Here is a 72,089-nt window from a genome sequence, read left to right on the forward strand (position 1 = left end):
GGAAATATCTGTACTGTCATCTCTATACTCATGGAAATAACTACACAGACATCTGTATAAACATGGAAATGTCTACACAGCTATCTCTTTAAACTTGGAAATACCTACACCGCTATCTCTATAAACATGGAAATATCTAGTCCGCTATCTGTATAAACTTGGAAATATCTACACCACCATCTGTATAAACATCGAAATATCTCCACAGCTATCTGTATAAACATGGAAATATCTACACCGCTATCTGTACAAACATAGAAATATCTACATCGCTAACTGTATAAACATGGAAATATCTACACCGCTATCTTTATAAACATGGAAATAACTACACCGCTATTTGTGTAAACATGGAAATATTTTCAAAAATATGTGTGTAAAGGTGGAAATATCTACTCAGCTATCTGTGTAAACATGGAAATATGTACACCGCTATCCATGTAAAGATGGAAATATCTACAACGCAATCTGTTCAATTATAGAAATATCTACACCTCCATCTGTATAAACATGGAAATATCTGCACTGCCATCTGTATACACATGGAAATTACTACACAGCCATCTGTATAAACATGGAAATATCTACACCGCCATCTGTATAAACATGGAAATATCTCCACCGCAATCTGTATGGACATGGAAATATCTTCACCGCTATCTCTATGAGGTTGGAAATATCTACACCGCTATCTGTATGAACATGGAAATATCTACACTGCTATCTGTATAAACATTGAAATATCTACAGCGCTATCTCTATAAACATGGAAATACCTACACCGCTATATGTAAAAACATGGAAACATCTACACCGCTATCTGTAGAAAAATGGAAACATCTACACCGCTAACTGTATAAACATGGAAACATCTACACCGCTATCTCTATAAACATGGAAATATCTACACCGCTATCTGTAAAAACATGCAAATAACTACAATACTATCTGGGTAAACATGTAAATATCTGCACCTCAATCTGTGCAAAGATGGAAATACCTACACCTCTCACTGAGCAAAGATGGAAATATATACACTGCTATCTGTGTAAACATGGTAATACCTACACCGCTATCTCTATAAACGTGGAAATATTTCCACCGCTATCTGTATAAACATGGAAACATCTACACCGAAATCTGTATAAACATGGAATATCTACACCGCTATCTGTATGAACATGGAAATATCTAGATCGCTATCTGTGTAAACGTGGAAATTTCTACCGTGCTATCTGTGTAAACATGGAAATATCTACACCGCTATCTGTGTAAAGAAGGAAATATCTACACCGCAATCTTTGCAAAGATGGAAATATCTACTCCGCTATCGCTGTAAACATGGAAATACCTACACCACTCTCTGTATAAACATGGAAATATCTAAACCGCTATCTGTATAAACATGGAAATAACTACACCGCTATCTGTATAAGCATGGAAATGTCTACACCGCCATCTTTATAAACATGGAAATATCTACATCACTATCTGTATAAATATGGAAATATCTACACCGCTATCTGTTTATACATGGTAATATCTACACAGCTATCTGTATAAATATGGAAATATGTATACACTTGGAAATATCTACACCGCCATTTGTATAAACATGGAAATATCTACACCGCGAGCTGTATAAACATGGAAATATCTACTCTGCTACCTGTATAAACATGGAAGTATCTACACCGCCATCTGTATATACATGGAAATATCTGCACCGCCATCTGTATAAACACGGAAATGTCTACACCTCTATCTGCATAAATACAGAAATATCTACACCGCTATCTCTATCAACATGGAAATATCTACACCTCTATCTGTATAAACATGGAAATATCTACACCGCCATCTGTATAAAGATGGAAATATCTACACCGCAAGCTGTATAAACATGGAAATATCTACACTACTATCTGTATAAACATGGAAATATCTACACAGCCATCTGTATAAACATGGGTATATCCACACCACTATCTCTATAAACATTGAAATAGCTTCAAAGCTATCTCTATAAACATGGAAATACCTACACCGCTATCATTATAAACATGGAAATCTCTAAACTGCCGTCTGGAAAAACATGTAAATATCTACACAGTCATCTGTATAAACATGGGAATATCTTCACCGCCATCTGTATAAACACGGAAATGTCTACACCCTATCTGCATAAATATGGAAATATCTACACCACCATCTATATAAACATGGAAATATCTACACAGCCATCTGTATAAACATGGATATATCTACATTGCTCTCTATATTATCATGCAAACACCACCACCGCTATCTTTATGAACGTGGAAAGTCTGCACCGCTATGTGTATAAACAGGGAAATACCTACACTGCTATCTTTATAAACATGGAAATATCTACACCACCATCTGCATGAACATGGAAATATCTACACCGTAATCAGTATAAAGATGGAAACATCTACAGTGCCATCTGTATAAAGATGGGAACATCTACACTGCCATCTGTGGAAACATGGAAATATCAACACCGCTATCACTATAAACATGGAAATATCTACACCCCTATGTCTTTAAATATGGAAATATCTACAGTGCCATCTCTATAAACATGGAAATATACACACCGCCATCTGTATAAACCTGGAAATATCTACACAGATATCTGTATAAACATGGAAATATCTACAAAGGCATCTGTATAAAGATGGAAACATCTACACTGTTAGCTGCATAAACATGGAAATACCTACACCGCTATCTGTATAAACATGGAAATATCTACACCGCTATCTGTATAAACATGGAAATACCTACACCGCTCTCTGTATAAACATGGATATACCTACACCGTGATCTGTATAAACAAGGTAATATCTACACCGCCATCTCTATAAACATGGAAATATCTACAATGCCATCTCTATACAAATGGAAATATCTACACCGCTATCTCAATAAACATGAAAATATCTACACCGCCATCTCCATAAACACGGAAATAGCTACACCGCTATCTGTATAAAGAGGAAAATATGTACACGGCCATCTGTATAAAGATGTAAATATCTACACCGCGAGCTGTATAAACATGGAGTTATCTACACCGCTATCTGCATAAATATCTAAATATCTATACCGATATATCTATAAGCATGAAAATCCCGACACCGTAATCTGTATAAACATGGAAATATCTAAATCTCTATCTCTATAAACATGGAAATATCTACAACGCTATCTGAATAAACATGGAAATATCTACACCGCAATCTGAGCAAAGATGGAAATATCTACACCATTATCTGTGTAAACATGGAAGTATCTACACAGCCTTCTCTATAAACATGGAAATATCTTCACCACCATCTGTATACACATGGAAATATCTACAAAGCTATATGTATAAATATGGAGATACCTTAACCGCTATCTCTATAAACATGAAAATATCTACACCGCTATCTTTATAAACATGGAAATATCTACACCACCATCTCTTTAAACATGGAAACATCTACACTGCCATCTGTATACACAAGGAAATATCTACACAGCCATCTGTATAAACATGGAAATATCTACACCGCTATCTGTATAAACATGGAAATATCTACACCACTATCTGCATAAATATGGAAATATCTACACCGCCATCTGTATGAACATGGAAATATCTGCACCGCTATCTCAGTAAACATGGAAATAACTATACAGCTATCTGTATAAACATGGAAATATTTACACCGCCATCTGTATACACATGGAAATATCTACACTGCCATCTTTATAAAGATGGAAATATCTACACCGTGAGCTGTATAAACATGGAAATATCTGCAACGCTATCTGTATAAACACGGAAATACCAACACCACTATCTGTATAAACTTGGAAATATCAACAACGCTATCCATATAAACATGGAAATATGTACACTGCCATCAGTATAAACATGGAAATACCTACACAGTCATCTGTATAAACATGGAAATATCTACACCGCTATCTATATAAACATGGAAATATCTACACGACTATGTGTATAAACATGGGAATAACTACACCGCTATATGTATAAACATGGAAATATCTACACGGCAATCTGTATAAACATGGAAATATACACATCGCTATCTGTGTAAACATGGAAATATCTGCACCGCTATCTCTATAAACTAGGGAATATCTACACCGCCCTTTGTATAAACATGGGAATAACTACACTGCTATCTGTATAAACATGGAAATATCTACACCGCTATCTGTGTAAACATGGAAATATCTACACCAAAATCTATATAAACATGCAAATATCTACACCGCTATCTCTATAAACATGGAAACATCTAAACCACTGTCTTTATGAACATGGAAATAACAACAACGCTATCTCTATAAACACGGAAATAACTACCCCACTAAGTGTATAAACATGGAAATATCCACACCGCTATCTCTATAAACACGGAAATAACTTCCCCACTAAGTGTATAAACATGGAAATATGTACACCGCTCTCTGTATAAACATGGAAATATCTACAACGCTATCTTTATAAACATGGAAATATCTACACAGCTCTCTGTATAAACAAGGAAGTATCTACACCACTATCTCTATAAACATGGAAATATCAAGAGTGCTATCTCTATAAACATGGAAATATCTACAATGCTATCTGAATAAACATGGAAATATCTACACCGCAATCTGTGCAAAGACGGAAATATCTACACCACTATCTGTGTAAACATGGAAGTATCTACACCGCCTTCTCTATAAACATGGAAATATCTAGACCACCATCTGTATAAATATGGAAATATCTACAAAGCTATCTGTATAAATATGGAAATACCTAAACCGCTATCTCTATAAACATGGAAATATCTACACCGCTATCTTTATAAACATGGAAATATCTACACCACCATCTCTTTAAACATGGAAACATCTACACTGCCATCTGTATAGACAAGGAAATATATACACAGCCATCTGTATAAACATGGAAATACCTTCACCACTATCTGTATAAACATGGAAATATCTACACCGCTATCTGTATAAACATGGAAATATCTTCAAAACCATCTCTTTAAAAATGGAAATATCTACACAACCATCTGTATACTCAAGGAAATATCTACACAGCCATCTGTATAAACATGGAAATATCTACACCGCTATCTGTATAAACACGGAAATATCTACACCACTATCTGCATAAATATGGAAATATCTACACCGCCATCTGTATGAACATGGAAATATCTGCACCGCTATCTCAGTAAACATGGAAATAACTATACAGCTATCTGTATAAACATGGAAATATTTACACCACCATCTGTATACACATGGAAATATCTACACTGCCATCTGTATAAAGATGGAAATATCTACACCGTGAGCTGTATAAACATGGAAATATCTACAACGCTATCTGTATAAACACGGAAATACCAACACCGCTATCTGTATAAACTTGGAAATATCTACACCGCAATCTGTGCAAAGATGGAAATATCTACACCGCTATCTCTATAAACATGGAAATATCTTCACCGTCACCTGTATAAACATGGAAATATCTACACCGCCATCTGTATAAACATGGAAATATCTACACCGCTATCCCTGTAAACATGGAAATCTCAACACCGCTATCCGTATAAACATGGAAATATCTACACTGCTATCTGTGTAAACATGGAAATATCTACACCGCTATCTGTATAAATATGGAAATAGCTTCAACGATATCTGTATAAACGTGGAAATGTCTACACCGCTATCTGTATAAACATGGAAATAACTAAACCGCTATCTGTATAAATGTAGAAATATCTACAATGCTATCTGTATAAACGTGGAAAAACCTACACCGCCATCTGGGTAAACATGGAAATATCTACTCCGCCTTCTGTGTACATGTGGAAATGTTTACACCGCCATCTGCATAAACATGGAAATATCTACACTGCCATCAGTATAAACATGGAAATATCTACACCGCTATCTGTATAAACATGGAAATATCTACACCACTTTCTGTATAAATAAGGGAATGTCTACACCGCTATCTCTATAAACATGGAAATATCTACACCGTCATCTGTATAAACATGGAAATATCTACACAGTCATCTATGTAAACATGGAAACATCTACACCACCATCTCTATAAACTTGGAAATATCTACACTGCCGTCTGTATACAAATTGATATATCCACACAGCTATCAGTATAAACATGGAAAAATCTACACTGCTATCTCTACAAAAATGGAAATATCTACACTGCCATCTCTATAAACATGAAAATACCCCGCCAACTCCATAAACATGGAACTATCTAAACCGCCATTTGTGTAAACATGAAAATATATTCAAAGCTAACTGTAAACATGGAAATATCTACACCGCTATCTGTATAAACATGCAAATATCTACACCGCTATCTGTATAAACATGGAAAATCTACATCGCTATCTGTATAAACATGGAAACATCTCCACCGATATGTGTATAAACATTTAAACAACTCCAACGCTATCTGTATAAAAATTGAAAAATTTACTCCGCTATGTGTATAATCATGGAAATATCTACACTGCTATCTGTATAAACATGGAAATGACTGCACCACCATCTCTATAATCTTGGAAATATCTACGCAGTCATCTTCATCATCATGGAAATATCTGCACCGCCATCTATATAAATATGTAAATATCTACACCGTGAGCTGTATAAACATGGATATATCTATACCGCTATCTGTATAAACATGGAAATAACAACACCGCTATCTGTATAAACATGGTAATATCTACACCGATATCAATATAAACATGGAAATATCTACACCGCTATCTCTTTAAATATGGAAATATCTACACTGCTATTTCTATAAACATGGAAATGTCTACACCGCTATCTGTATAAACATGGAAATATCTAAACCGCTATCACTATAAACATGGAAATATCTGCACTGCAATCATTGCAAAGATGGAAATATCTACACTGCTATCTGTGTAAACATGGAAATATCTACACCGCTATCACTACAAACATGTAAATAGCCCCACCAGTATCTGTATAAACAGGGAAATATCTCCACCGCCATCTCTATAAACACGGAATTACCTACACCGCCTTCTGTATAAACATGGAAATATCTACACCGCTATCTGTATAAATATGGAAATGTATACACTGCCATCTCTATAATCATGGAAATATCTACACCCCTATCTACATAAATATGGAAATATCTGCACCGCTATCTCTATAAACATGGGAATATGTACTCCACCATGTGCATAAATATGGATATATCTACACAGTCATCTGTATAAACATGGAAATATCTACACCACCATCTCTTTAAACATGGAAATATCTACACTGCAATCTGTATACACATGGAAATATCTACACCGCCATCTTTATAAACATGGAAATATCTACACCGCCATCTCTATGCACATGGAAATACCTCTATGCTCATGGAAATGTCTACACTGCCATCTGTAGAAAGATGGAAATATCTACACAGTAATCTGTATAAACATGGAAATATCTACACCGCTATCTGTATAAACATGGAAATACCTACACAACCATCTCTATACACATGGAAATATCTACACCGCTATCTCTATAAAAATAGAAATATCTACACCGCCATCTCTATAAACGTGGAAATATATTCACCGCCATCTCTATTAACATGAAAATATCGACACCGCCATGTCCATAAACATAGAACTAACAACACCGCCATCTGAATAAACACGGAAATATCTACACCTCTGTCTGCACAAACATGGAAATATCTACACAGCCATCTCTATAAAGACGGAAATATCTACACCGCGAGCTATATAAACATGGAAATATCTACACAGCTCTCTGTGAAAACATGGAAATGCCAACACCGCTATCTGAATAAACATGGAAGTATCTACACTGCTATCTGTATAAACATGGAAATATCTACACCCCTAGCTCTATAATCATGGAAATACCTACACCGCCATCTCTATACACATTTAAATATCTACACCGACATCTCTATAAACAAGGAAATACCTACTACGCCATCTCTATACACATGGAAATATCTACACCGCTATCTCTATAAACATAGAAATATCTACACCGCCATCTCTATAAACGTGGAAATATTTTCACCGCCATCTGCATGAACATGCAAATATCTTCACTGCTATCTGTTTAAACATGGAAATATCTACACCGCGATCTGTATATACATGGAAATATCTACACCGCTACCAGTATAAACAGGCAAATATCTACACCGTTATCTGTATAAACATGGAAATATCTACACTGCTATCTCAATAAACATGGAAATATCTAAACCGCCATCTGTATAAACATGGAAATAACTGCATAGTCATCTGTATAAACATGGAAATATCTACACAGCCATCTGTATAAACATGGAAATATCTACACCACTATCTGTATTAACATGGAAATAGCCACACCGCTATCTGTATAGACATGGAAATATCTACACTGCCATCTGCATAAACATGGAAATATCTACACCGCCATCTGTATAAACATGGAAATATCTCCACCGCTATCTCTATAAACATGGAAATATCTCCACCGCTATCTGTATAAAATTGGAAATATTTACACCGCTATCTCTGTAAACGTAAAAATATCTACACCGCTATCTCTATAAATGTGGAAATATCTACACCGCTATCAGTATAAACGTGGAAATGTCAACACCGCTATCTCTATAAACATGGAAACATCTACACCGATCTCTCTGTCAACATGGAAATATCTACAACGCTATAAGTATTAACGTGGAAATATCTACACCGCTATCTGTATAAACACGGAAATATCTCCACTGCTATCTCTATAAACGTGGAAATATCTATACCTCTATATTAATGAGGAAACATCTACACAGCTATCCGTATAAACGTGGAAATATCTACACCACTATCTATATAAGCCTGAAAATATATACACCGCTAACTGTATAAACGTGGAAATGCCTACACCGCTTTCTGTGTAAACGTGGAGCTGTCTACACCACTATCTCTGTAAACATGTAAACATTTACACTGCTATCTGTATAAACATGGAAATATGTACCCAGCCATCTCTATAAACATGAAAATATCTACAACGCTCTCTCTTTAAACATGGAAATATCTACACCGCAATCTGTATAAACTTGGAAATATCTACACAGCTATCTGTATAAACATGGAAATATCTACACCGCTGACCTTATAAACATGGAAATATCTACACCGCTATCTGTTTAAACATGGAAATTTCCACAACGCTATCTCTATAAACATGGAAATAACTACACCGCTATCTCTAAAACCATGGAAATTTCTACACCGCTATCTGTATAAACATGGAAATATCGACACGGCTATCTCTATAAACTTGTCAATATCTAAACCGACATCTGTATAAATATGGAAATATCTACACCACCATCTGTATAAACATGACAATATCTATGTCGCTATCTGTGTAAAGATGAAAATATCTACACCGTAATCAGTGCAAAGATGGAAATATCTACACCGCTCTCTGTGTAAACATGGTAATGTCTACACCGCTATCTGTATAAACATGGAAATATCTACACCGCTATCTGTATAAACATGGAAATATCAACACTGATATCTGTATAACCACGGAAATATCTACACCGCCATCAGAATAAACATGGAAGTAGCTATACCGCCATTTGCATAAATATGGAAATATCTACATCGCCATCTGTATAAACATGGAAATATCTACACCACCATCGGTATAAACATGGAAATATCTACGCCGCCATCGGTATAAACATAGAAATACCTATACTGCCATCTGTAGAAAGATGGAAATATCTACACCGCAATCTGTATAAACATGCAAATATCTAAACCTCTACCTGTATAAACATGTAAATATCTACACCGCTATCTGTATAAATATGGTAATATCAACACTGCTATCTCTATAAACATGGAAATGACTACACCGCTATCTGTGTAAACATGGAAATATCCACATGGCCATCTGTATAAACATGGAAAAATCCACACAGCCATCTCTGTGATTATGGAAATATCTACACCGCTATCGGTATAAACATGGAAATAGCCACAACGCTATCTGTATAAACTTGGAAATATCTACACCACCATCTATAAAAACATGGAAATATCTGCACAGACATCTGTATAAACATGAATATATCTACACCTCCATATGTATAAACATGGAAATATCTACACTGTCATCTGCATACTCATGGAAATATCTACAAACTCATCTGTAGAAACATGGAATTGTCCACACCGCTATCTCTATAAACAAGGAAATACCTACACCGCAATCTGTATAAACATGGAAATATCTACACCGCTATCTGTATAAACATGGAAATATCTACTACACCATCTGTATTAACATGGAAATATCTACATCGCTTTCTGTATAAACATGGAAATATCTACACCGCTATCTGTATAAACATGGAAATATCTACAACGCTATCTGTATAAACATGAAAATATCTACACCGTTATCTCTTTAAACATGGAAATATCTACACCGCTATCTGTATAAACATGGAAATAACTACATCGCTATCTGTAGAAACATGGAAATATCTCCACCGCTATCTTTATAAACATGGAAATATCTTCAACACTATCAGTGTAAAGATGGAAATATCTTCACAGCTATCTGTGTAAACATGGAAATATGTACACCGTTATCCATGTAAAGATGGAAATAACTACATCGCAATCTGGGCAATTATGGAAATATCTACACCGCTATCTCTGCAAACATGGAAATATCTACACAGCTATCTGTATAAACATGGAAATGTCTACACCGCTATCTGTATAAACATAGAAATATCTACACTGCGATCTGTATAAACATGGAAATACCTACACAGCTATCTGTATAAACATGGAAATATCTACACCGCTATCTGTATGAACATGGAAATATCTACTCCGCCATCTGTATAAACATGGAAATATCTACACCGCCATCAGTATAAACATGGAAATATCTTCACCGCCATGGGTATAAACATAGAAATACCTATACTGCCATCTGTAGAAAGCTGGAACTATCTACACCGCTATCTGTATAAACATGGAAATATCTACACCTCTACCTGTATAAACGTGGAAATAACTACACTGCTATCTGTATATATATGGAAATATCAACACTGCTATCTCTTTAAACATGGAAATGACTACACCGCTATCTGTATAAACATGGAAATATCTACATGGCTATCTCTTTACACATGGAAACCTCTTCACCACCATCTGTATAAACATGGAAATACATACACAGTCATCTGCATAAACATGGAAATATCTACAGCAATATTGGTATACACATGGAAATATCTACACGGCCATCTGTATAAACATGAAAATATCTACACAGCCATCTCTATGATCATGGAAATATCTACACCGCTATGTGTATAAACATGGAAATAGCCACAACGCTATGTGTATGAACTTGGAAATATCTACACCGCCATTTTTAAAAGCATGGAAATATCTACACAGACATCTGTATAAACATGAAAATATCTACACCTCCATATGTATAAACATGGAAATATCTACACTGTCATCTGCATACTCATGGATATATCTACACAGCCATCTGTAGAAGCATGGAAATGTCCACACCGCTATCTCTATAAACATGGAAATACCTACACCGCTATCTGTATAAACATGGAAATATCTACGCCGCTATCTGCATAAACTTGGAAATATCTACACCGCGATCTGTATTAACATGGAAATATCTCCATCGCTATCTGTATAAACATGGAAATATCTACACCGCTATCTGTATAAACACGGAAATATCTACACCGCTATCTGTATAAACATGGAAATATCTACACCGTTATGTGTATAAACATGGAAATATCTACACCGCTATCTGTATAAACATGGAAATAACTACATCGCTATATGTAGAAACATGGAAATATCTCCACTGCTATCTTTATAAACATGGAAATATTTTCAACACTATCTGTGTAAAGATGGAAATATCTTCACAGCTATCTGTGTAAACATGGAAATATGTACACCGTTATCCGTGTAAAGATGGAAATATCTACATCGCAATCTGGGCAATTATGGAAATATCTACACCGCTATCTCTGAAAACATGGAAATAACTACACAGCTATCTGTATAAACATGGAAATATCTACACCGCTATCTGTATAAACATGGAAATATCTGCACTGCTATCTGTATAAACATGGAAATATCTACACCGCTATCTGTATAAACATGGAAATATCTACACCTCTACCTGTATAAACATGGAAATATCTACATCGCTATCAGTATAAATATGGAAATATCAACACTGCTATCTCTATAAACATGGAAATGACTACACCGCTATCTGTATAAACTTGGAAATATCTACATGGCTATCTCTTTACACATGGAAACGTCTACACCGCCAACTGTACAAACATGGAAATACGTACAAAGTCATCTGTATAAAAATGGAAATATCTACAGCAATATTGTTATAAACATGGAAATATCTACATGGACATCTGTATAAACATGGAAAAATCCACACAGCCATCTCTGTGATTATGGAAATATCTACACCGCTATCAGTATAAACATGGAAATAGCCACAACGCTATCTGTATAAACTTGGAAATATCTACACCACCATCTATAAAAACATGGAAATATCTGCACAGACATCTGTATAAACATGAATATATCTACACCTCCATATGTATAAACATGGAAATATCTACACTGTCATCTGCATACTCATGGAAATATCTACAAACTCATCTGTAGAAACATGGAATTGTCCACACCGCTATCTCTATAAACAAGGAAATACCTACACCGCAATCTGTATAAACATGGAAATATCTACACCGCTATCTGTATAAACATGGAAATATCTACTACACCATCTGTATTAACATGGAAATATCTACATCGCTTTCTGTATAAACATGGAAATATCTACACCGCTATCTGTATAAACATGGAAATATCTACAACGCTATCTGTATAAACATGAAAATATCTACACCGTTATCTCTTTAAACATGGAAATATCTACACCGCTATCTGTATAAACATGGAAATAACTACATCGCTATCTGTAGAAACATGGAAATATCTCCACCGCTATCTTTATAAACATGGAAATATCTTCAACACTATCAGTGTAAAGATGGAAATATCTTCACAGCTATCTGTGTAAACATGGAAATATGTACACCGTTATCCATGTAAAGATGGAAATAACTACATCGCAATCTGGGCAATTATGGAAATATCTACACCGCTATCTCTGCAAACATGGAAATATCTACACAGCTATCTGTATAAACATGGAAATGTCTACACCGCTATCTGTATAAACATAGAAATATCTACACTGCGATCTGTATAAACATGGAAATACCTACACAGCTATCTGTATAAACATGGAAATATCTACACCGCTATCTGTATGAACATGGAAATATCTACTCCGCCATCTGTATAAACATGGAAATATCTACACCGCCATCAGTATAAACATGGAAATATCTTCACCGCCATGGGTATAAACATAGAAATACCTATACTGCCATCTGTAGAAAGCTGGAACTATCTACACCGCTATCTGTATAAACATGGAAATATCTACACCTCTACCTGTATAAACGTGGAAATAACTACACTGCTATCTGTATATATATGGAAATATCAACACTGCTATCTCTTTAAACATGGAAATGACTACACCGCTATCTGTATAAACATGGAAATATCTACATGGCTATCTCTTTACACATGGAAACTTCTTCACCGCCATCTGTATAAACATGGAAATATATACACAGTCATCTGCATAAACATGGAAATATCTACAGCAATATTGGTATACACATGGAAATATCTACACGGCCATCTGTATAAACATGAAAATATCTACACAGCCATCTCTATGATCATGGAAATATCTACACCGCTATGTGTATAAACATGGAAATAGCCACAACGCTATGTGTATGAACTTGGAAATATCTACACCGCCATTTTTAAAAGCATGGAAATATCTACACAGACATCTGTATAAACATGAAAATATCTACACCTCCATATGTATAAACATGGAAATATCTACACTGTCATCTGCATACTCATGGATATATCTACACAGCCATCTGTAGAAACATGGAAATGTCCACACCGCTATCTCTATAAACATGGAAATACCTACACCGCTATCTGTATAAACATGGAAATATCTACGCCGCTATCTGCATAAACTTGGAAATATCTACACCGCGATCTGTATTAACATGGAAATATCTCCATCGCTATCTGTATAAACATGGAAATATCTACACCGCTATCTGTATAAACACGGAAATATCTACACCGCTATCTGTATAAACATGGAAATATCTACACCGTTATGTGTATAAACATGGAAATATCTACACCGCTATCTGTATAAACATGGAAATAACTACATCGCTATATGTAGTAACATGGAAATATCTCCACTGCTATCTTTATAAACATGGAAATATTTTCAACACTATCTGTGTAAAGATGGAAATATCTTCACAGCTATCTGTGTAAACATGGAAATATGTACACCGTTATCCGTGTAAAGATGGAAATATCTACATCGCAATCTGGGCAATTATGGAAATATCTACACCGCTATCTCTGAAAACATGGAAATAACTACACAGCTATCTGTATAAACATGGAAATATCTACACCGCTATCTGTATAAACATGGAAATATCTAAACCGCTATCACTATAAACATGGAAATATCTGCACTGCAATCATTGCAAAGATGGAAATATCTACACTGCTATCTGTGTAAACATGGAAATATCTACACCGCTATCACTACAAACATGTAAATAGCCCCACCAGTATCTGTATAAACAGGGAAATATCTCCACCGCCATCTCTATAAACACGGAATTACCTACACCGCCTTCTGTATAAACATGGAAATATCTACACCGCTATCTGTATAAATATGGAAATGTATACACTGCCATCTCTATAATCATGGAAATATCTACACCCCTATCTACATAAATATGGAAATATCTGCACCGCTATCTCTATAAACATGGGAATATGTACTCCACCATGTGCATAAATATGGATATATCTACACAGTCATCTGTATAAACATGGAAATATCTACACCACCATCTCTTTAAACATGGAAATATCTACACTGCAATCTGTATACACATGGAAATATCTACACCGCCATCTTTATAAACATGGAAATATCTACACCGCCATCTCTATGCACATGGAAATACCTCTATGCTCATGGAAATGTCTACACTGCCATCTGTAGAAAGATGGAAATATCTACACAGTAATCTGTATAAACATGGAAATATCTACACCGCTATCTGTATAAACATGGAAATACCTACACAACCATCTCTATACACATGGAAATATCTACACCGCTATCTCTATAAAAATAGAAATATCTACACCGCCATCTCTATAAACGTGGAAATATATTCACCGCCATCTCTATTAACATGAAAATATCGACACCGCCATGTCCATAAACATAGAACTAACAACACCGCCATCTGAATAAACACGGAAATATCTACACCTCTGTCTGCACAAACATGGAAATATCTACACAGCCATCTCTATAAAGACGGAAATATCTACACCGCGAGCTATATAAACATGGAAATATCTACACAGCTCTCTGTGAAAACATGGAAATGCCAACACCGCTATCTGAATAAACATGGAAGTATCTACACTGCTATCTGTATAAACATGGAAATATCTACACCCCTAGCTCTATAATCATGGAAATACCTACACCGCCATCTCTATACACATTTAAATATCTACACCGACATCTCTATAAACAAGGAAATACCTACTACGCCATCTCTATACACATGGAAATATCTACACCGCTATCTCTATAAACATAGAAATATCTACACCGCCATCTCTATAAACGTGGAAATATTTTCACCGCCATCTGCATGAACATGCAAATATCTTCACTGCTATCTGTTTAAACATGGAAATATCTACACCGCGATCTGTATATACATGGAAATATCTACACCGCTACCAGTATAAACAGGCAAATATCTACACCGTTATCTGTATAAACATGGAAATATCTACACTGCTATCTCAATAAACATGGAAATATCTAAACCGCCATCTGTATAAACATGGAAATAACTGCATAGTCATCTGTATAAACATGGAAATATCTACACAGCCATCTGTATAAACATGGAAATATCTACACCACTATCTGTATTAACATGGAAATAGCCACACCGCTATCTGTATAGACATGGAAATATCTACACTGCCATCTGCATAAACATGGAAATATCTACACCGCCATCTGTATAAACATGGAAATATCTCCACCGCTATCTCTATAAACATGGAAATATCTCCACCGCTATCTGTATAAAATTGGAAATATTTACACCGCTATCTCTGTAAACGTAAAAATATCTACACCGCTATCTCTATAAATGTGGAAATATCTACACCGCTATCAGTATAAACGTGGAAATGTCAACACCGCTATCTCTATAAACATGGAAACATCTACACCGATCTCTCTGTCAACATGGAAATATCTACAACGCTATAAGTATTAACGTGGAAATATCTACACCGCTATCTGTATAAACACGGAAATATCTCCACTGCTATCTCTATAAACGTGGAAATATCTATACCTCTATATTAATGAGGAAACATCTACACAGCTATCCGTATAAACGTGGAAATATCTACACCACTATCTATATAAGCCTGAAAATATATACACCGCTAACTGTATAAACGTGGAAATGCCTACACCGCTTTCTGTGTAAACGTGGAGCTGTCTACACCACTATCTCTGTAAACATGTAAACATTTACACTGCTATCTGTATAAACATGGAAATATGTACCCAGCCATCTCTATAAACATGAAAATATCTACAACGCTCTCTCTTTAAACATGGAAATATCTACACCGCAATCTGTATAAACTTGGAAATATCTACACAGCTATCTGTATAAACATGGAAATATCTACACCGCTGACCTTATAAACATGGAAATATCTACACCGCTATCTGTTTAAACATGGAAATTTCCACAACGCTATCTCTATAAACATGGAAATAACTACACCGCTATCTCTAAAACCATGGAAATTTCTACACCGCTATCTGTATAAACATGGAAATATCGACACGGCTATCTCTATAAACTTGTCAATATCTAAACCGACATCTGTATAAATATGGAAATATCTACACCACCATCTGTATAAACATGACAATATCTATGTCGCTATCTGTGTAAAGATGAAAATATCTACACCGTAATCAGTGCAAAGATGGAAATATCTACACCGCTCTCTGTGTAAACATGGTAATGTCTACACCGCTATCTGTATAAACATGGAAATATCTACACCGCTATCTGTATAAACATGGAAATATCAACACTGATATCTGTATAACCACGGAAATATCTACACCGCCATCAGAATAAACATGGAAGTAGCTATACCGCCATTTGCATAAATATGGAAATATCTACATCGCCATCTGTATAAACATGGAAATATCTACACCACCATCGGTATAAACATGGAAATATCTACGCCGCCATCGGTATAAACATAGAAATACCTATACTGCCATCTGTAGAAAGATGGAAATATCTACACCGCAATCTGTATAAACATGCAAATATCTAAACCTCTACCTGTATAAACATGTAAATATCTACACCGCTATCTGTATAAATATGGTAATATCAACACTGCTATCTCTATAAACATGGAAATGACTACACCGCTATCTGTGTAAACATGGAAATATCCACATGGCCATCTGTATAAACATGGAAAAATCCACACAGCCATCTCTGTGATTATGGAAATATCTACACCGCTATCGGTATAAACATGGAAATAGCCACAACGCTATCTGTATAAACTTGGAAATATCTACACCACCATCTATAAAAACATGGAAATATCTGCACAGACATCTGTATAAACATGAATATATCTACACCTCCATATGTATAAACATGGAAATATCTACACTGTCATCTGCATACTCATGGAAATATCTACAAACTCATCTGTAGAAACATGGAATTGTCCACACCGCTATCTCTATAAACAAGGAAATACCTACACCGCAATCTGTATAAACATGGAAATATCTACACCGCTATCTGTATAAACATGGAAATATCTACTACACCATCTGTATTAACATGGAAATATCTACATCGCTTTCTGTATAAACATGGAAATATCTACACCGCTATCTGTATAAACATGGAAATATCTACAACGCTATCTGTATAAACATGAAAATATCTACACCGTTATCTCTTTAAACATGGAAATATCTACACCGCTATCTGTATAAACATGGAAATAACTACATCGCTATCTGTAGAAACATGGAAATATCTCCACCGCTATCTTTATAAACATGGAAATATCTTCAACACTATCAGTGTAAAGATGGAAATATCTTCACAGCTATCTGTGTAAACATGGAAATATGTACACCGTTATCCATGTAAAGATGGAAATAACTACATCGCAATCTGGGCAATTATGGAAATATCTACACCGCTATCTCTGCAAACATGGAAATATCTACACAGCTATCTGTATAAACATGGAAATGTCTACACCGCTATCTGTATAAACATAGAAATATCTACACTGCGATCTGTATAAACATGGAAATACCTACACAGCTATCTGTATAAACATGGAAATATCTACACCGCTATCTGTATGAACATGGAAATATCTACTCCGCCATCTGTATAAACATGGAAATATCTACACCGCCATCAGTATAAACATGGAAATATCTTCACCGCCATGGGTATAAACATAGAAATACCTATACTGCCATCTGTAGAAAGCTGGAACTATCTACACCGCTATCTGTATAAACATGGAAATATCTACACCTCTACCTGTATAAACGTGGAAATAACTACACTGCTATCTGTATATATATGGAAATATCAACACTGCTATCTCTTTAAACATGGAAATGACTACACCGCTATCTGTATAAACATGGAAATATCTACATGGCTATCTCTTTACACATGGAAACCTCTTCACCACCATCTGTATAAACATGGAAATAAATACACAGTCATCTGCATAAACATGGAAATATCTACAGCAATATTGGTATACACATGGAAATATCTACACGGCCATCTGTATAAACATGAAAATATCTACACAGCCATCTCTATGATCATGGAAATATCTACACCGCTATGTGTATAAACATGGAAATAGCCACAACGCTATGTGTATGAACTTGGAAATATCTACACCGCCATTTTTAAAAGCATGGAAATATCTACACAGACATCTGTATAAACATGAAAATATCTACACCTCCATATGTATAAACATGGAAATATCTACACTGTCATCTGCATACTCATGGATATATCTACACAGCCATCTGTAGAAGCATGGAAATGTCCACACCGCTATCTCTATAAACATGGAAATACCTACACCGCTATCTGTATAAACATGGAAATATCTACGCCGCTATCTGCATAAACTTGGAAATATCTACACCGCGATCTGTATTAACATGGAAATATCTCCATCGCTATCTGTATAAACATGGAAATATCTACACCGCTATCTGTATAAACACGGAAATATCTACACCGCTATCTGTATAAACATGGAAATATCTACACCGTTATGTGTATAAACATGGAAATATCTACACCGCTATCTGTATAAACATGGAAATAACTACATCGCTATATGTAGAAACATGGAAATATCTCCACTGCTATCTTTATAAACATGGAAATATTTTCAACACTATCTGTGTAAAGATGGAAATATCTTCACAGCTATCTGTGTAAACATGGAAATATGTACACCGTTATCCGTGTAAAGATGGAAATATCTACATCGCAATCTGGGCAATTATGGAAATATCTACACCGCTATCTCTGAAAACATGGAAATAACTACACAGCTATCTGTATAAACATGGAAATATCTACACCGCTATCTGTATAAACATGGAAATATCTGCACTGCTATCTGTATAAACATGGAAATATCTACACCGCTATCTGTATAAACATGGAAATATCTACACCTCTACCTGTATAAACATGGAAATATCTACATCGCTATCAGTATAAATATGGAAATATCAACACTGCTATCTCTATAAACATGGAAATGACTACACCGCTATCTGTATAAACTTGGAAATATCTACATGGCTATCTCTTTACACATGGAAACGTCTACACCGCCAACTGTACAAACATGGAAATACGTACAAAGTCATCTGTATAAAAATGGAAATATCTACAGCAATATTGTTATAAACATGGAAATATCTACATGGACATCTGTATAAACATGGAAAAATCCACACAGCCATCTCTGTGATTATGGAAATATCTACACCGCTATCAGTATAAACATGGAAATAGCCACAACGCTATCTGTATAAACTTGGAAATATCTACACCACCATCTATAAAAACATGGAAATATCTGCACAGACATCTGTATAAACATGAATATATCTACACCTCCATATGTATAAACATGGAAATATCTACACTGTCATCTGCATACTCATGGAAATATCTACAAACTCATCTGTAGAAACATGGAATTGTCCACACCGCTATCTCTATAAACAAGGAAATACCTACACCGCAATCTGTATAAACATGGAAATATCTACACCGCTATCTGTATAAACATGGAAATATCTACTACACCATCTGTATTAACATGGAAATATCTACATCGCTTTCTGTATAAACATGGAAATATCTACACCGCTATCTGTATAAACATGGAAATATCTACAACGCTATCTGTATAAACATGAAAATATCTACACCGTTATCTCTTTAAACATGGAAATATCTACACCGCTATCTGTATAAACATGGAAATAACTACATCGCTATCTGTAGAAACATGGAAATATCTCCACCGCTATCTTTATAAACATGGAAATATCTTCAACACTATCAGTGTAAAGATGGAAATATCTTCACAGCTATCTGTGTAAACATGGAAATATGTACACCGTTATCCATGTAAAGATGGAAATAACTACATCGCAATCTGGGCAATTATGGAAATATCTACACCGCTATCTCTGCAAACATGGAAATATCTACACAGCTATCTGTATAAACATGGAAATGTCTACACCGCTATCTGTATAAACATAGAAATATCTACACTGCGATCTGTATAAACATGGAAATACCTACACAGCTATCTGTATAAACATGGAAATATCTACACCGCTATCTGTATGAACATGGAAATATCTACTCCGCCATCTGTATAAACATGGAAATATCTACACCGCCATCAGTATAAACATGGAAATATCTTCACCGCCATGGGTATAAACATAGAAATACCTATACTGCCATCTGTAGAAAGCTGGAACTATCTACACCGCTATCTGTATAAACATGGAAATATCTACACCTCTACCTGTATAAACGTGGAAATAACTACACTGCTATCTGTATATATATGGAAATATCAACACTGCTATCTCTTTAAACATGGAAATGACTACACCGCTATCTGTATAAACATGGAAATATCTACATGGCTATCTCTTTACACATGGAAACTTCTTCACCGCCATCTGTATAAACATGGAAATATATACACAGTCATCTGCATAAACATGGAAATATCTACAGCAATATTGGTATACACATGGAAATATCTACACGGCCATCTGTATAAACATGAAAATATCTACACAGCCATCTCTATGATCATGGAAATATCTACACCGCTATGTGTATAAACATGGAAATAGCCACAACGCTATGTGTATGAACTTGGAAATATCTACACCGCCATTTTTAAAAGCATGGAAATATCTACACAGACATCTGTATAAACATGAAAATATCTACACCTCCATATGTATAAACATGGAAATATCTACACTGTCATCTGCATACTCATGGATATATCTACACAGCCATCTGTAGAAACATGGAAATGTCCACACCGCTATCTCTATAAACATGGAAATACCTACACCGCTATCTGTATAAACATGGAAATATCTACGCCGCTATCTGCATAAACTTGGAAATATCTACACCGCGATCTGTATTAACATGGAAATATCTCCATCGCTATCTGTATAAACATGGAAATATCTACACCGCTATCTGTATAAACACGGAAATATCTACACCGCTATCTGTATAAACATGGAAATATCTACACCGTTATGTGTATAAACATGGAAATATCTACACCGCTATCTGTATAAACATGGAAATAACTACATCGCTATATGTAGTAACATGGAAATATCTCCACTGCTATCTTTATAAACATGGAAATATTTTCAACACTATCTGTGTAAAGATGGAAATATCTTCACAGCTATCTGTGTAAACATGGAAATATGTACACCGTTATCCGTGTAAAGATGGAAATATCTACATCGCAATCTGGGCAATTATGGAAATATCTACACCGCTATCTCTGAAAACATGGAAATAACTACACAGCTATCTGTATAAACATGGAAATATCTACACCGCTATCTGTATAAACATGGAAATATCTGCACTGCTATCTGTATAAACATGGAAATATCTACACCGCTATCTGTATAAACATGGAAATATCTACACCTCTACCTGTATAAACATGGAAATATCTACATCGCTATCAGTATAAATATGGAAATATCAACACTGCTATCTCTATAAACATGGAAATGACTACACCGCTATCTGTATAAACTTGGAAATATCTACATGGCTATCTCTTTACACATGGAAACGTCTACACCGCCAACTGTACAAACATGGAAATACGTACAAAGTCATCTGTATAAAAATGGAAATATCTACAGCAATATTGTTATAAACATGGAAATATCTACATGGCCATCTGTATAAACATGGAAAAATCCACACAGCCATCTCTGTGATTATGGAAATATCTACACCGCTATCAGTATAAACATGGAAATAGCCACAACGCTATCTGTATAAACTTAGAAATATCTACACCACCATCTATAAAAACATGGAAATATCTGCACAGACATCTGTATAAACATGAATATATCTACACCTCCATATGTATAAACATGGAAATATCTACACTGTCATCTGCATACTCATGGAAATACCTACAAAGCCATCTGTAGAAACATGGAATTGTCCACACCGCTATCTCTATAAACATGGAAATAACTACACCGCAATCTGTATAAACATGGAAATATCTACACCGCTATCTGTATAAACATGGAAATATCTACACCGTTATCTCTTTAAACATGGAAATATCTGCACTGCGATCTGTATAAACATGGAAATATCTACACCGCTATCTGTATAAACATGGAAATATGTACACCGCCATCTGTATAAACATGGAAATATCTACACCGCTATCTGTATAAACATGGAAATATCTACACCGCCATCAGTATAAACATGGAAATATCTTCACCGCCATGGGTATAAACATAGAAATATCTATACTGACATCTGTAGAAAGATGAAACTATCTACACCGCAATCTGTATAAACATGGAAATATCTACACCTCTACCTGTATAAACGTGGAAATATCTACACCGCTATCCGTATAAATATGGAAATATCAACACTGTTATCTCTATAAACATGGAAATGACTACACCGCTATCTGTATAAACATGGAAATATGTACATGGCTATCTCTTTACACAAGGAAACATCTACACCGACATCTGTATAAACATGGAAATACGTCCACAGTCATCTGTATAAACATGGAACTATCTACAGCAATATTGGTATAAACATGGAACTGTCTACACGGCCATCTGTATAAACATGGAAATATCTACACAGCCATCTCTATGATCATGGAAATAACTACACCGCTATCTGTATAAATATGGAAATAGCCCCACCGCTATCTGTATAAACTTGGAAATATCTACACCGCCATCTATAAAAACATTGAAATATCTACACAGACATCTGTATAAACATGAAAATATCTACACCTCCCTGTGTATAAACATGGAAATATCTACACTGTCATCTGCATACTCATAGAAATATCTACACAGCCATCTGTATAAACATGGAAGTGTCCACAACACTATCTCTATAAACATGGAAATACCTACACCGCTCTCTGTATAAACATGGAAATATCTACGTCGCTCTCTGTATAAACTTGAATATAACTACACCGCCATCTGTATTAACATGGAAATATGTACACAGCTATCTGTGTAAACATGAAATATTTACAATGCTATCTGTGTAAAGATGGAAATATTTACACTGCAATGAGAGCAAATATGGAAATATCTACACCGCTATCCCTGTAATCTTGGAAATATCTACACAGCCATCTGTGTAAACATGGAAATATCTACACCGCTATCTCTATAAACATGGAAATACCTACACCTCTATCTGTATAAACATGGAAATATCTACACCGTTATCTGTATAAACGTGGAAATATCTACACGGCTATCTGTATAAACCTGGAAATATCTACACCGCTATCGGTATAAACAAGGAAATAACTACACCGCAATCTGTATAAACGTGGAAATATCTACATCACTATCTGTATAAATATGGAAATATCTACACCGTTCTCTCTATAAACATGGAAATACCTTCACAGCCATCTGAAAAAACATGCAAATATCTACACAGTCATCTGTATAAACATGGAAATAACTACACCACCATCTCTATAAACATGGAAATATCTATACTGCCATCTGCATACAGATGGAAATATCTACACAGCCATCAGTATAAACATGCAAAAAGCTACACCGCTGTCTCTATAAACATGGAAATAGCTACAATGCTATCTGAATAAACATGAAAATATCTACACCGCAATCTCTATAAACTTGGAAATATCTACACCGCCATCTGTATAAACATGGAAATATCTACACCACTACCAGTATAAACATGGAATTATCTACATTGCCATCTGTATTAACACAGAAATATCTACACCGCGAGCTGTATAAACATGGAAATGTCTACACCGCTAACTGTATAAACATGGAAATACCAACACCACTATCTGTATAAACATGGAAATATCTACACCGCTATCTGTATAAACATGGAAATATGTACACCAATATCTCTATAAACATGGCAATAGCTACTCCGCCATTTCTATCAACATGGAAATATATACACCGCTATCTCTATAAACATAGAAATATCTACACTGATATCTGTATAAATATGGAAATAACTACAGTGCAATCTGTACAAACATGGAAATATCTACACCGCGAGCTGTATAAATATGGAAATATCTACAGCACGATCTGCATAAACATTTAAATATCTACATCGCTATCTTTATAATCATAGAAATATCTACACCGCTAACTGTATATACATGGAAATATGTACACCGCAATCTGTATAAATATGGAATTATCTATAACAATATCTGTTTAAACATGGAAATACAATCTGTGTAAACATGGAAATATGTACAACGCTATCTGTGTAAAGATGGAAATATCTACACCACTATCTGTATAAACATGGAAATATCTACACCGCAGTCTCTGTAAACATGGAAATATGTACACCACTATCTGCATAAACATTTTAATACCTACACCGCTATCTGTATAAATATGGAAATATCCCCACCGCTATCTATATAAACATGTTAATCTATACACCGCTATCTGTATAAACAGGGAAATATCTACACCGCCATCAGTATAAACATGGAAAAATCTACATCACTATCTGTATAAACATGGAAATAGCCACACCGCAATCTATATAAACATGGAAATACCTACACCGCTATCTGTATAAACATGGAAAAATCTACAACACCATCTGCATAAACATGGAAATACCTACAAAATCATCTGAATAAACATGAAAATATCCACACCACTATCTGTATAAACATGGAAATACCTACACGGCCATCAGTATAAACATGGAAATATCTAAACAGCCATCTCTATAAACATGGAAATATCTACATTGCTATCAGCATAAACATGGAAATACCCAAACCGCTATCTGTATAAACTTGGAAATACCTACACCAGTATCTGAAGAAACATAGAAATATCTACACCACTATGTGTATAAACATGGAAATACCTACACCGCTATCTGTATAAACTTGGAAATATCTACACCGCCATCTGTATAAACATGGAAATATCTACACCGCGATGTGCATGAACGTGCAAAAATCTACACCGCTATCACTATAAACATGGAAATATCTACACCACCATCTGTATAAACATGGAAATATCTACACCACTATTTGTATAAACATGGAAATATTTACACCGCTATCTCTATAAAATTGTAATATCTACACCACCATCTGTATAAACATGGAAATATCTACACCGCCATCCTAATAAACATGGAAATTTCTACACAGTCATCTGTAAAAACATGGAAATATCTAAACTGCCATCTGTATAAACATGGAAATATCTACACAGCCATCTGTATAAACATGGAAATATCTACACAGACATAAGAAAAAACATGGAAATATCTACACTGCTATCTCTATACACATGGAAATATCTACACCGCTATCTGTATAAACATGGAAATAACAACACCGCTATCTGTATAAACATGGAAATATCTACACCACTATCTGTATAATCATGGAAATGTCTACACCGATATCTGTATAAACATGGAAATAACTACATGGCTATCTCTATTAACATGGAAAGATATACACCGCCATCTGTATAAACATGGAAATACCTATATCACTATCTGTTTAAACATGGAAATATCTACACTGCCTTCTGTATAAACATGGAAATATCTACACAGCCATCTGTATAAACATGGAAATATCTACAACACTATCTGTATTAACATGGAAATAGCCACACCGCTATCTGTATAAAAATGGAAATATCAACACCGCCATCTGTAAAACCATGGAAATATCTACACAGTCATCTGCATAAACATGGAAATATCTACACCTCCATCTGTATAAAGATGGAAATATGTACAACGCCAGCTGCATGAACATGGAATTATCTACACCAACATCTGTATAAACATGGAAATACCTACACTGCCATCTGAATAAACATGGAAATTTCTACACAGTCATCTGTATAAACATGGAAATATCTACACTGCCATCTGTATAAAGATGGAAATATGTACGGCGGCAGCTGTATGAACATGGAAATATCTACACAATGCTGTGTATAACGATGGAAATATTGACACCGCTATCAGTATAAACAGGGAAATATCTACACCGCCATCAGTATAAACATGGAAATATCTACACCGCTATTTGTATAAACATGGAAATATTTACACCGCTATCTCTATAAAATGGAAATATCTACACCACCATCTGTATAAACATGGAAATATCTACACCGCCGTCTGAATAAACATGGAAATTTCTACACAGTCATCTGTATAAACATGGAAATATCTACACTGCCATGTGTATAAACATGGAAATATCGACACAGCCATCTGTATAAACATGGAAATATCTACACAGACATAAGAAAAAACATGGAAATATCTACACTGCTATCTCTATACACATGGAAATATCTACACCGCTATCTGTATAAACATGGAAATAGCAACACCGCTATCTGTATAAACATGGAAATATCTACACCGTTATCTGTATAAACATGGAAATATCTACACCGCTATCTGTATAAACATGGAAATGTCTACACCGTTATCTGTATAAACATGGAAATAACTACAAGGCTATCTCTATTAACATGTAAAGATCTACACCGCCATCTGTATAAACATGGAAATACCTACACAGTAATCTGTATAAACATGGAAATATCTACACCACTATCTGTATAAACATGGAAATATCTACACTGCCTTCTGTATAAACATGGAAATATCTACACAGCCATCTGTATAGACATGGAAATATCTACAACACTATCTGTATTAACATGGAAATAGCCACACCGCTATCTGTATAAACATGGAAATAACTACACCGCCATCTGTAAAAACATGGAAATATCTACACAGTCATTTGCAAAAACATGGAAATATCTACACCTCCATCTGTATACACATGGAAATATCTACACTGCCATCTGTATACACATGGAAATATCTACACAGCCATCTGTATAAACATGGAATTATCTACCCCGCTATCTCTATGAAAATGGAAATACCTTCACCACTATCTGTATAAACTTGGGAATATCTACACCGCTATCTGTATAAACATGGAAATATCTACACCGCATTCTCTGTAAACATGGAAATATGTACAGCCCTATCTGTATAAACATGGAAATATCTACACCGCTATCTGTATAAATATGGAAATATCTACACAACGATCTGCGTAAACATTTAAATATCTACACCGCTATCTGTATAAACATGGAAATATCTCCACAGCTATCTGAATAAACATGGAAATCTATACACCGCTATCTGTATAAACATGGAAATATCTACACCGCCATCTGAATAAACATGGAAATATCTACATCACTATCTGTATAAACATGGAAATAGCCACACCGCTATCTGTATAAACATGGAACTATCTACACTGCTATCTATATAAACATGGAAATATCTACACCGCCATCTGCATAAACATGAAATACCTACAGAATCATCTGAATAAACATGGAAATATCTACACCACTATCTGTATAAACATGGAAATAACTTCACGGCCATCAGTATAAACATCAAAATATCTAAAGAGCCATCTCTATAAAAATGGAAATATCTACATTGCTATCAGTATAAACATGGAAATAGCCAAACCGCTATCTGTATAAACTTGGAAATACCTACACCAGTATCTGTAGAAACATAGAAATATCTACACCACTATGTGTATAAACATGGAAATAACTACACCGCTATCTGTATAAACTTGGAAATATCTACACCGCCATCTGTATAAACATGGAAATATCTACATCATTATGTGTATAAACATGGAAATATCTACACCGCTATCTGTTTAAACATGGAAATATCTACACCGCAATCTGTATATACATGGAAATATCTACATCACTATCTGTATAAACATGGAAATATCTACATCGCTATCTTTATAAACATGGAAATATCTACACCGCTATCTGTTTAAACATGGAAATATCTACACTGATATCTGTATAAACATGGAAATGAGTACAAGCCTATCTCTTTAAACATGGAAAGAACTACACCGCCATCTGTATAAACATGGAATTACCTACACAGTCATATGTATAAACATGGAAATACCTACACTGCTATCTGTATAAACATGGAAATATCTACACTGCCTTCTGTATAAACATGGAAATATCTACACAGCCATCTGTATAAACATGGAAATATCTACACCACTATCTGTATTAACATGGAAATAGCCACACCGCTATTTGTATAAACATGGAAATATCTACACCGCCATCTGTAAAAACATGGAAATATCTACACAGTCATCTGCATAAACATGGAAATATCTATACCTCCATCTGTATACACATGGAAATATCTACACTGCCATCTGTATACACATGGAAATAACTACACAGCCATCTGTATAAACATGGAATTATCTACACCGTTATCTCTATAAACATGGAAATACCTTCACCGCTATCTGTATAAACTTGTAAATATCTACACCGCTATCAGTATAAACATGGAAATATCTACACCGCTATCTGTATAAATATGGAAATATCTACACCACGATCTGCATAAACATTTAAATATCTACACCGCTATCTTTATTAACATGGAAATATGTACACCGCTATCTGTATAAACATGGAAATATCTACACCGCTATCTGTATAAAGATGGAAATATCTACACCACGATCTGCATAAACATTTAAATATCTACACCGATATCTTTATTAACATGGAAATATTTCCACCGCTGGCTGTATAAACATGGAAATCTATACACCGCTATCTGTATAAACATGGAAATACCTACACCGCTATCTGTATAAACATGGAAATATTTACACCGCCATCTGCATAAACATGGAAATACCTACAGAATCATCTGAATAAACATGGAAATATCTACACCACTATCTGTATAAACATGGAAATACCTACACGGCCATCAGTATAAACATGGAAATATCTAAACAGCTATGTCTATAAACATGGAAATATCTACATTGCTATCAGTATAAACATGGAAATAGCCAAACCGCTATCTGTATAAACTTGGAAATACCTACACCAGTATCTGTAGAAACATAGAAATATCCACACCACTATGGGTATCAACATTGAAATACCTACACCGCTATCTGTATAAACTTGGAAATATCTACACCACCAACTGTATAAACAAGGAAATATGTACATCATTATCTGTATATACATGGAAATATCTACACCGCTATCTGTTTAAACATGTAAATATCTACACCGCTATCTGTATATACATGGAAATATCTACACCACTATCTGTATAAACATGGAAATATCTACATCGGTATCTCTATAAACATGGAAATATCTCCACCGATATCTCTATAAACTTGGAAATATCTAAATCGCTATCTTTATAAACATGGAAATAACTTCACCGCTATCTGTATAAATATGGAAATATCTATACCACGATCTGCATAAACATTTAAATATATACACCACTATCTGTACAAACATGGAAATATCTACACCGCAGTCTCTGTAAACATGGAAATATGTACACCACTATCTGTATAAACATGGAAATATCTACACCGCAGTCACTGTAAAAACGGAAATATGTACACCACTATCTGTATAAACCTGGAAATATCTACACTGCTATCTGTATAAACATCAAAATATCTACACCACCATCTGCATAAACAATTAAATATCTACACCGCTATCTGTATAATCATGGAAATATCTCCACCGCTATCTGTATAAACATGGAAATCTATACACCTCTATCTGTATAAACAAGAAATATCTACACCGCCATCTATATAAACATGGAAATATCTACATCACTATCTGTATAAACAGGGAAATAGCCACAATGCTGTCTGTATAAACATGGAAATAACTACACCGCTATCTGTATAAACCTGGAAATATCTACACCGCCATATGCATAAACATGGAAATATCTACAGAGTTGTCTGAATAAACATGGAAATATCTACACCACTATCTGTATAAACATGGAAATACCTACACGGCCATCAGCATTAACATGGAAATATCTAAACAGCCATCTCTATAAACATGGAAATATCTACATTGCTATCAGTATACACATGGAAATAGCCAAACCGCTATCTGTATAAACTTGGAAATACCTACACCACTATCTGTAGAAACATAGAAATATCTACACCACTATGTGTATAAACATGGAAATACCTACACTGCTATCTGTATAAACTTGGAAATATCTACACCGCCATCTGTATAAACATGGAAATATCTACATCACTATCTGTTTAAACATGGAAATATCTACACCGCTATCTGTTTAAACATGGAAATATCTACACCGCTATCTGTATATACATGGAAATATCTACACCACTATCTGTATAAACATGGAAATACCTACATCGCTATCTCAATAAACATGGAAATATCTCCACCGATATCTCTATAAACTTGGAAATATCTACACCGCTATCTTTATAAACATGGAAATAACTACACCACTATCTGTATAAACATGGAAATATCTATAACACTATCTGTGTAAACATGGAAATATCTACACAGCTGTCTGTGTAAACAAGGAAATATGTACACCGCTATCTGTGTAAAGATGGAAATATCTACATCACTATCTGAATAAACATGGAAATATCTACACCGCTATCTCTATAAACATGGAAATATCTACAACGCTATCTGTATAAACATAGAAATGTCTACACCGATATCTGTATAAACATGGAAATAACTACATGGCTATCTCTATAAACATGGAAAGAACAACACCGCCATCTGTATAAACATGGAATTACCTACACAGTCATCTGTATAAACATGGAAATACCTACACTGCTATCTGTATAAACATGGAAATATCTACACAGCCATCTGTATAAACATGGAAATATCTACACCACTATCTGTATTAACATGGAAATAGCCACACCGCTATCTGTATAAACATGGAAATATCTACACCGCCATCTGTAAAAACATGGAAATATCTACACAGTCATCTGCATAAACTTGGATATATCTACACCTCCATCTGTATACACATGGAAATATCTACACTGCCATCTGTATACACATGGAAATATCTACACAGCCATCTGTATAAACATGGAATTATCTACACCGCTATCTCTATAAACATGGAAATACCTTCACCGCTATCTGTATAAACTTGGAAATATCTACACCGCTATCTGTATAAACATGGAAATATCTACACCGCAGTCTCTGTAAACATGGAAATATGTACACCGCTATCTGTATAAACATGGAAATATCTACACCGCTATCTCTATAAATATGGAAATATCTACACCACGATGTGCATAAACATTGAAATATCTACACCGCTATCTGCATAAACATGGAAATATCTCCACCGCTATCTGTAATCATGGAAATCTATACACCGCTATCTGGATAAACATGGAAATATCTACACCACCATCTGTATAAACATGGAAATATCTACATCACTATCTGTAAAAACATGGAAATAGCCACACCGCTATCTGTATAAACATTGAAATACCTACACCGCTATCTGTATAAACATGGAAATATCTACAACGCCATCTGCATAAACATGGAAATACCTACAGAATCAACTGAATAAATATGGAAATATCTACACCACTATCTGTACAAACATGGAAATATCTACACCGCAGTCTCTGTAAACATGGAAATATGTACACCACTATCTGTATAAACATGGAAATATCTTCACCGCAGTCTTTGTAAACACGGAAATATGTACACCACTATCTGTATAAACATGGAAATATCTACACTGCTATCTGTAAAAACATGGAAATATGTACACCACGATCTGCATAAACATTTAAATATCTACACCGCTATCTGTATAAACATGGAAATATCCCCACCGCTATCTGTATAAACGTGGAAATCTAAACACAGCTATCTGTATAAACATGGAAATATCTACACCGCCATCTGTATAAACATGGAAATATCTACATCACTGTCTGTATAAACATGGAAATAGACACACCACTATCTGTATAAACATGGAAATACCTACACTGCTATCTGTATAAACCTGGAAATATCTACACCGCCATCTGCATAAACATGGAAATACCTTCAGAATTATCTGAATAAACATGGAAATATCTACACCACTATCTCTATAAACATGGAAATACCTACACGGCCATCAATATAAACATGGAAATATCTAAACAGCCATCTCTGTAAACATGGAAATATCTACATTGCTATCAGTATAAACATGGAAATAGCCAAACCGCTATCTGTATAAACTTGGAAATACCTACACCAGTATCTGTAGAAACATAGATATATCTACACCACTATGTGTATAAACATGGAAATACCTACACCGCTATCTGTATAAACTTGGAAATATCTACACCGCCATCTGTATAAACATGGAAATATCTACATCATTATCTGTATAAACATGGAAATAACTACACTGCTATCTGTTTAAACATGTAAATATCTACACCGCTATCTGTATATACATGGAAATATCTACACCACTATCTGTATAAACATGGAAATATCTACATCGGTATCTCTATAAACATGGAAATATCTCCACTGCTATCTCTATAAACTTGGAAATATCTACACCGATCGCTTTATAAACATGGAAATAACTTCACCGCTATCTGTATAAATATGGAAATATCTACACCACGATCTGCATAAACATTTAAATATCTACACCGCTATCTGTATAAACATGGAAATATCTACACCACTATCTGTATAAACATGGAAATACCTACACGGCCATCAGTATAAACATGGAAATATCTAAACAGCCATCTCTATAAACATGGAAATATCTACATTGCTATCAGTATAAACATGGAAATGGCCAAACCGCTATCTGTATAAACTTGGAAATACCTACACCAGTATCTGTAGAAACATAGAAATACCTACACCACTATGTGTATAAACATGGAAATAACTACAACGCTATCTGTATAAACTTGGAAATATCTACACCGTCATCTGTATAAACATGGAAATATCTACATCACTATCTGTATAAACATGGAAATATCTTCACCGCTATCTCTATAAACATGGAAATACCTTCACCGCTATCTGTATAAACTTGGAAATATCTACACTGCTATCTGTATAAACATGGAAATATCTACACCGCAGTCTCTGTAAACATGGAGATACGTACACCGCTATCTGTATAAACATGGAAATATCTACACCGCTATCTCTATAAACATGGTAATATCTCCACCGCAATTTGCATAAACTTGGAAATATCTCCGACGATATCTGTACAAACATGGAAATATCTCCACCGCTATCTTTATAAACATGGAAATATCTACACTGCTATCTGTATAAACATGCAAATATCTTCACCGCTATCTGTATAAAAATGTAAATATCTACAACACTATCTGTGTAAACATGGAAATATCTACACAGCTGTCTGTGAAAACATGGAAATATGTACAACGCTATCTGTGTGAAGATGGAAATATCTACACCGCAATCTGGGCAAATATGGAAATATCTACACCTCCATCTCTGTAAACATGGAAATACCTACACCGCTATCTGTATAAACACGAAAATATCTACACCACTCTCTGTATAAACATGGATATATCTACACCGCTATCTGTATAAACATGGAAATATCTACAACACTATCTGTGTAAACATGGAAATATCTACACAGCTGTCTGTGTAAGCATGGAAATATGTACACCACTTTCTGTGTGAAGGTGGAAATATCTACAAGGCAATATGTGCAAATATGGAAATATCTACACCTCTATCTCTGTAAACATGGAAATATGTACACCGCTATATGTATAAACATGGAAATATCTACATGGCTATCTCTATAAACATTGAAATATCTACACCGCCATCTTTATAAACGTGCAATTAACTACACAGTCATCTGTATAAACATGGATATATCTACACCACTATCTGTATAAACATGGAAATATCTACAATGCCATCTGTATAAACATGGAAATAACATCACCGCTATCTCTATAAACATGGAAATACATACACCGCTATCTGTATAAACATGGAAATATCTCCACCGCTATCTGTATAAACATGGAAACATCCACACCGCTATCTGTATAAACTTAGAAATATCTCCACCGCTATCTGTCTAAACATGGAAATATCTACACCGCTATCTTTATAAACATGGAAATATCTACAATGCCATCTGTATAAACATGGAAATAGCATCACCGCTATCTCTATAAACATGGAAATATCTACACCGCTATCTGTGTAAATATGGAAATATCTTCACCGATATCTCAATAAACATGGAAATGTCTACACCACTATCTGTATAAACATGGAAATATCTACATGGCTATCTCTATAAACATGGAAATATCTACACCGCCATTTGTATAAAATGGAAATAACTGCACTGTCATCTGTATAAACATGGAAATATCTACACGACTATCTGTATAAACCTGGAAATATCTACACCTCCATCTGTATGAGCATCGAAATGTCAACACTGCCATCTGTATACACATGGAAATACCTACACCGCTATCTGTATAAACATGGAAATATCTACTCCGCTATCTGTATTAATATGTATGTATCCACACCGCTATCTGTATAAACTTGGAAATATCTACACGGCCATCTCTATTAACATGGAAATATCTCCACCGCTATCTGTATAAACATGGAAATAACTCCACCGCTATATGTATAAACATGGAAATATCTAACCCGCTATCTATATAAACCTGGAAATATCCACAGCGCTATCTCTATAAACATGGAAATGCCTACACCGCTATCTGTATAAACATGGAAATGTCTACATGGCTAACTGTATAAACATGGAAATATCTACACCGCCATCAGTATAAACATGGTAATACCTAAACCGTCATCTATTTAACATGGAAATAACTACAGCATTATCTGTGTAACCATGGAAATATCTACACAGCCATCTGTATAAACATGGAAATATCTACACATCCATCTCTATAAACACGGAAATATCTACACTGCCATCTGTATAAAAATGGAAATAGCTACACCGCTATCTGTATAAACATGGAAATGTCTACACCGCCATCTGAATAAACATGGAAATATCTGCACCGCTATCTGTATAAATATGGAAATATCAACACCGCTATCTCTATAAACATGGAAATATCTACACCGCTATCTGTATCCACATGGAAATATCTACACCGTTATCTCTATAAACTTGGAAATATCTCCTACGCTATCTGTATAAACTTGGAAATATCTACACCACCATCTGTATAAACATGTAAATATCTCCACCGCTATTTGTATAAACATGGAAATATATCCAAAGTTATCTGCATAAACATGGAAATATCTCCACCGCTATCTGTATAAATATGGAAATATCTACACTGCCATCTCTATAAACATGGAAATATCTACATCGCTATCTCTACAAACATGGAAATAGCCACACCGCTATCTGTATAAACATGGAAATATCTACAACGCTGTCTGTAGAAACATGGAAATATCTACACCACTATCTGCATAAACTTGGAAATAACTACACCGCTAGCTGTGTAAATTTGGAAATATCTTCACCGCTATCTCTATAAACATGGAAATGTCTACACCACTATCTGTATAAACATGGAAATACCTACACTGCGATCTGTATAAACATGGAAATATCTACACTGCCATCTCTGTAAACATGGAAATATCTACATCGCTATTTGCATAAACATGGAAATAGCCACACCGCTGTCTGTATAAACATGGAAATATCTACACAGCCACCTGTAAAGACATGGAAATATCCACAGAGTCATCTGTATAAACATTGAAATATCTACACCTCCATCTGTATAAACATGGAAATATCTATACTGCCATCTGTATAAAGTGGAAATAGCCACAACGCTATCTGTATAAACATGGAAATATCTACACCGCTATCTGTATAAACATGGAAATATCTACAACGCTATCTGTATAAACATGGAAATATCTCCACCGCTATCTGTATAAACATGAAAATATCTACACCGCAATCTGAATAATCATGGACATATCTACACCGCAATCTGTATAAACATGTAAATATCTATCATGCTATGAGTGTAAACATGGAAATATCAACACCGCGGTCTGTATAAACATGTTAATATCTACACCACTATCTGTATAAACATGTAAATATCTACACCACGATCTGTATAAACCTGGAAATATCTACAACGCTATCTGTATAAACATGGAAATATCTTCACAGCTATGTGTGCAAACATGAAAATATCTACACCGCCATCTCTATGAAGATGGAAATATCTACACCGCGAGCTGTATAAACATGGAAATATCTACAACACTAGTTGTATAAACATGGAAATAACAACACCGCTATCTGTATAAACATGGAAATACCTACACTGCTATCTGTATAAACATGGAAATATCTACACAACTATCTCTATAAACATGGAAATACCTACACCGCCATCTCTATACACATAGAAATATCTACACCGCTATCTCTATAAACATGGAAATATCTACAACGCCATCTGCATGAACATGGAAATATCTACTCCGCTATCTGTATAAACATGGAAATATCTACACTGTCATCTGTATAAACATGGATATATCTAAACTGCCATCTGTGGAAAGATGGAAATATCTACACCACGATCTGTGTAAATATGAAAATATCTACACCGCTATCTGTGTAAAGATGGAAATATCTACACCGCAATCTGTGCAAAGATGGAAATATCTACACTGCTATCTCTGTAAACATGGAAATATCTACACCACCATCTGTATAAACATTGAAATATCTCCACCGCTATCTCTATAAACATGGAAATATCTCCACCACTATCTCTATAAACATGGAAATAACTACACCGCTGTCTGTATAAACCTGGAAATATCTACACCGCTCTCTCTATAAACATGGAAATGTCTACACCGCTACCTGTATAAACATGGAAATATCTACACCGCCATCTGTATAAACGTGGAAATACCTACACAGTCATATGTATCAACATGGAAATATATACGCCACTATCTGTATAAACATGGAAATATCTACAATGCTATCTCTGTAAACATGGAAATATCTACACAGCTATCTGTGTAAACTTGGATATATCTACACCGCTATCTCTGTAAGTTTGGCAATACCTACGCTGCAATCATTGCAAAGATAGAAATAGCTACACCGCTATCTCTGTAAACATGGAAATATCTACACCGATATCTGTATAAACATGGAAATAACTACACTGCCATCTGTATAAACATGGAAATACCTACACCACTTTCTCTATAAACATGAAAATATCTACACTGCTATCTCTATATACATAGAAATATCTACACCTCCATCTCTATAAACATGAAAATATCTACACCGCCATCTTCAGAAACAGTGATGTATCTACACCGCCATCTGTATAAACATGGAAATATCTACACCACTATCTGTATAAATATGGAAATATCTTCACTGCCATCTGTATAAACATGGCAATATCTACACTGCCATCTGTATAGAGATGGAAATATCTACACCGCAATCTGTATATATATGGAAATATCTACACCACTATCTGTATAAACAAGGAAATACCTACACCGCCATCTGTATAAATATGGAAATACCTACACCGCTATCTGTAGAAATATGGAAATATCTACACCGCTATCTCTATAAACATGGAATTACCAACACCGCTTTCTCTATAAACGTGGAAATATCTACATCGCAATCTCTATAAACATGGAATTATCTACACCGCCATCTCTATAAACATGAAAATATCTACACCACTATCTTCAGAAACATGGCTGTATCTTCACCGCCATCTGTATAAAGATCGAAATATCTACACCACTATCTGTATAAACATGGAAAAATCTTCACTGCCATCTGTATAAAGTTGGAAATATCTGCACTGCGAGTTGTATAATCATGGAAATATCTACACCGCTATCTCTATAAACATGGAAATACCTGCAACGCCATCTCTATAAACATGGAAATATCTACACCGCTATCTGTATAAAAATGGAAATATCTGCACCGCTATCTGTATAAACCTGGAAAGATCTACACAGCTATCTGTATAAATATGGAAATATCTACAACGCTGTCTCTCTAAACATGGAAATGTCTACACTGCTATCTGTATAAACATGGAAATATCTACATCGTTATCTCTATAAACATGAAAATATCTTCACTGACATATGTATAAACATGGAAATAACTTCAGAGTCATCTGTATAAACATGGAAATATCTACACCACCATCTGTATAAACATGGAAATATCTACACGGAAAGCTGTATAAACATGGAAATATCTAGACAGTCATCACTATAAACATGGAAATATCTAAACCGCTATCTGTATAAACATGGAAATACCCACACCGCTATCTGTATAAACATGGAAATAGCCACACCGCTATCTGTATAAACATGGAAATGTCTGCACCGCTATCTTTATTAACATGGAAATATCTGCAACTCTATCTGTGTAAACACAGAAATATTTACATGGCTATTTGTGTAAACATGGAAATATCTGCACCGCTATCTGTATAAAGATGGAAATATCTACACCACTATCTGTAAAATGTGGAAATATCTACACCGCTCTCTGTATAAACCTGGAAATATCTACACCGATATCTGTATAAATAAGGAAATATCTACACCGCCATCTGTATAAACATGGAAATAACTACACCGCTATCTGTATAAATATGGAAATATCCACACCGCTATCTCTATAAACATGGAAATACTTACACCGATTTCTCTATAAACATGGAATTATCTACAATGCAATCTCTATATACATGGAAATATCTACACCGCGATCTCTGTAAACATGAAAATATCTACACCGCCATCTTCAGAAACATGGATGTATCTACACCGCCATCTGTATAAACATGGAAATATCTACACCACTATCTGTATAAACATGGAAATATCTTCACTGCTATCTGTGTAAACATGGAAATATCTACACCGACATCTGTATAAAGATGGAAATATCTACACCGAAATCTGTATGAATATGGAAATACCTACACCGCTACCTCTATAGACATGTAAATATCTACACCGCTATCTGTATACACATGGAAATATCTAAACTGCCATCTGTATAAAGAGGGAAATATCTACACCGCGAGCTCTATAAACATGGAAATATCTACACCGCTATCTGTATAAACATGGAAATACCAACACCGTTATCTGTATAAACATGGTAATATCTACACCGCTATCTCTATAAACATGAAAATAGTTACACCACCATCTCTATGAGCATGGAAATATTTACACCGCTATCTCTATAGACATAGAAATAACTACACCGCCATCCCTATAAACATGGAAATATCTACACCGCCATCTGCATAAACATAGAAATATCTACACTGACATCTGTATAAACATGGAAATATCTACACTGCCACCTGTATAAACTTGGAAATATCTACACTGACATCTGTAGAAAGATGGAAATGTCTACAAAGCGATCTGTATAAACATGGGAATTTCTACACCGCTACCTGTATAAACATGGAAATATCTACACTGCTATCAGTATCAACATGGAAATAACCACACCGCAATCTGTATAAACATGGAAATATCTACAATGCTATCTCTGTAAACATGGAAATACCTACACAGCTATCTGTGTAAACTTGGAAATATCTACACCGCTATCTGTGTAAATTTCGCAATACTTACAACGCAGTCTGTGCAAAGATGGAAATATCTACACTGCTATCTCTGTAAACATGGAAATATCTACACCGCTATCTGTATAAAGATGGAAATAACTACACGGCCATCTGTATAAATATGGAAATATCTACAGCGCCATCTGTATAAACATGGAAATATCTACACTGCCATCTGTACACACATGGAAATATCTACACAGCCATCTGTATAAACATGGAAATATCTACAACACTATCTGTATAAACATGGAAATATCTACATCGCTATCTGTATAAACAGGGAAATATCTCCACCGCTATCTGTATAAACATGGAAATATTTACACCGCTATCTGTATAAACATGGAAATATCTACACCGCTACCTGCATAAACATGGAAATATATACAATGCTATCTGTGTAAACTTGGATATATCTACACAGCTATCTGTGTAAACTTGGAAATATCTACCCAGCTATCTGTGTAAAAATGGAAATACCTACACAGCATTCTGTGCAAAAATGGAAATATCTACACCGCTATCTTCGTAAACATGGAAATATCTACACCGCTATCTGTATAAATATGGAAATATCTATACCGCAGTCTCTATAAACATGGAAATATCTCCACCGCTATCTGTATAAACATGAAAATATCTACACCGCAATCTGAATAATCATGGACATATCTACACCGCAATCTGTATAAACATGTAAATATCTATCATGCTATGTGTGTAAACATGGAAATATCAACACCGCGGTCTGTATAAACATGTTAATATCTACACCACTATCTGTATAAACATGTAAATATCTACACCACGATCTGTATAAACCTGGAAATATCTACAACGCTATCTGTATAAACATGGAAATATCTTCACAGCTATGTGTGCAAACATGAAAATATCTACACCGCCATCTCTATGAAGATGGAAATATCTACACCGCGAGCTGTATAAACATGGAAATATCTACAACACTAGTTGTATAAACATGGAAATAACAACACCGCTATCTGTATAAACATGGAAATACCTACACTGCTATCTGTATAAACATGGAAATATCTACACAACTATCTCTATAAACATGGAAATACCTACACCGCCATCTCTATACACATAGAAATATCTACACCGCTATCTCTATAAACATGGAAATATCTACAACGCCATCTGCATGAACATGGAAATATCTACTCCGCTATCTGTATAAACATGGAAATATCTACACTGTCATCTGTATAAACATGGATATATCTAAACTGCCATCTGTGGAAAGATGGAAATATCTACACCACGATCTGTGTAAATATGAAAATATCTACACCGCTATCTGTGTAAAGATGGAAATATCTACACCGCAATCTGTGCAAAGATGGAAATATCTACATCGCTATCTCTGTAAACATGGAAATATCTACACCACCATCTGTATAAACATTGAAATATCTACACCGCTATCTATATAAACATGGAAATATCTACACAGCCATCTGAATAAACATGGAAATTTCTACACCGCTATCTGAATAAACAAGGAAATATATACACCGCCATCTGTAGATACATGGAAATATCTACACCGCAATGTGTATAAACATGGAAATACCTACACCGCTATCTGTAGAAATATGGAAATATATACAATGCTATCTGTGTAAACTTGGAAATATCTACACAGCTATCTGTGTAAACTTGGAAATATCTACCCAGCTATCTGTGTAAAAATGGAAATATCTACACAGCAATCTGTGCAAAGATGGAAATATCTACACCGCTATCTCTGTAAACATGGAATTATCTACACTGCTACCTGTATAAACATGGAAATAGCTACACCGCTGTCTGTTTAAACAAGGAAATATCTACACCGCCATCTGTACAAACATGGAAATATCTACACCGCAATCTGTATAAACATGGAAATACCTACACCGCAATCTGCATAAACATGGAAATATCTACAATGCTATCTCTGTAAACATGGAAATATCTACACAGCTATCTGTGTAAACTTGGAAATATCTACACCGCTATCTCTGTAAGTTTGGCAATACCTACACTGCAATCATTGCAAAGATAGAAATAGCTACACCGCTATCTCTGTAAACATGGAAATATCTACACCGATATCTGTATAAACATGGAAATAACTACACTGCCATCTGTATAAACATGGAAATACCTACACCACTTTCTCTATAAACATGAAAATATCTACACTGCTATCTCTATATACATAGAAATATCTACACCTCCATCTCTATAAACATGAAAATATCTACACCGCCATCTTCAGAAACATGGATGTATCTACACCGCCATCTGTATAAACATGGAAATATCTACACCACTATCTGTATAAATATGGAAATATCTTCACTGCCATCTGTATAAACATGGCAATATCTACACTGCCATCTGTATAAAGATGGAAATATCTACACCGCAATCTGTATATATATGGAAATATCTACACCACTATCTGTATAAACAAGGAAATACCTACACCGCCATCAGTATAAACATGGAAATACCTACACCGCTATCTGTAGAAATATGGAAATATCTACAACGCTATCTCTATAAACATGGAATTACCAACACCGCTTTCTCTATAAACGTGGAAATATCTACATCGAAATCTCTATAAACATGGAATTATCTACACCGCCATCTCTATAAACATGAAAATATCTACACCGCCATCTTCAGAAACATGGCTGTATCTTCACCGCCATCTGTATAAAGATCGAAATATCTACACCACTATCTGTATAAACATGGAAAAATCTTCACTGCCATCTGTATAAAGTTGGAAATATCTGCACTGCGAGTTGTATAATCATGGAAATATCTACACCGCCATCTCTATAAACATGGAAATATCTACACCGCTATCTGTATAAAAATGGAAATATCTGCACCGCTATCTGTATAAACCTGGAAAGATCTACACAGCTATCTGTATAAATATGGAAATATCTACAACGCTGTCTCTCTAAACATGGAAATACCTACACCGCTATCTGTATAAACATGGAAATATCTACATCGTTATCTCTATAAACATGAAAATATCTTCACTGACGTATGTATAAACATGGAAATAACTTCAGAGTCATCTGTATAAACATGGAAATATCTACACCACCATCTGTATAAACATGGAAATATCTACACGGAAAGCTGTATAAACATGGATATATCTAGACAGTCATCACTATAAACATGGAAATATCTAAACCGCTATCTCTATAAACATGGAAATACCCACACCGCTATCTGTATAAACATGGAAATAGCCACACCGCTATCTGTATAAACAGGGAAATGTCTGCACAGCTATCTTTATAAACATGGTACTATCTGCAACTCTATCTGTGTAAACACAGAAATATCTACACGGCTATTTTTGTAAACATGGAAATATCTGCACCACTATCTGTAAAATGTGGAAATATCTACACCGCTCTCTGTATAAACCTGGAAATATCTACACAGATATCTGTATAAATAAGGAAATATCTACACCGCCATCTGTATAAACTTGGAAATAACTACACCGCTATCTGTATAAATATGGAAATATCCACACCGCTATCTCTATAAACATGGAAATACCTACACCGATTTCTCTGTAAACATGGAAATATCTACAATGATATCTCTATATACATGGAAATATCTACACCGCCATCTCTATAAACATGAAAATATCTACACCGCCATCTTCAGAAACATGGATGTATCTACACCGCCATCTGTATAAACATGGAAATATCTACACCACTATCTGTATAAACATGGAAATATATTCACTGCTATCTGTATAAACATGGAAATATCTACACCGCCATCTGTATAAAGATGGAAATATCTACACTGCAATCTGTATAAATATGGAAATACCTACACCGCTACCTCTATAGACATGTAAATATCTACACCGCTGTCTGTATACACATGGAAATATCTACACTGCCATCTGTATAAAGAGGGAAATATCTACACCGCGAGCTGTATAAACATGGAAATATCTACACCGCCATCTGCATAAACATAGAAATATCTACACAGACATCTGTATAAACATGGAAATATCTACACTGCCATCTGTATAAACTTGGAAATATCTACACTGACATCTGTAGAAAGATGGAAATGTCTACAAAGCGATCTGTATAAACATGGGAATTTCTACACCGCTACCTGTATAAACATGGAAATATCTACACCGCTATCAGTATCAACATGGAAATAACCACAACGCAATCTGTATTAACATGGAAATATCTACAATGCTATCTCTGTAAACATGGAAATACCTACACAGCTATCTGTGTAAACTTGGAAATATCTACACCGCTATCTGTGTAAATTTGGCAAAACTTACACCGCAATCTGTGCAAAGATGGAAATATCTACACCGCTATCTCTGTAAACATGGAAATATCTACACCGCTATCTGTGTAAAGATGGGAATATCTACACGGCCTTCTGTATAAATATGGAAATATCTACAGCGCCATCTGTATACACATGGAAATATCTACACTGCCATCTGTACACACATGGAAATATCTACACAGCCATCTGTATAAACATGGAAATATCTACACCGCTATCTCTATAAACATGGAAATATCTACACCGCTGTCTGTATAAACATGGAAATATCTACATCGCTATCTGTATAAACAGGGAAATATCTCCACCGCTATCTGTATAAACATGGAAATATCTACACCGCTATGTCTGTAAACATGGAAATATCTACACCGCTACCTGTATAAACATGGAAATATGTACAATGCTATCTGTGTAAACTTGGAAATATCTACACAGCTATCTGTGTAAACTTGGAAATATCTACCCAGCTATCTGTGTAAAAATGGAAATATCTACACAGCAATCTGTGCAAAAATGGAAATATCTACACCGCTATCTCCGTAAACATGGAAATATCTACACCGCTATCTGTATAAACATGGAAATATCTATACTGCAGTCTCTATAAACATGGAAATATCTCCACCCCTATCTGTATAAACATGAAAATATCCACACCGCTATCTGAATAATCATGGACATATCTACACCGCAATCTGCATAAACATGTAAATATCTATCACGCTATGTGTGTAAACATGGAAATATCTACACCGCGGTCTGTATAAACATGTTAATATCCACACCACTATCTGTATAAACATGTAAATATCTACACCACGATCTGTATAAACCTGGAAATATCTACACCGCTATCTGTGTAAACATGGAAATACCTTCACCGCTATCTGTGCAAACATGAAAATATCTACACCGTCATCTCTATAAACATGGAAATATCTACACTGCCATCTCTATAAAGATGGAAATATCTACACCGCGAGCTGTATAAACATGGAAATATCTACAACGCTAGTTGTATAAACATGGAAATACCAACACCGCTATCTGTCTAAACATGGAAATACCTACACTGCTATCTGTATAAACCTGGAAATATCTACACAACTATCTCTATAAACATGGAAATACCTACACCGCCATCTCTATACACATAGAAATATCTACAGCGCTATCTGTATAAACATGGAAATATCTACACTGCCATCTGTATAAACATGGAAATATCTACAGCGCCATCTGTATAAACATGGAAATATCTACACCCCCATCTGTATACACATGGAAATATCTACCGAGCCATCTTTATAAACATGGAAATATCTACACTGCTATCTCTATAAACATGGAAATATCTACACCGCTATCTGTGTAAACTTGTAAATATCTACACCGCTATCTGTATAAAAATGAAAATTTTTACACCGCTATCTGTATAAACATGGAAATATCTCCACCGCTATCTTTATAAACACGGAAATACCTACACCGGTATCTTTATCAACATGGAAATACCTACACCGCTATCTCTATATACAATGAAATATCTACAACGCTACCTGTGTAAACAAGGAAATATCTACACAGCTATCTGTGTAAACTTGGAGATATCTACACCGCAATCTGTGTAAGCATGGAAATATCTACAAAGCTATCTGTGTAAACATGGAAATATTTCCAAAGCTATCTGTGTAAACAGGGAAATATCTACACAGCTATCTGTAAAACGTGAAAATATCTACACTGCTATATGTATATACATGGAAATATCTACACCGCTATCTGTATAAACATGGAAATATCTACAACGCTATCTGTGTAACCATGGAAATATCTACACAGCAATCTGTTTAAAAATGGAAATATCTACACAGCAATCTGTGCAAAGTTGGAAATATCTACACCGCTCTCTCTGTAAACATGGAAATATCTACACCGCTATCTGTTTAAACATGGAAATATCTACACCGCTATCTGTATAAAGAAGGAAATACCTACACCGCCATCTATAGAAACATGGAAATATCTACACCGCCATCTGTATAAAAATGGAAATACATACAGCGCTACCTGTATAAATATGGATATGACTACACCGCTATCTCTATAAACATGGAAATACCTACACCACTTGCACTATAAACATGGAAATATCTACACCGAAATCTCTGTAAACATGTAAATATCTACACTGCCATCTGTGTAAACATGAAAATATCTACACCACCATCTTCAGAAACATGGCTGTATCTACACCGCCATCTGTTTAAACATGGAAATATATACACCACTATCTCTATAAAGATGGAAATATCTTCACTGCCATCTGTATAAAGATGGAAATATCTGCACTGCGAGCGGTATAAACATGAAAATATCTACACCGCTATCTGTATAAACATGGAAATAAAAACACCGCTATCTGTATAAACATGGAATTATCTACACCTCTATCTGAATAAACATGGAAATATCTGCAGTGCTATCTCTATAAACATGGAAATACCTACACCACCATCTGTATAAACATGCAAATATCTACAGGGAAATCTGTATATACGTGGAAATATCTAGACAGTCATCTCTATAAACATGGAAATATCTACACCGCTATCTTTATAAACTTGGAAATACCGACGCCGCTATCTGTATAAACATGGAAATATCTGCACCGCTATCTTTTTAAACATGGAAATATCTGCAAATCTATCAGTGTAAACATCGAAATATCTACACGGGTATCTGTGTAAACATGGAAATATCTGCACCGCTATCTGTATAAACATGGAAATATGTACACCGCTATCTGAAAAACTTGGAAATATCTGCACCAATATCTGTATAAACATGGAAATATGTACACCGCTACCTTTATAAACAAGGAAATACCTACACCGCCATCTGTATAAACATGGAAATATCTACACCACCATTTGTATAAACATGGAAATATCTACACCGCTATCTGTATAAATACTGAAATATCTACACTGCAATCTCTATAAACATGGAAATATCTAAACCACTATCTTCATAAACATGGAAATATCTACACTGTTATCTCTATAAACATGGAAATATCTACGCCGCCATCGGTATAAACATGCAAATACCTACCGAGTCATCTGCATAAACATGGAAATATCTACACAGCCATCTGTATGAGCATGGAAATATCTTCACCGCTGTCTCAATAAACATGGAAATATCTATACCGCTATCTGTGTAAACAAGGAAATATCTACACCGCTATCTGTATAAACAAAGAAATATCTCCACCGCTATCTATATAAACATGGAATTATCTCCACCGCTATCTGTATAAACATGGAAATACCTACACCTGTATCTGTATCAATATGGAAATACCAAAACCGCTATCTGTATAAACAATGAAATATCTACAACGCTATCTCTGTAAACATGGAAATATCTAAACAGCTATCTGTGTAAACTTGGAAATATGTACACCGCTATCTGTGTAAACATGGAAATATCTACAACGCTATCTGTGTAAACATGGAAATATTTACAACGCTATCTGTGTAAACATGGAAGTATCTACACAGCTATCTGTAAAACGTGGAAATATCTACACAGCTATCTGTATAAACGTTGAAATATCTAAACCGCTATCTGTATAAATGTGGAAATATCTTCAACGCTATCTGTATAAACGTGGAAATATCTACATCGCTATCTGCATAAACGTGGAAATAACTTCACCGCTATTTCTATAAACCTAGAAATATCTACAACGCTATCTGTATCAACGTGGAAATAACTACACCGCTATCTGTATAAACATGGAAATATCTACAATGCTATCTCTGTATACCTGGAAATATCTACACAGCTATCTGTGTAAACTTGGAAATATCTACACCGCTATCTCTGTAAGTTTGGCAATACCTACACTGCAATCATTGCAAAGATAGAAATAGCTACACCGCTATCTCTGTAAACATGGAAATATCTACACCGATATCTGTATAAACATGGAAATAACTACACTGCCATCTGTATAAACATGGAAATACCTACACCACTTTCTCTATAAACATGAAAATATCTACACTGCTATCTCTATATACATAGAAATATCTACACCTCCATCTCTATAAACATGAAAATATCTACACCGCCATCTTCAGAAACATGGATGTATCTACACCGCCATCTGTATAAACATGGAAATATCTACACCACTATCTGTATAAATATGGAAATATCTTCACTGCCATCTGTATAAACATGGCAATATCTACACTGCCATCTGTATAAAGATGGAAATATCTACACCGCAATCTGTATATATATGGAAATATCTACACCACTATCTGTATAAACAAGGAAATACCTACACCGCCATCAGTATAAACATGGAAATACCTACACCGCTATCTGTAGAAATATGGAAATATCTACAACGCTATCTCTATAAACATGGAATTACCAACACCGCTTTCTCTATAAACGTGGAAATATCTACATCGAAATCTCTATAAACATGGAATTATCTACACCGCCATCTCTATAAACATGAAAATATCTACACCGCCATCTTCAGAAACATGGCTGTATCTTCACCGCCATCTGTATAAAGATCGAAATATCTACACCACTATCTGTATAAACATGGAAAAATCTTCACTGCCATCTGTATAAAGTTGGAAATATCTGCACTGCGAGTTGTATAATCATGGAAATATCTACACCGCCATCTCTATAAACATGGAAATATCTACACCGCTATCTGTATAAAAATGGAAATATCTGCACCGCTATCTGTATAAACCTGGAAAGATCTACACAGCTATCTGTATAAATATGGAAATATCTACAACGCTGTCTCTCTAAACATGGAAATACCTACACCGCTATCTGTATAAACATGGAAATATCTACATCGTTATCTCTATAAACATGAAAATATCTTCACTGACGTATGTATAAACATGGAAATAACTTCAGAGTCATCTGTATAAACATGGAAATATCTACACCACCATCTGTATAAACATGGAAATATCTACACGGAAAGCTGTATAAACATGGATATATCTAGACAGTCATCACTATAAACATGGAAATATCTAAACCGCTATCTCTATAAACATGGAAATACCCACACCGCTATCTGTATAAACATGGAAATAGCCACACCGCTATCTGTATAAACAGGGAAATGTCTGCACAGCTATCTTTATAAACATGGTACTATCTGCAACTCTATCTGTGTAAACACAGAAATATCTACACGGCTATTTTTGTAAACATGGAAATATCTGCACCACTATCTGTAAAATGTGGAAATATCTACACCGCTCTCTGTATAAACCTGGAAATATCTACACAGATATCTGTATAAATAAGGAAATATCTACACCGCCATCTGTATAAACTTGGAAATAACTACACCGCTATCTGTATAAATATGGAAATATCCACACCGCTATCTCTATAAACATGGAAATACCTACACCGATTTCTCTGTAAACATGGAAATATCTACAATGATATCTCTATATACATGGAAATATCTACACCGCCATCTCTATAAACATGAAAATATCTACACCGCCATCTTCAGAAACATGGATGTATCTACACCGCCATCTGTATAAACATGGAAATATCTACACCACTATCTGTATAAACATGGAAATATATTCACTGCTATCTGTATAAACATGGAAATATCTACACCGCCATCTGTATAAAGATGGAAATATCTACACTGCAATCTGTATAAATATGGAAATACCTACACCGCTACCTCTATAGACATGTAAATATCTACACCGCTGTCTGTATACACATGGAAATATCTACACTGCCATCTGTATAAAGAGGGAAATATCTACACCGCGAGCTGTATAAACATGGAAATATCTACACCGCCATCTGCATAAACATAGAAATATCTACACAGACATCTGTATAAACATGGAAATATCTACACTGCCATCTGTATAAACTTGGAAATATCTACACTGACATCTGTAGAAAGATGGAAATGTCTACAAAGCGATCTGTATAAACATGGGAATTTCTACACCGCTACCTGTATAAACATGGAAATATCTACACCGCTATCAGTATCAACATGGAAATAACCACAACGCAATCTGTATTAACATGGAAATATCTACAATGCTATCTCTGTAAACATGGAAATACCTACACAGCTATCTGTGTAAACTTGGAAATATCTACACCGCTATCTGTGTAAATTTGGCAAAACTTACACCGCAATCTGTGCAAAGATGGAAATATCTACACCGCTATCTCTGTAAACATGGAAATATCTACACCGCTATCTGTGTAAAGATGGGAATATCTACACGGCCTTCTGTATAAATATGGAAATATCTACAGCGCCATCTGTATACACATGGAAATATCTACACTGCCATCTGTACACACATGGAAATATCTACACAGCCATCTGTATAAACATGGAAATAGCTACACCGATATCTCTATAAACATGGAAATATCTACACCGCTGTCTGTATAAACATGGAAATATCTACATCGCTATCTGTATAAACAGGGAAATATCTCCACCGCTATCTGTATAAACATGGAAATATCTACACCGCTATGTCTGTAAACATGGAAATATCTACACCGCTACCTGTATAAACATGGAAATATGTACAATGCTATCTGTGTAAACTTGGAAATATCTACACAGCTATCTGTGTAAACTTGGAAATATCTACCCAGCTATCTGTGTAAAAATGGAAATATCTACACAGCAATCTGTGCAAAAATGGAAATATCTACACCGCTATCTCCGTAAACATGGAAATATCTACACCGCTATCTGTATAAACATGGAAATATCTATACTGCAGTCTCTATAAACATGGAAATATCTCCACCCCTATCTGTATAAACATGAAAATATCCACACCGCTATCTGAATAATCATGGACATATCTACACCGCAATCTGCATAAACATGTAAATATCTATCACGCTATGTGTGTAAACATGGAAATATCTACACCGCGGTCTGTATAAACATGTTAATATCCACACCACTATCTGTATAAACATGTAAATATCTACACCACGATCTGTATAAACCTGGAAATATCTACACCGCTATCTGTGTAAACATGGAAATACCTTCACCGCTATCTGTGCAAACATGAAAATATCTACACCGTCATCTCTATAAACATGGAAATATCTACACTGCCATCTCTATAAAGATGGAAATATCTACACCGCGAGCTGTATAAACATGGAAATATCTACAACGCTAGTTGTATAAACATGGAAATACCAACACCGCTATCTGTCTAAACATGGAAATACCTACACTGCTATCTGTATAAACATGGAAATATCTACACAACTATCTCTATAAACATGGAAATACCTACACCGCCATCTCTATACACATAGAAATATCTACAGCGCTATCTGTATAAACATGGAAATATCTACACTGCCATCTGTATAAACATGGAAATATCTACAGCGCCATCTGTATAAACATGGAAATATCTACACCCCCATCTGTATACACATGGAAATATCTACCGAGCCATCTTTATAAACATGGAAATATCTACACTGCTATCTCTATAAACATGGAAATATCTACACCGCTATCTGTGTAAACTTGTAAATATCTACACCGCTATCTGTATAAAAATGAAAATTTTTACACCGCTATCTGTATAAACATGGAAATATCTCCACCGCTATCTTTATAAACACGGAAATACCTACACCGGTATCTTTATCAACATGGAAATACCTACACCGCTATCTCTATATACAATGAAATATCTACAACGCTACCTGTGTAAACAAGGAAATATCTACACAGCTATCTGTGTAAACTTGGAGATATCTACACCGCAATCTGTGTAAGCATGGAAATATCTACAAAGCTATCTGTGTAAACATGGAAATATTTCCAAAGCTATCTGTGTAAACAGGGAAATATCTACACAGCTATCTGTAAAACGTGAAAATATCTACACTGCTATATGTATATACATGGAAATATCTACACCGCTATCTGTATAAACATGGAAATATCTACAACGCTATCTGTGTAACCATGGAAATATCTACACAGCAATCTGTTTAAAAATGGAAATATCTACACAGCAATCTGTGCAAAGTTGGAAATATCTACACCGCTCTCTCTGTAAACATGGAAATATCTACACCGCTATCTGTTTAAACATGGAAATATCTACACCGCTATCTGTATAAAGAAGGAAATACCTACACCGCCATCTATAGAAACATGGAAATATCTACACCGCCATCTGTATAAAAATGGAAATACATACAGCGCTACCTGTATAAATATGGATATGACTACACCGCTATCTCTATAAACATGGAAATACCTACACCACTTGCACTATAAACATGGAAATATCTACACCGAAATCTCTGTAAACATGTAAATATCTACACTGCCATCTGTGTAAACATGAAAATATCTACACCACCATCTTCAGAAACATGGCTGTATCTACACCGCCATCTGTTTAAACATGGAAATATATACACCACTATCTCTATAAAGATGGAAATATCTTCACTGCCATCTGTATAAAGATGGAAATATCTGCACTGCGAGCGGTATAAACATGAAAATATCTACACCGCTATCTGTATAAACATGGAAATAAAAACACCGCTATCTGTATAAACATGGAATTATCTACACCTCTATCTGAATAAACATGGAAATATCTGCAGTGCTATCTCTATAAACATGGAAATACCTACACCACCATCTGTATAAACATGCAAATATCTACAGGGAAATCTGTATATACGTGGAAATATCTAGACAGTCATCTCTATAAACATGGAAATATCTACACCGCTATCTTTATAAACTTGGAAATACCGACGCCGCTATCTGTATAAACATGGAAATATCTGCACCGCTATCTTTTTAAACATGGAAATATCTGCAAATCTATCAGTGTAAACATCGAAATATCTACACGGGTATCTGTGTAAACATGGAAATATCTGCACCGCTATCTGTATAAACATGGAAATATGTACACCGCTATCTGAAAAACTTGGAAATATCTGCACCAATATCTGTATAAACATGGAAATATGTACACCGCTACCTTTATAAACAAGGAAATACCTACACCGCCATCTGTATAAACATGGAAATATCTACACCACCATTTGTATAAACATGGAAATATCTACACCGCTATCTGTATAAATACTGAAATATCTACACTGCAATCTCTATAAACATGGAAATATCTAAACCACTATCTTCATAAACATGGAAATATCTACACTGTTATCTCTATAAACATGGAAATATCTACGCCGCCATCGGTATAAACATGCAAATACCTACCGAGTCATCTGCATAAACATGGAAATATCTACACAGCCATCTGTATGAGCATGGAAATATCTTCACCGCTGTCTCAATAAACATGGAAATATCTATACCGCTATCTGTGTAAACAAGGAAATATCTACACCGCTATCTGTATAAACATAGAAATATCTCCACCGCTATCTATATAAACATGGAATTATCTCCACCGCTATCTGTATAAACATGGAAATACCTACACCTGTATCTGTATCAATATGGAAATACCTAAACCGCTATCTGTATAAACAATGAAATATCTACAACGCTATCTCTGTAAACATGGAAATATCTAAACAGCTATCTGTGTAAACTTGGAAATATGTACACCGCTATCTGTGTAAACATGGAAATATCTACAACGCTATCTGTGTAAACATGGAAATATTTACAACGCTATCTGTGTAAACATGGAAGTATCTACACAGCTATCTGTAAAACGTGGAAATATCTACACAGCTATCTGTATAAACGTTGAAATATCTAAACCGCTATCTGTATAAATGTGGAAATATCTTCAACGCTATCTGTATAAACGTGGAAATATCTACATCGCTATCTGCATAAACGTGGAAATAACTTCACCGCTATTTCTATAAACCTAGAAATATCTACAACGCTATCTGTATCAACGTGGAAATAACTACACCGCTATCTGTATAAACATGGAAATATCTACAATGCTATCTCTGTATACCTGGAAATATCTACACAGCTATCTGTGTAAACTTGGAAATACCTACACCGCTATCTGTGTAAAGTTGGCAATATCTACACCGCAATCTGTGCAAAGATGGAAATATCTACTCTGCTATCTCTGTAAACAAGGAAATATCTACTCCGCTATCTGTATAAACAGGGAAATATCTACAGCGCCATCTGTATGAACATGGAAATATCTACAGTGCCATCTCTGTAAACATTGAAATATCTAAATTGCCATCTTTAAAAATATGGAATTATCTACCCAGTCATCTGTATAAACATGGATATATCTACAACGCCATCTCTATAAACATGGAAATATCTACAATGCGATCTGTATTCACATGGAAATATCTACGCAGCCATCTGTGTAAACATGGAAATATCTACACGGCTATCTCCATAAACACGGAAATACCTACACCGCTATCTCTATAAACATGGAAATATGCACACAGCCATCTGTATAAACATGGAAATACTTACAAAGTTATCTGTATAAACATGGAAATATCTACACCGCGGTCTGTATAAACATGGAAATATCTACACAGACATCTGTATATACATGGAAATATCTAAACCGCCATCTGCATATCCATGGAAATATCTATGCCGCCATCTGTATAAACTTGGAAATATCTACACGGCCATCTGTGTATAGATGGAAATATCAACACTGCCATCTGTACAAACATGGAAATATCTACACCGCTATCTCTATAAACATGGAAATATCTACACTGCAATCTGTAAAAACATGGAAATACCTATACAGTCATCTGTATAAACATGGGAGTATCTACACCACCATCTGTATAAACATGGAAATATCTACAATGCCATCTGTATACACATGGAAATATCTACACAGCCATCTGTATAAACATGTAAATATCTACACTGCCATCTCCGTAAACATGGAACTATCTACTCCGCCATCTGTATAAACATGGAAACACCTACACCGCCATTTGTGTGAATAAGGAAATATCTACAATGCCATCTGTATAAAGATAAAAATATCTGCACCGCGAGCTGTATAAACATGGAAATATCTACATCGCTATCTGTATAAACGTGGAAATACCAACACCGCTATCGGTATAAACATGGAAATATCTACAACGCCATCTACATAAACATGGACATACCTTCACCACTATGTCTACAAACCTGGAAATATCTACACCGCTATCTCTATAAACATGAAAATATCTACATCGCCATCTGCATATCCATGGAAATATCTGCACTGCCATCTGTATAAAGATAGAAATATCTAAACAGCAATCTGTGTACAGATGGAAATATCAACACCGCCATCTGTACAAACATGGAAATATCTACACCGCTATCTGTATAAACTTAGAAATATCTACACTGCAGTCCGTTTAAACATGGAAATATCTACACCGGTATCTGTATAAACATGGAAATATGTACACCACGATCAGTATAAACATGGAAATATTTTCACCGCTATCTGTATAAACTTGGAAATATCTACACTGCTATCTCTGTAAATATGGAAATATCTACACTGCCATCTGTATAAACATGGAAATAACTACTCAGTCATGTGTAGGAACACGGAAATATCTACACCATCGTTTGTATAAAGATGGAAATATCTACAACGTTATCTGTATAAACATGGATATATGTACACAGCCCTCTGTATAAATATGGATATATCTGCAAAGGCATCTGTTTAAACATGGAAATATCAACACCGCCATCAGTACAAACATGGAAATATCTGCACGGCTATCTGTATAAACATTGAAATATCTACACCGCGGTCTGTATAAACATGTTAATAGCTACACCGCTATCTGTATAAACATGTAAATATCTACACCACGTTCTGTATAAATATGGAAATATGTACACCTCTATCTGTATAAACATGGAAATAACTACACAGCCATCTGTGTAAACATGGAAATATCTACTCTGCTAACTCTATAAACATGGAAATACCTACAACGCTATCTCTATAAACATGGAAATACCTACAACGCAATCTCCATCAACATGGAAGTATCTACACTGCTATCTGCATAAACATGGAAATTCTTCACCGTTATCTCTATAAACATGGAAATACCTACACTGCCATCTGTATAAACATACAAATATCTACAAAGTCATGTGTATAAACATGGAAATATCTACACCACCATCTCTATAAACATAGAAATATCTACACTGCCATGTGTATACACATGGAAATATCTACACATCCATCTGTATAAACATGGAAATATCTCCACCTCTATCTCTATAAACATGGAAATATCTACACATCCATCTGCATAAACATGGAAATATCTACACTGCCATGTACACACATGGAAATATCTACAAAGCCATCTGTATAAACATGGAAATATCTACACCGCTACCTCTATAAACATGGAAATACCTACAAGGCAATCTGTATAAACATGGAAATATCTACATCGCTCTCTGTATAAACATGGAAATATCACCACCGCTATCTGTTTATATATGGAAATATCTACACCGCTATCTGTATAAAAATGGAAATATCTACACAGTCAACTGTATATACATGGAAATATCTACACCACCATCTCTTTAAACATGGAAATATCTACACTGCCATCTGTAAACATGGAAATATCTACACAGTCATCTGTATATACATGGAAATATCTACACCACCATCTCCATAAACATGGAAATATCTACACTGCCGTCTGTATACACATAGAAATGACTACAGAGCCATCAGTATAAACATGGAAACTTCTGCACCGTTATCTCTATACACATGGAAATACCTACCCTGTAATCTGTATAAACATGGAAATATCTACACCACAATCTCTATAAACATGGTAATATCTACACCGCCATCTCTATAAACATGAAAATATCTTCACCGCCATCTCCATAAACATGGAACTATCTACACCGCCATCTGTGTAAACATGGAAATATCTACACTGCCGTCTGTATAAAGATGGAAATATCTGCACCGCGAGCTGTATAAATATGGAAATATCTACACTGCTATCTGTATAAACAGGGAAATACCAACACCACTATCTGTATAATCGTGGAAATATCAACACCATGATCTGTATAAACATGGAAATATCTACAAGTCTCTCTGTATAAACATGGCAATAAATTCACCGCTATCTGTATAAACATGGAAATACCAACACTGCTATCTGTATAAACATGGAAATATTTATACCGCTATCTGTATAAACATGGAAATATCTACACCACTATCTCTATAAACATGGAAATACCTGCACTGCCATCTCTATAAACATGGAATTATCTACACCAATATCTCTATAAACAAAGAAATACCTACTCCGCCATGTCTATAAACATGGAAATATCTACACCACTATCTCTACAAACATATAAATATCTACACCGCCATTTCTATGAACATGGAAATATCTACACCGCCATCTGCATTAACATGGAAATATCTTCAGCGCCATCTGTATAAACATGGAAATATCTATGCCGCCGTCTGTATAAACATAGAAATATCTACACTGCCATCTGTGGAAAGATGGAAATGTCTACACCGCGATCTGTATAAACTTGGAAATATCTGCACCGCTACTTAGATAAACATGGAAATATCTACACAGCTATCTGTATGAACATGGAAATATCTACACCACGATCTGTATAAAAAAGGAAATATCTACACAGCTATCTGTATAAACATGGAGATATCTTCACCGCTAACTGTATAAACATGGAAATATCTACACCGAGATCTGTATAAATATGGAAATATCTACACCGCTATCTCTATGAAGATGGAAATGTCTACAACACTATCTGTATAAACATGGAAATATCTACAAGGCTAACTCTATAAATATGGAAATACCTAAACCGCCTTCTGTATAAACATGGAAATAACAACACAGTCATCAGTATAAACATGGAAATATCTACAGCGCCATCTGAGAAAACATGGAAATACCTACACCGCCATCAGTATAAACATGGTAATATCTCCACCGCTATCTGTAAACATGGAATTATCTCCACTGCTATCTGTATAAACATGGAAATATCTACACCAGGATCTGTATAAACATGGAAATATCTCCACCGCTTTCTGTATAAACATGGAAACATGTACACCGCTATCACTATAAACATGTAAATATCTACACAGCTATTTGTATAAACATGCAAATATCTACAACGCTATCTGTTAAACATGGAAATATCTACTCCGCTATCTTTGTAAAGTAGGAAATATCTACACTTCCATCTGTAAAAACGTGGAAATATCTACACCACCATCTGAATAAACATGGAAATATCTACACCGCTAACACTATATACATGGAACTATCTACACCGGTATCTCTATAAGCATGGAAATATCTACACCGCTATCTGTATAAACAAGGAAATAACTCCACCGCTGTCTGTATAAACATTGAAAGATCTGCACAGCTATATCTATAAACATGGAATTATCTACACCGCTATCTGTTTAAACATGGAAATGTCTACAACTCTATCTGTGTAAACATGGAAATATCTACACCGCTATCTGTGTAAAGATGGAAATATCTGCTCCACAATCTGTGCAAAGATGGAAATATATACAACACTATTTTTATAACCATGGAAATATCTTCAAAGCTATCTGTATAAACATGGAAATATCTACACCGCTATCTCCATAATCATGGAAATATCTACACCGCCATCTGTAGAAACATGGAAACATCTACACAGTCATCTGTGTATACATGGAAATATCTACAACACCATTTCTATAGGCATGGAAATATCTACATGACGATGTGTATACACGTGGAAATATCTACACAGTCATCAGTATAAACTTGGAAACATCTGCACCACTATCTGTATACACATGGAAATACCTACACACCTATCTCTATAAACATGGAAATAACTACACCGCTATCTGTATAAAAATGGAAATATCTACACCACTATCTGCATAAACATGGAAATTACTACACTGACATCTATATAAAGATGGAAATATCTACGCCGCGAGCTGTATAAACATGGAAATATCTACACAGCTATGTGTATAAACATGGTAATACCAACATCACTATCTGTATAAACTTGGAAATATCTACAGCGCTGACTGTAAAAATGGAAATATCTACCCCACTATCTCTATAAACATGGAAATACCTACACCGCCATCTCTATAAACATGGAATTATCTACACCACCATCTCTATAAACATAGAAATATCTACAACGCAATCTCAGTAAACATGGAAATATCTACACCGCCATCTGCATAAACATGGAAACATCTACACCGCGATCTGTGTAAAAATGGAAATATCTGCACCGCCATCTGTATAAACGTAGAAATATCTACACTGCCATCTGTAGAAAGATGGAAATATCTACACCGTGATCTGTATAAACATGGAGATATCTACTCTACTTCCTGTATAAACATGGAGATATCTACACCGCTATCTGAATAAATATGGAAATATCCACACCGCTATCTCTATAAACATGGAAATGTCTACACAGCTATCTGTACAAATATGGAAATATCTACATGGCTATCTGTATGAACTTGGAAATATCTTCACTGCCTTCTGTATATACATGGAAATATCTACACAGTCATCTGTATAAACATGGAAATATCTACACCACTGTCTGTATAAACATGGAAATATCTACACTGCCATCTGTATAAACATGGAAATATCCTCATAGCCATCTCTATAAACATGGAAATATCTACACCGCTTTCCCTATAAACATGGAAATATCGACACCGATATCTGTATAAATATGGAAATATCTACACTGCCATCTGAATACACATGGAAAAGTCTACACAGTCATCTGTTTAAACATGGAAATATCTACACCGCTATCTCTATAAACATGGAAAACATATACCGCTATCTGCATAAACATGGATATATCTACACCGCTATCTGCATAAACATGGAAATACCTACACTGACATCTCTATAAAGATGGAAATACCTACACCGCGAGCTGTACAAACATGGAAATATCTACAACGCTATCTGTATATACATGGACATACCAACACGACTATCTCTATAAACGTGGAAATATCTACACCGCTATCTGTATAAATATGGAAGTATCTATACCGCTATCTCTATAAACATGGAAATACCTACACCGCCATCTTTATGAACATGGAAATATCTACACCGCTATCTCTATAAACGTGAAAATGTCTTCACCGCTATCTTTAAAAACATGGAATTATCTACATGGACATTTCTATAAACATGGAAATATCTACGCCGCCATCTGTATTAACATGGAAATACCTACCCAGTCATCTGTATGAACATGGAAATATCTACACCACTATCTGTATAAACATGGAAATACCTACAATGCCATCTGTATAAACATGGAATTATCTACAAAGACATCTGTATAAACATGGATATATCTGCACCGCTATCTGTATAAATGTAGAAATAGCCACACCGCTATCTGTATAAACATGGAAATATCTACACTGCCATCTGAATAAACATGGAAATATTTACACCGCTATCAGTGTAAATATGGGAATATATAGACCGCTATCTCTGTAAACATGGAAATATCTACACCGCCATCTGTATAAACATGGAAATATCTACACAGTCATCTGTATAAACATGGAAATATCTGCACCAGCATCTCTATAAACCTGGAAATAGCTAGACTGCCATCTGTATAAACGTGGAAATATCTACACAGCCATCTGTATAAAGTTGGAAATACCTACACCGCTTTCCCTATACACATGGAAATAATTACACAGCTATCTCTATAAACATGGAAATATCTACACTGCCATCTATATGAGCCTGGAAATATCTACACCGCCATCTTTATAAACATGAAAATATCTACACAGCCATCTCCATAAACATGGAACTATCTACTCCACCATCTGTGTAAAAATGGAAATAACTTAACCGCTATCTCTATAAACATGGAAATATCTACACTGCCATCTGCATAAAGATGGAAATATCTACACCACGAGCTGTATAAACATGGAAATCTCTACACCGCTATCTGTATAAACATGGAAATACCTACACCAATATGTCTATGAACATTGAAATACCTACACCGCCATCTCTATAAACATGGAATTATCTACACCGGTATCTCTATAAACATAGAAATATCTACACAGCCATCTGTATAAACATGGAAATATCTATGCCGCCATCTGTATAAACTTAGAAATATCTACACTGCCATCTGTGGATACATGGAAATGTCTACACCGCGATCTGTATAAACATGGAAATACCTACACAGCTATCTGTGTAAACATGGAAATATCTACAGCGCTATCTATCTAAAGATGGAAATACCTACACCGCAATCTGTGCAAAAATGGAAATATCTTCACCGCTATCTCTATAAAGATGTAAATATCTGCACTTCCCTCTGTATAAACATGGAAATATCTACACCACCATCTGTGAAAACATGGAAATATCTACACAGTCATCTGTATAAACATGGAAATATCTACACCTTTATCTGTATAAACATGGAAATATCTACACGGCTATCTGCATAAACATGTAAATACCTACACTTCCATCTGTATAAAGATGGAAATATCAACACCGCGAGCTGTATATACATGGAAATATCTACACCACTATCCGTATAAACATGGACATACCAACACCACTATCTCTATAAACGTGGAAATATCTACACCACTATCTGTATAAACATGGAAATATCTTCAAAGCTATTTCTATAAACATGGAAATATGTACACTGCCATCTTTATACACATGGAAATATCTACACCACTATTTGTATAAACATAGAAATATCTACACCGCCATCTCCAAAAACATGGAAATATCTACACCGCCATCTGCATGAACCTGGAAATATCTACAGCGCCATCTGTATAAACATGAATATATCTGCACCGCCATCTGCATAAACGTACAAATACCTACACTTGTCTGTATAAACATGGAAATTCCTACACAGTTATCTGTATAAACATGGAAACTTCTACACCACTATCTGTGTAAACAGGGAAATATCTGCACCGCAATCTGTGTAAAAAAGGAAATATCTACACCGCTATCTTTGTAAAGATGGAAATACCTACATTGCAATCTGTGCAAAGATGGAAATAACTAAACGGCTATCTGTGTAAACATGGTAATATCTACACCGCTGTCTCTATAAGCATGGAAATATCCACACCGCTATCTGTATAAACATGGTAAAATCTACACCGAAATCTGTAAAACATGGAAATAACTACACAATCATCTGTATAAACATGGTGACATCTACACAGCTATCTGTGTAAACATGGAAATATCTACACCGCTATTTGTGTAAAGATGGAAATATCTGCACCGCAATCTGTGCAAACATGGAAATATTTACACCGCTATCTCTATAAACATGGAAATATCTGCACCGTTATCTTTATAAACATAGAAATATCTACACCACTGTCAGTATAAACATGGAAATATCTATAACATCTGTATAAACATGGAAATATCTACACCGCCATCTGAATAAACATGGAAATATCTACACCACTATCTGTATAAATATGGAAATATCTACACCACTATCACCATGAACATGGAAATATCTACACCACGATCTGTATAAACATGGAAATATCTCCACCGCAATCTGTATAAACATGGAAACATCTACACCGCTATCTGTATAAACATGGAAATATCTACACCGCTGTCTGTATAAACATGGAAATATCTACAAAACTATCTGTGTAATCATGGAAATATTTACGCCGCTATATATATAAACATGGAAACATACACACCACGATCTGTATGAAAATGGAAATATCTACACCGCCATCTGCATAAACATGAAAGTAACTTCACCGCCGTCAGTATAAACATAGAAACATCTTCACTGTCCTCTCTATAAACATGGTAATACCTACACAGTTATCTGAATAAACATGGAAATATCTACACCACTATCTGTATAAACATGGAAATATCCACACCGCAATCTGTGTAAACATGGAAATATCTACACCGCTATCTTTGTAAAGATGGAAATATCTACACCGCAATCTGTGCAAAGATGGAAATATCTAAACTGCTATCTGTGTAAACATGGTAATATCTACACCACTGTCTGTATAAACATGGAAATATCCACACCGCTCTCTGTATATACATGGAAATATCTACACCGCCATATGTAAAAACATGGAAATATCTACACCGAAATCTTTATTAACATGGAAATACCTACACAATCATCTGTATAAACCTGGAGACAGGTACACAGCTATCTGTATAGTCAAGGAAATATCTACACCGCTATCAGTATAAACATGGAAATATCTACAACGCTATCTGTGTAAACATGCAAATGTCTACACAGCTATCTGTGTAAACATGGAAATATCTACACCGCTATTTTTGCAAAGATGGAAATATCTGCAACGCAATCTTTGCAAACATAGAAATATTTACACTGCTATCTCTGTAAACATGGAAATATCTGCACCGGTATCTGTATAAACATGGAAATATATACACCGCTATCTGTATAAACATGGAAATATCTACACCGCCATCTGTATAAACATGGAAATATCTACACAGTCATCTGTGTATACATGGAAATATCTACACCACCATCTCTATAAACATGGAAATATCTACACTACCATGTGCATACACATGGAAATATCTACACAGCCATTAGTATAAACTTGGAAACATCTGCACCGCTATCTGAATACACATGGAAATAACTACACCGCTATGTCTATAAACATGGAAAGATCTAAACTGCTATCTGTATAAACATGGAAATAACTACGCCGCTATCTGCATCAACATCGAAATACCTACACTGCCATCTGTATAAACATGGAAATACCTGCACCGCGAGCTGAATAAACATGGAAATGTCTACACCGCTATGTGTATAAACATGGAAAATCAACACCACTATCTGTATAAGCATGGAAATATGTACACCGCTATCTGAATAAACATGGAAATACCTACACCACCATCTCTATAAACATGGAATTATCTACACAGCTATCTCTATAAACATAGAAATATCTACACCGCCATCTCTATAAACATGGAAATATCTACACCGCCATCTTCATAAACATGGAAATATTTACACCGCGATCTGTATAAACATGGAAACATCTACACGGCTATCTGCATAAACATGTAAATATCTACACCGCTGTCTGTATAAACATGGAAATATCTACAACACTATCTGTATAAACATGGAAATATCTACACAGCTATCTGTTTAAACATGGAAATATCTACACCGCTATCTGCATAAACATGGAAACGTATACAGCACGATCTGTATAAAAATGGAAATATCTACACCTCTCTCTGTATATAATGGAAGTATCTACACCGCTATCTGCATATACATGGAAAAACCTACAATGACATCTGTATAAACATGGAAATATCTACACCACGAGCTGAATAAACATGGAAATGTCTACACCGCTATGTGTATAAACATGGAAATATCAACACCATTATCTGTATAAACATAGAAATATCTACATCGCTATCTGAATAAACATGGAAATATCTACACCACTATTTCTATAAACATGGAAATACCTACACCACCATCTCTATAAACATGGAATTATCTACACCGCTATCTCTATAAAAATAGAAATATCTACACCGCCATCTCAATATACATGGAAATATCTACACCACCATCTGCATAAACATGGAAATATCTACACCACGATCTGTATAAACATGGAAATATCTACACCTCTACCTGTAGAAACATGCAAATATCTACACCGCTATCTGTATAAACATGGAAATATCTACACTGCTATGTGTATAAACTTGGAAATATCTACACCGCCATCTGTATAAAGATGGAAATATATCCACGGCCATCTGTATAAACATGGAAAGATCTCCACCGCTATCTGTATAAACATGGAAATATCTAAAACAATATCTGCATAAACATGGAAATATCTACAACACTATCTGTGTAAACATGGAAATATCTACACAGCTATCTGTGTAAACATGGAAATAGGTACACCGCTATCTGTGTAAAGATGGAAATATCTACACCGCATTCTGGGCAAATACGGAAATATCTACACTGCTATCTCTGTAAACATGGAGATATCTAAACCGCTGTCTGTATAAACAAGGAAATATCTACAACACTATCTGTATAAACGTGGAAATATCTACACCAGTATCAGTATAAACATAGATATATCTACACAACCATCTGTATAAACGTGGAAATATCTACAACACCATCTGAATAAACTTGGAAATATCTACACTGCTATCTGTATAAATATGGAAATATCTACACCGCTATCTCCATAAACATGGAAATATCTACACCACGAACTGTATAAACATGGAAATATCTCCACCGCTATCTGTATAAACATGGAAACATCTACACCGCAATCTCTATAAACATGGAAATATCTACACAGCAATCTGTATAAACATGGAAATATCTACACCGCCATCTCTATAAACATGGAAGAATCTACACTGGCATCTGTGGAAACATGGAAATTTGTACACTGCTATCTGTATAAACATGGAATTACCAACACAACTATCTGTATAAACATGGAAATATCTACAGCTCTATCAGTATAAACATAGAAATATCTACACCACTATCTCTTTAAATATGGAAATACCTACACCGCCATCTCTATAAACATGGAATTATCTACAACGCTATCTCTACAAACCTCAAAATATCTACACCGCCATCAGCATAAACATGGAAATAACTTCACCGCCTTCTGTATCAACATGGAATTATCAACACTGCCATCTCTATAAACATTGAAATATCTACACTGCCATATGTAGAAAGTTGGAAATATCTACGCCGACATCTGCATAAAGATGGAAATATCTACACCTCTGTCTGTATAAACATGGAAATATCTACACAGCTATCTGTATAAATATGGAAATATCTACACCGCTATCTCTATGAACATGGAAATGTCTACACCGCTAGCTTTATAAACATGGAAATATCTGAACCGACATCTGTAAAAACATGGAAATAACTAAACAGTCATCTGAATAAACATGGATATATCTACACCACTATATGTCTAAACATGGAAATATTTACACTGCCATCTGTATAAACATGGAATTATCTACAAAGCCATCTCTATAAACATGGAAATATCTACACCGCTATCTGTACAAACATGGAAATATCGACACCACGATCTGTATAAACATGGAAATATCTACAACGCTATCTGTATAAACATGGAAATATCTACACCGCTATCTGTTTAAACATGGAAATATCTACACCCCTGTCTGTTTAAACATGGAAATATCTACACCGCTATCAGTATAAACATGTTTATATCTACACCGCCATCTGTATAAACATGGAAATATCTACACCGTCATCTGAATAAACATGGAACTCTCTACACCGCTATCTGGATAAATATGGAATTATCCACACCGCTATCTCTATAAACATGGAAATATATACACCGCTATCGGTATAAATATGGAAATATCTCCACTGGTATCTGTATAAACATGGAAACATCTAAGCCATTATCTGTATAAACATGGAAATATGTACACCGCTATCTGTATAAACATGTAAATATCTGCAACGTTATCCGTGTAAACATGGAAATATCTACACCGCTATCTGTATAAACATGGAAATATCTCCACCGCTACCTGTATAAACAAGAAAATATGTACACCGCTATCTGTATAAATGTGGAAATATATACGCTGCTATCTCTATAAACATGGAAATGTCTACACCGCTATCTGTATAAACATAGAAATATCTACATGGCTATCTCTACAAACATGGAAATATCTACACCACCATCTGTATAAACATGGAAATACCTACACAGCCATCTGTATAAACATGCAAATATCTACAACACTATCTGTATAAACATGGAAATATCTACACCACCATCGGTAAAAACATGGAAATATCTTCACAGTCATCTGTATAAACATGGAAATATCTACACCTCCACCTGTATACAAATGGAAATATCTACACTGCCATCCGTATACACATGGAAATATCTACACCGCTATCTGCATACTCATGGAAATATGTACACCGCTATCTGTATAAACATGGAAATATCTACCCCACTATCTGTATAAACATGGAAATATCTACACCGCTATCTGTATAAACATGGAAATGTCAACATCGCTATCTCTATAAACATGGAAATATCTACACCGCTATCTGTATAAACATGGAAATATCTACACCGCCATTTCCATAAATATGGAAATATCTACACCGCTATCTCTATAAACCTGGAAATATCTACACTCTTATGTGTATAAACGTGGAAACATCTACAACGCTATCTGTGTAAACATGGAAATATCTACACAGCTATCTGTGTAAACTTGGAAATATCTACACAGCAATCTGTGTAAAGTTGGAAAGATATACACCGCAATGTGTTCTAAGATGGAAATATCTACACCGCTATCTGTATAAACATGGAAATATCTACACCGCTATCTGAATAAATATGGAAATATCTACACGGCTATCTCTATAAACATGGAAATATCTACAACACTATCTGTGTAAACATGGAAATAACTACACAGCTATCTGTGTAAACTTGGAAATATCTACACCGTTATCTGTGTAAAGATGGAAATATCAACACCGCAATCTGTGCAAAGATGGAAATATCTACACCACTATCTCTGTAAACATGGAAATATCTACACCGCTATCTGTATAAACATGGAAATATCTACGCCGCTATCTGTATAAACATGGAAATATCTACACCGCCATCTATATAAACAGGGAAATATCTACACCGGACTATTTATAAACATGGAAATATCTAAACCGCTATCTGTGTAAATATGGAAATATCTACACCGCTATCTCCATAAACATGGAAATATCTACACTGCTATCTGTATAAACATGGAAATTCTTCACTGTTATCTCTATAAACATGGAAATATTTACACTGCCATCTGTATAAACATACAAATATCTACAAAGTCATGTTTATATACATGGAAATATCTACACCACCATCTCTATAAACATTGAAATATCTACTTTGACATATGAATACACATGGAAATATCTACACAGCCATCTGTAAACATGGAAATATCTACACCGCTACCTCTATAAACATGGAAATACCTACAAAGCAATCTGTATAAACATGGAAATATCTACATCGCTCTCTGTATAAACATGGAAATATCACCACCGCTTTCTGTTTATATATGGAAATATCTACACCGCTATCTGTATAAAAATGGAAATATCTACACATTTAACTGTATATACATGGAAATATCTACACCACCATCTCTATAAACATGGAAATATCTACACTGCCATCTGTAAACATGGATATATCTACACAGTCATCTGTATATACATGGAAATATGTACACCACCATCTCTATAAACATGGAAATATCTGCACCGCTATCTCTATACACATGGAAATACCTTCACTGCAATCTCTATAAACATGGAAATATCTACACCACAATCTCTATAAACATGGAAATATCTACACCGCCATCTCTCTAAACATGAAAATATCTACACCGCCATCTTCATAAACATGGAACTATCTACACCGCCATCTGTGTAAACATGGAAATAACTACACTGCCGTCTGTATAAAGATGGAAATATCTGCACCTTGAGCTGTATAAACATGGAAATATCTACACTGCTATCTGCATAAACAGGGAAATACCAACACCACTATCTGTATAAGCGTGAAAATATCAACACCACGATCTCTATAAACATGGAAATATCTACAAGTCTCTCTGTATAAACATGGAAATAAATACACCGCTGTCTGTATAAACATGGAAATATCTATACCGCCCTCCGAATAAACATGGAAATATCTACACTGCTATCTCTATAAATATGGAAATATATACACCGCTATCTCAATAAACATGTAAATATCTTTGCCGCCATCTGTATAAACATGGAAATATCTACACAGCCATCTCTATAAACCTGGAAGTATCTACACTGACATATTTATAAAAATGAAAATATCTACACCGCCATCTCCATAAACATGGAACTATATACACCACCATCTGTGTAAAATGGAAATATCTAAACCGCAATCTGTATAAACATGGACATATCTTCACTGCTATCTGTATAAAGATGGAAATATCTACACCACGAGCAGTGTAAACGTGGAAATATCTACACCGCTATCTGTATAACATGGAAATACCAACACTGCTATCTGTATCAACATGGAAATATGTATACCGCTATCTGTATAAACATGGAAATATCTACACCAATATCTGTATAAACATGGAAATACCTGCACTGCCATCTCTATAAACATGGAATTATCTACACCACTATCTCTATTAACATAGAAATACGTACACCGCCATCTCTATAAACATTGAAATATCTACACCACTATCTCTACAAACATATAAATATCTACACCGCCATTTCCATAAACATGGAAATATCTACACCGCCATCTGCATAAACATGGAAATATCTACACCGCCATCTGTATAAACATGGGAATATCTATGCCGCCGTCTGTATAAACATAGAAATATCTACAATGCCATCTGTGGAATGATGGAAATGTCTACACCGCGATCTGTATAAACTTGGAAATATCTACACCGCTACTTGTATAAACATGGAAATATCTACACTGCAATCTGTATAAACATGGAAACACCTACACCACGATCTGTATAAAAATGGAAATATCTACACTGCTATCTGTATAAACATGGAAATATCTACACCGCTAACTGCATAAACATGCATATATCTACACTGAGATCTGTATAAATATGGAAATATCTACACCGCTATCTCTATAAACATGGAAATGTCTACACCACTATCTGTATAAACATGGAAATATCTACAAGGCTAACTCTATAAATATGGAAATACCTAAACCGCCTTCTGTATAAACATGGAAATAACAACACAGTCATCTGTATAAACATGGAAATATCTACAGCGCCATCTGTGAAAACATGGAAATACCTACACCGCCATCAGTTTAAACTTGGTAATATCTCCACTGCTATCTGTATAAACATGGAAATATCTACACCACGATCTGTATAAACATGGAAATA

Source organism: Pan paniscus, chromosome 6 (assembly GCF_029289425.2).
Source record: "Pan paniscus chromosome 6, NHGRI_mPanPan1-v2.0_pri, whole genome shotgun sequence".
NCBI classification, from domain to species: domain Eukaryota; kingdom Metazoa; phylum Chordata; class Mammalia; order Primates; family Hominidae; genus Pan; species Pan paniscus.